We start from the raw sequence: 72,089 nt of genomic DNA on the forward strand, positions 1-72,089 counted from the left end.
ATGCTGGGGGCTGAGGATACAAAACTTGGAATTAGGAGAGAAGGAAAAATGGTAGTACTGCTTCAGAGTGTAACAAAGGAAGGACAATGGGACAAGAAATTAAATGACTGAAGAGCAGTGAAGATGTGAAATGGTTAATTACTGGGTCAACACTAAAAAAGGAGGAGAGTGTAGCCAGAGAAGGGGTAATGGACTAGAAGGAGAAAAAAAAATAGAGGAATGCTGATTCATTCTTCTTGGCGCTTGAGTCAGAGGACAAGAGAGAATGAGCTATCAGAATCTCAGAGAGCCAGATGTCAGTATAGTATAAAGAGTCCTGACCTAGAGTCAAGAAGACCTGGGCTCAACTCCCACCTAAAGTACTTATTGGTTGTATGCAAGACAATTAAGCTCTTTAGACTTTTGTTTCCTCATTTCTAAAACACAGAGTTGGATTTAATGACCTCTAAGGTATGTTCCAGCACTAAATTTATGAATCTATGATTCTTCCAGAGAAATCAAGGTTTCCATGAGCACAAGAAGCCTAAAAGTATGTTAGTGGAATGGTTCTTTCTATTAAGAAAAGTTGACTAATGATCCTGCAGGTACAATAAAGATGAGGGCAGAAGATAGAGAATTGTGAAGAAAAAAGCAAATTGGGGGAGGGATGAGATTTGGGAAGAAATAAGAAGAGAAAGACTGTTTCACCTTGACACAAGACAACTCTGAATGAAATGGATTTGAGAGGTTCTGTAGCCATGGGGGCATCAGAGTAACAGTGTATAGGAAAAAAACTTCAAGGGATAGGTGAGTCAATGATAATGGTTGCCAAGAAGGTTGAATGGTGAATGAAGAGCACTACTCCCAGAATATAAATGCCCAAGGAGGCCACATTATGCTTCTAATCTCTCTTTAACAATTTTTGAGATGTCCAAATGGGTTACATTTTTTTTTTATCCCTAGCACTTAGCTCTGTGTCTTACATAGAGTAAGTAATAATTGATTGTGGATTGGTTGATGACTGATTAGCACTGGGCAAGTGGATAATAATGGTGGCAGAATAAAAGAAACTCCTAGTTCCAGGCAGTATGAAACCACTTTATTCTTTCCTATTCTCTCCATCACAATCCCAAAGCATGCCTGATGCTACATCAGTAATGGTGGTCATGTCTTCTCTCCTCTCTAAGTCAACAGCTTCCATCTAACTACTTAACTCATGTAGTTACACTAGACAAAATAACGCAACTTAAGACAGTAAAGGCACTGACTGGTCTTGCAGTGAGGCCTCCAAATCCCAATCCCAAGTAAGGACTGGTTCTGGGAGCCCCACTTCCTGGGACATATGATGACAAAAGGCAGGGTAGATACTTGTCAGTGGCAGCAATGGTGGCAACTTACCTTCTCTTTCCCTCCCCTGAGCAGCAGCATCCCCCACTTACTTGAATCTTTGGTGAGGAGTGAGAAAGGAAAGGGAGGGTAAGTAGGTATTGATTTCAAAGATGATAAAGACAGGTATCCTACCTCCCTTTCATCCTCATCATCTTTTTTCCCTTCCACATTTTACCCAATGTTTATTTTCCAAGTTGTGAAAGGCTTTGATGTGGCTCTGTGGCTCCTAACATATTTGGCTAGGATTTTGCTTCCTGAGCCAGCAATAAGCATGTATGGCCCTGTTCCAAGAATCTTCATCTATGTTCAGGAAAAGGTCATGGGAGAAATGCTATAGAATTTTCCTAATGATACATCTATCAAAAATGCAGCTTCCCCATTGATTCTTCTGTGATTGTCAATCTCCCAAAAGCCTCAGGGATAAAGCTTAGCTTGGGAGGAGAGTGATCCTCCAGAAAGAAAATGATGAAGTGATAGATGGTTCATTGGTGTTCCTTTTGAAAGAAAGATTGGGGGTGGGGGAGAAGGAGGTTACTCTTAGCCTCTGGCAACAGTCATTCCTGAAGTACCTGCCAAAAGGGAATTTGAGCAGATAATGATATGTGTGACTATATAAACTGGCAACAGAGGTCTAAACTAACCTAAGAATTGTCTGAATATCAGCAGCATCTAAATGACACATTCCAGAGAGAGGAGTCCCATACAGAAGCCAGTCATCATTCTAAGCCACAGATATATTACTGACAAATGCTACACAAGAGGCCAAATAGAAATGATTACAAAAGGTAATAGGAATACTGGGAAGGAGCAGGAAGTTATAACCTAGATCATTTTACAATAGACAACACAAGTTACACAACTAGAGCTATTAAAGTAAAATCATTTTAATTTCTAAGAGATTATGTATTAAAATGAAGTAAAGTGATTGGGCAATGTGAAATATCAATAATTTTTAAAACTGCAACAAAATAAGTTCATTTATTTAACTGGAATCTATAGACCAGAGAAAACTTTATCCCACTTAAATCTCATTTCTCTCTCCTTTTTGCTTCCATATATTAGTAGATACAAAGCTATATACATGAATTAAATCTGATATCTGTGAAGTGCTAGGCACATAGTAGGTGCCTAATAAATGCTTGTTCTCTTCTCTTTTATTCCTTTTCTCCATAGGAAGTAATCCTTATGCTCAGGACAAATGCCACAAATTGTACCCCAAAAGAGCCCTCAGTTGAACTTTTAAGATAAATTGAGTTGAGTGGGGCGGAGCTTAGAAAGAGACATAGCTTTAATCTGGATGTGACCACCAAAGCCATCTTAGCCACCCCCTGATTTTGAAGATGAGGAAACTGAGGCTCAGGGAGATCAAATGATTTGCCCAAGTAAACAAGAGAGCTAATATTTGAGCCCCAGGTACTCTGATTCCAAAGTTGATGCTCTTATTTATTTTAGCATGAGTCTTTAGAAATACTTAATGATGGCAAAGTCAAAGTTTAATTGCAACATTTTGGCAAGGCCCTTCATCATTAACAATTGCATGACTAGGGCATGATTAATATTAAGGTCATAAAATGCTAAGGAAACAGCAAATATTTACTGCATATGTGCCATGTAGAAGGCACTGTCTTAAATGCTATCAGAATTATAGGGGAAAAAAGACCACTATCCCTTTTCCCCAGGAATTTACATTCAAGTTAAGTAGATAATACATGTTTATAGTGCTAGACCTATAGCCAGGTAAACCTAAGTACAATTCCTGTCTCAGATACTTATAGACTATATAATTTGATAGATGTATCACTAGTTATCAGGCTTCACTAAGCCTCAGCCTCCTTATCTGTAAAATAAGAATAATAGTAACGCCTACCCTACTCCTAGGGTAATTGACAGGAGCAAATGGTATAATATTTGTAAAGTACTTTGCAAACCTTGAATCACTGTGCAAATATTAGCTACTACTACACCAATATGAAAGAAATGATCAAAATGTTATATAAGTAGTGAAAAAAAATGTTCATAGGAGAAAAAAATCCCTAAAAAAGATAATTAAGGAATCAGTCACTTGACAATTGACTGTCAATTGAAAAATATTTCCCAAGCTACTGCTTTCAGTGCCTAGTTTATAGTAGGCACTAAATAATTGTCCAATGATTGATTAGTGCAATGTGCCAGGCATGGAAACTTCAAAGACAAAAATAAATAATAAAAAAGGAAATATATATATATATATATATATATATATATATATATATATATATATATTAGCATCCTCCTCTGCTAATCCTTTTTTTTTTTAAAGTTATAGTCTATTAACACCTAAGAAAGGATTTCCTTAAAGAGATGAAATTCTACCTGGTCCTTGAAGTTTGGGAAGGATTTTAACAGAGAATTGGTAGGGGGAGGATCTGCCATACACAAGGAAGAACATGAGCAAGAAACCTGGAAGTTTCTGGAATCATCTTGTTCTAATTCCAAATGGTACTAGTAATTTTTGCATTTGATGCTAACATACAAGGGTCAGACAAGACAGGCTTCTGATGGTGAAATGAAAGAGTCAAAGAAAACAAATGCTATTTCTGCCAAGATCACTTCAATAATATAAAAACATATGATTGTACTGTGTCATGCATGTATATATGCACATTCCTACACACAATCTCTGAGAGCAATAGGAAAGAAAAATGATCCCACTAATCCTCCCTCTTTGGCCCTCAATGAGCCACTGCAGCCCTTTCCCCTAGGGACCCTTGTTCCTAGTTCCTGCTAAGTGGGAGGACTAGTGACATAGAACCAAGTCTACCACCTGTCTGCCTTCATCCCCACAGATCCTACCTCTAAAATAGTCAATTCTCCTCTGCACTATAGCATCCTCCTCTGCTATAACACTTGCTTAGCTGTCCTTCCTGCACCAGAGCTTCTGCCCTAACCAAACTCTAATACCATGCATTCTACCCCTCATCCTGGATGCATATTGGTCATAGCTACTGAAGCTCCCAGAAGCCCCTGTAGTCACATTTCTACCTCTAGTGCAAAAGACAATCCAGGGTCTATATATATCAACCTCTGGCACAATATAAATCTTAAGGTTCCTGGAGCTGCGGCTTCCACTCAGTGTCCCTCCTTGGCCTATTCTTGTTAGTGCCATTGCATCCAAGTAGAAACAGAGCAAAAAGATAGGGGAAAGAAAAGGAAAGGGACAAAAAATGGGAATTCACTGAGGTCCAGAAGTCATTATGTTGGAAATTATAATAACATCTTTCACCACTACTGTATCCTTGGGAGGGGGCAGACTCAAAAGAAAAAGTGAAAGATGATGACAAAGGGCAATTAGTACAAAGATTCAAAGGCAGATGGCCAGTAGAAATAATAACACATCAATTAAGCTTTTAGTGCTTTTGAAGAAACCACTTCTACTTATCCTTAATTTGGTCCAGATAAGATAGGAAATTACCAACAGAGGAGTCTCCTAGGGGCTGTTCTCCTCTCATATTTCTGCCATAATCTTTCATTCATGAAAATGAGTATCTTTCTACTCCTAAAACATTGGCAAATGTCTCTAGCAATGAAAACTCTAACTTAGTAAACACAAACACACACACACACACACACACACACACACACATACACACCAGAGAAAAGAATAATTAATGAAAATTCAAAGAAATAGAAGAAATAAATATGAAAACAAGAACAGCAAATAACAGAATATAGTATAAGATATACTAATGGATAATGAAGAAAGATTTAAAGAACAGACTAAAATGAAACTTTAAAAACAATTAATGAATATAAGAGGTAATATAAATGGAAGATAGACTAAGAAGTTCTAACTCTAAGTAATTTTAAAAGGAAAAATGGGTCAAAGAGACAACTGATACTGAAACTATATTTAAACTGATTATTAAAAAGAACTGCCCCAGAGTGGACAAGGGCAGGTGACAATGCTCTAATAGAATATTATGCAACCTTAGCTGGAAGAAATCCTAAAGAGAAGTCTCCAAGGCACAAATTTATTAAAATTCAACAGTATAAAGAAAAATTAGGATCTTTTACAGTCATCATTTTTTTTCATTTTGTGTAATTCTTATCTATTTCTTCTCTTAATCCATCACAGAAGATCTACCCAATGAGCTTGAGATCATCTCCTTATTTTGTTAACATTTCAGGAATGCCAATGAAATACATATTTTCTATTTTCTATCCTTCATTATCATAACAGAAGTACTCTATTTCATCTGCTAATAATATATTTCCTTGATTATATTTTTATAGCATCTATTACATGTAAGTCATCATTAGTAATATGGCAACTTGTCAATGAACACCACTGAAGAAAACAAAATACTTGGCCAAAATGGCTTCACACTATAAATAATATGCATTTTTTTATAATCTTAAAGAGATGAAAGGCTACTCCATAACTTTGACAAGTCAATGGCATTTATATTAAAACCTGACATCACTGCAATATCTTCAGTTAATTCATTATTTCATCAATGTGTGCATTTTCCTTTCAATAGTACAAATCATAACCCATCTATTTCTTCTTACCTCTCTTGATTCTTGTCCACAGACCCAAAGAGGAATGACTTAAGAAAATGGAAAATTTCCTCCTAAGGCAATTAATATTCCTTAGGTACTATTGTAGTAAATGATACAAAAACTCTTCTATGCTCCAGATAGTCCCCTTTTATCATATATTCCTTAGATAATATTGTCATGCCACTTGCCCCCAAGTCATCATTGGTAACCTATATGAGCCTACTTATGCCAATATTTGAACACTATAAATGATAAGGCTTCATAATTCATATATATGGTATTTAAAGTTACATATTACATATTAGTTACATGCTATATTATTCATATGTGTTATAGTCATATATATTAGTTATATATTAGTGTGAAAAAGATTTTGTTATAAGGAGTAGCCTAAAAACACAGAACTGTGTTAGTTAATACAGTTAATATTCAAAAAATCAATACAACATTAAAATGTTACATTGACTAAATAGTACCTGGATATGCAGTAACAGAAGGTTGACAATGACATGTTGTTAAAAAAAAAAAAGCTTCTTCTGGCCTACAATGCATATATTCTTTTTTCTAGAGATGAACATGGAGAAGAACCAAAGAGGAACAGGTGGCGTGGCACTGGAGATATAATGATACATTGAAAAGAAAGGGCACTAACTCTGAAGTCAGAAGGCCAAAGTTTGAATTCTCTCCTCTGATATTTAGAGGGTCACTTCTGGGACCTTTGAAAAGTCACTGAATCTCCCTGTGCCCCCCTGTGCCTCAGTTTCTTTACCTACAGAATGAGACAATTAGACTGAGGGACCCTATGATTTCTTGGAGTTTTCCATCTTTGTGTCCATGATCATCTGAGTATAGCACTGAAGGAAGCCATGTGTCTCAGTAGACATAGCACTGGAGTCAAGAAGACTTGAATTCAAATTCCATCTTAGATACTGACTATGTATATATCTGAGTCTCATTAACTTCATATATAAAATGAAGGGGTTATACTCAACAAGGTCCAAAATCCCTTCCATCTCTAATTCTATGATGCTAAAATCCTTTGATTATTCACAAGGATAAGATCACAGGCATGGATGATATTAGAATAATTCAAAATCATATATTAATAAAAACATTTTAAAGCATGTATCCATATGAGTAGATGGAGAGAAAAAAAAAGCCTTAGTCAAAATTCAATATTCATTAATATTTTTTAGAAATTTTAAAGAAGTAGAATAAGGATTTTTCTTCTATTCTTAGATTAATAAAATAGCTTCTGACATCTAAACTATGAATATTTATAAGAAAAAATTCTCCAAATCTCTAATAATTAGAAAAATAAAAATTCAAGAAAGTCTGAGTTGTAACTCACACCTATCAGACTAAAAAAAAAAGGCACAAAGGGAAAATGACAAATCTTAGAAAGGCTGTAGGCAAAAAAAAAAATTATATATATATATATATATGTTAATGTCAGGTAGGTAGGATCAGCCTTTTTGAAAAGAAATTTGGAAGTATGCCCCAGAAGTCTCTAAACTGTACAATTGTTTTGACAAAGAAAAACCTCCATTAGACATTTATGCCCCCAAAAAATGAAGAAGAAAAGAATTTCATATGTATATACATATGAGACTGATATATATATATATATATATATATCAATATCAGTTTCTTGTAATGGCAAAGCACTGGAAATGAAGTCAATGTCAATCAATTAATGAATGCTTAAATATATTATGATATATGAGTGTAACTAGATTCTTCTGTGCCATAAGAAATGAAGAAATGCATAGTTTGATAAAATTTGGGAAGAATTGCATTAACTGATGCAGAAAGAAGTAAATAGAATCAGTGGAATTATTTTGCAAGAAATTAAATTTAGACTTTATGTTAAATATGAGAATTCTATAGTAATATTGTGGTCACTAATTTAACTTAAGTCAAAAATGACTTTTAGTCGCTTTATTTGCAAAGAGGTAGAAAGAATGAAAATGGAAAAAGGTAGCTAAAGTGACAGGTTTTAATAAGTCTACTAGCCTTCCTTTGGTGAAGTGAGGCTCAGCCTCTCAGGGGCTTCCCCTTGTCTGGTGGTGTCTTCAGCTAAGTTCTACCAATACAGTCTCCTCCAAAGCCAAAGCAGGGATCTCTGGAGCCAATCTCTGTAGAACTCAGCTCCCCAATGCAGAGTCTCCAAAGGCAAGCACCCAGGAGAAGTCTTCTAGTCAGCTATTCAACTACCCAAGGCAAAGTCCTCCAATACCAAAGTACAAAGAAGAAGATCTAGGAGCCGTCCTCCAAGAAGCAGTCCTATAGCCAAGGTCAAAGCACCAACGTCAAAGGTCTAAGTTTAAAGGTTTTTGGACAAGAAGCTCAGCACTTTTTATAGTCCTTTTTCCACATCATTTCTTGTCCCTTCCTCCACTTTATGGGAACCAGTTGCAGTCTTTCAATTTTCCTAGCACTATCCAGGGGCACGGCCATGTCCTCTGGAGTTGTCACCTATAGCAAGTGTTGAACACTCAATTAGTGTTAAGTAGGGGTACTTAAGTTTTTGATTGATTAACTTAAAAATTGCTGATTGATATTCAAAGAAAGTTTGATTCACTCTTCACAATTTCCATAATAACAAGATTGTTTTAAAAAAACAAACTTTGAAGGATTTAGGATTATTGATTAGTTCAATGATCAATACTAAAGCCAAAAGGTCTGATGATGCTAAGTTGCCTGCCTCCTGGAAAAAGTTAATAGATTCAAGGTGAAGAATGAGGCATGCATTTTTGGAAATAGACAATGTGGAGGTTTGTTTTCCTTGACAATGCATATGGTTACAAGATCTCTTTTTTTTTTCTTTTTCTCCTTTAAATTGGGGTAGAAGAGAGGTTTAGAGGGAAAGGAAAAAAGTTTATATTAAAATTTGTGAAAAATAAAATAAAATTTTTAGGCTCCATAACAAAGAGATACAAATTTTAAAAAGTATTACTTCATATCTAGCAAAAATAATTCAAAATGTTACTACTCAATGTTATAGACATTGCAAAGACAGAGATTCACTGATGAATTACTGATGTAATTAAAAAGTGATAGAATGTTCAAATTCAAAAAAAAATTTTAATGGCATACCTTTTGACCAATAATTCTGTTAGTAGAAATGTATTCTGAGGATATTTTACAGCAATCTTAGTGATATTTATGAAAATATTTTTCATCATTTGTTACAGAGAAATTAGAACTAATCTAAATTTTCATCAATCAGGTAATGGATTAAAAAATGTTCTAAATATGTGCAATGATCCAGGACAATCCAGAGGAATTTATGAGAAGGAATGCTATCCATATCTAGAGAAAGAACTGTGGGAGCAGAAATGCATTAGAAAAATATATGATAGATCATGTGGTTTGTTGGGGATATTAGTGGGGATTTTGACTTTAAATGATCATTCTATTGTAAATATTAATAATATGGAAGTGGGTTTTGAACAATGATACATGTATAACCCAGTGGAATTGCTCATCGGCTCAGGGAGAGGGGAGGGAAGAGATGAGCGAAAGAACATGAATCATGTAACAATAGAAAAATATTATAAATTGATTATTTAATTAACAAAATTAAGTCCTGCAAAAAAAATGGGTAATGGGATTTATTGGGCAAATAATAAACGGTGGTGATTATTTCCTTAAGAAATTTAAATGTTTGTAGGAATTGTGATTTCATGTAGCTCTTTCCACCATTACCCAAAGTAATTTTCTCCACTTTTGTAGATGATCTTTGAGATTCGAGTATCTAAAAGTAAATAAATAAATAAGAGTTAAAATTCAATCTAAGTAGCTGCCCAAAAACAAGTCACTTTTCAGTCTCAGATTCTTCATCTGTAAAATGAAGATAATAATGGTTCCGACCTCAAAGCTGTAGTGCAAACCTAATGACAACAGTCTCATTTCATTCATATATTTATGTGACTACATGTGTATCTATACATAGTACTTTGTAAATTTTAATGTGTTATGTAACCCAATTAAAATAAATAAATATAGAGAGATAGTGATTAATAGATAAACTTTGAAAAAAACAAAAAGAGAGTAACCAAAAAGCTTTTATGGGCATCTTATGGGTTGAAATTAATTTATTTGAATGTATATACTTATGAAGTATTTTTAATTAGTTTTCAATAATCCTAAAATAGAACCAGTCCTTTAAAGTAGCAGCTCTGAGCCTCAGTTTCCTCTTCTATAAAGCAAAGGATTGAACTAGATGGCCTCTTTTGTCTTCTCTAGCTCTGCATCTATGGTCTATGAATAGCTCACTAGCACTCCAGCTATGTAGGGCCAGCCAGCTGCATCCGTTTCTGATGAAGCTTTGGAATATGCAACAATACATAGTAAATAAAGAATGGAAAATGTTGCATGCAGAAAATACAGCTGTTTTCAGCTGTGTCTGGCACTGTCTTGATACAAAGGAAAGTCACCTGGTGTCCAGGACAGGCAGTTGGAGTTATTATGACCAAAGTGGAATAATGTAAAGGTCAAGAAGTTTCAAAGAGTGTTGTTGTTTTTTTAATTTCTCACTTCCGAAAAGGTCCCTTATCTCATGATTCAACTATGCTGTGGCCAGACCTGCAGGCTTTTGGGAATTGTAGTCCATGGAATTTTCCAAATGAGTTGTGTTCACTAGGCCCCAAGCAACGGAGGAAAGAAAGCCTTGGGAACTTTTCTCCTTAGCTATGCTTATTACTTTGTCCTTCCAGTGGTGAGAAAAAATTAAGGTATGCAGTGCATGATAAACAAAGAAAAAGCACTTTACAAAATGTACTACATGTCTCCATAAGGCTTACATGTTTGGAATAGTTGACTCTGGCTAAACTCCATGTAATTTAATAGATATGTAGTATGTGTATTTCATATCTGATGTAATTTGCAGATCTGCATTTTTTTGTTTTTTTACTGGCAGGATGATGTAATGAGCAGAGTTAAGGTTAATCATGGAGCCAGATGTTGCCCATTGATGGCATCATTATAATTAATGCTCTATTTCAAGCTCAATATGTAGTGTTATAGATTATATTTGAACCTTTTTTGGCTACAGTATGGAACCCTGATATTTGGTGCTAAGGGTTATATTTTAAAGGGGACCCATGTATTTATCCTATACTATACAACTTTCCTTAATGTAGTATGCAGTATGTATATTCATTTGACACCTGGGTTTGTGAAATTGCATCTTTATTTGTTTTTAATTTTGACAGCTATTTTAATGTAATTCATTTTCTTTGAAATCTGATATATTTTACTTTATACATATATTATTCTGAGGAAGGATCAATAGGCTTCATTGGATTGCCAACAGGGTTTTCATGGCATACAAAAAAGTAAAGAGCCCTTGACCTAGGTCAAATGGAGATAATTGATGGGGTTCTAAAATGTTTATATTCACCAATAAATAGTACAACCTAGAGGAAAAGTCCAAAATTCTCAACTGGACCTTCTTGGATCTGTGCTCAACTTCCTCTGTATCCCACACAGAGATTGTTTTCACCTTTTCATGAAGATCACAAACTTTTCCAATGTTGTCAGTCAATAACCATTTCTGAAGCTCTTACTGTGTTCCAGGAAGTGTGCTAAGTGCCCAATGTCAACATGGAATCTAGAAACCCCAAACTTGTAACCTAGAAAGATCTGATGAACCCCAAATTTTAGGACTAGCTTGTAAATTGGAGACCCCAAAGTTTGTTCCCTGTTCCTGTGAGAATCCACCCTGAGGGGAATCTCAGGCTAGTAGTGTAGATTGAATAATGGACCCTTTAGTATTAGAGACTCTTTCCCAAGAAGACCCACACCTGGGCAGGGACCATCTTTTTAGTATCCATTGTAAGCAGTCCCTTCCCTTAGACCCTAGCCTCTAGTTATGATTCTTTCCCCAAGCTTAATTTTATTCTGTTTGTGAACAGTCCCATTTTCTTTTTAGCTAAAGTGATGTCAATCATCTGTCCCTGCCCCTGGATTTCCCCCAAATAGTATATAGGTTCCCCAAATTGTTTTGTTCTTTGGAGTTGTCAATCTAGCTTGGTTGGCCCTCCCACCGGTCAGTGTCCAGAGCATCCAGAGTTCAATCCTCGGACTCTGTGAGATTGTTAGCATGTAGCTCTGTGTGGAGGCCTACTATTACACTGAACCCCTTTTCCTTGATTAAAGAGTGATTTTCTGACAACTTAATAGTTCTGTGTTTTTTTCCAAGTCAACATGAAGCTAATATGAAAGATATTTCCTGGTCACAAGGAGCTCACAATCTTAATAGAGACAATAAGTAAATGGCTGTATAAACAAGCTATATACTGAATAAATTAGAGATAATTGACAGAAGAAAAGCTCTCTCATTGATCATGAAAGGCTTCGACAGGATTTGAAAAGTGGGATTTTAGCTGGAACTTGAAGGATACAAGGAAAGTCAGTGGATAGAGAGAAGTAGGGAGAACATTCCTCACAAGGGGGACAGTCAGTGAAAATACCAGAATCAAGAGACAGATTGTTTTATTTTGCCTTGAAAGGCAAGAAGTCATTGTTACTGGATCAACAGTCTAAGGCATGTCCATCCACATTGGTATTTTCTGTCTGGTAAAGTATGATGAAGGAACCGTTATGCTGCTGCTCTTCTCTGATTGGCAGTATCCAATGTAGTGGCTTTGAAAATGTAAGTCATTGGATTGTTGTCTATCCCAATTGAAAGAGAGCTCCATACACATAACATCTTCCCATAATTATCAGTGCTAGCCTACTTCAAAGCTAAGAATTCCAATTTGGGATGGTATTATGAATATCACATTAAGTGAACAGAATCAGAATATCATGGTTAGAAATTCACCCCTGTCACACTTATTACCACTGTGCAATTTAGATGGGTCACTTAGCATCTTGAGCTTTCAGTTTCCTCATTTATAAAATATGTAGCTTAGATTAGAACTCAGAGGTCCTTAGCCTGAAATCTGAGAACTTGTATATAACATGTTTGTGGAAATATGAAACGTGGAAATACATATGTGTAACTGTTTCAATATAATTTGTTTTCTTTGTAATCTATTGTATTTTCTTTGATGTATTTAATTTTTTTTTTTCTGAGAAGGTATCTGTAGTCTTCAACAGACTAACATGAGGGTCTATGACACACACAAAAAAGTCAAGAACTCCTGAACTAAATGATTCCTTTGAAGCTCTTCTAGCCCTGGAATTCTTTGATTCTTTGATGGTCTAAAGAATTCCAAAAATGCCAGAAACAAACAAAAACAGTCTTTTCTCAAGTTTCTTTTCATAAAACTAGGTTCACCTAAGCCACAGATTGTCTGCTTTAATTAAAGACTATTCTAAAAGGAAAATTGGAACTGCCTGAGGAAACCACAAGAACCCTAAGACCAAACCCATATCAGAAAAAAAATCTTGCTTTGCCTGTCCAGTCTTCTGGATGCATCATTGTGCTTCTAAATGGAAGGAAGCAAGGGGGAAAGGAACTAAGGATATTACTTTTGCTAAAGGCAGACATGCCTCAGAAATGGAAAGTGTCCACCCATCGGGGTTCTTTGGCCTAAATGACAAAGCCTAGTTTGTATTTTTATTTCTTTCCTAAGGCAAGTTGTTTCAAGAGAAAATGATACAACTACAGTATGTGTCCTACTTTTAGTCAAGCCATTTATAGAAGAGTCTTGACACCAGATTTTTGAGGATTATGAAGTAGGGCCTGGAAATTCCTATTAACAGATTTCTGAAGCTTGTGGAGAGAGAGACAAAACAAAGTATTTGCCTTTTAAGGAAAAGAAGTTCCCACAAGTAGCCCTGTTTTATGATGATCCAACCATTCTTGACTCTACTATTCAGAGAAAGCATGGAATATGTCTTCATGCCTATTTACTGGTAAGAGAACAGACAAACTAAAGGATGCCTAAGCTAAGGAAAAGGAAAAGGAGCATCTGCTGTCCAAAATCAAGACTTTGCTGAGTGGAAAATAGTGAATAAGTAGCAAACTGCTAGAAAACTGCTTAACATTAGACGATCGAGATTATTAGCTTTATTAAAAATTATATGTAGTGATATATAATTTTAGCATTTAGTATTCTTAAATATCATGTGATTATAGAATAACATATTTTATTTGTGGCTATTTTTAATGTTCTTTGTTAGAATATTGGATACAGTGATAATTATAGGTCATAATTAACCACGCAATTAGATAAATAAATGTTAACTTTCAGAAGGCTCCCACCATATCAAAAATATCTTCTGGAGTCTACTATCATCATAATCATTAGCAGATGAAGCATCAATTAAAGATCAAACTTCTATCTCAGGATTTTCAAAGTTTTTCATGAATTTTTTAAAGTTAGAGAGTAACTAGATGGAGTAAAGGATTTAGTGCTGAATTTATAAGCAGCAAAACTTGAGTTCAAATCTTGCCTCAGACATTTATTAAGTGACCTTGAGCAATTCACTTAACTTCTCTCAGCCTCAGTTCCTTAATCTGTCAAATGGGAATAGTACCTACCCCACAGAGTTTTATAAATTGCAAATGAAATTATATATGTTAAGCACTTTACAAAAGTGTCATATAAATATGAGCTATTATTATGATTATGATTAATCTCAGAAGTACAAACCATGAAATAAAGGGAGAGATATGCTAGTAAATGTACAAAACACAGAGACATGATACCTTATTAGGAAGCTCAAAAGCTAAAGAAAGACTTCATCTGAAAATATGAGAATCTGCCTTAATGAGAACAAGCAAAGAATCATAAAATATTTAGAAAGTATATAAACCTTTAGGGTCTAAGCCAATCCCTTCATTTTACATATGGAGAAACTGAGGTCAAATAGCTTGCCAGGGGTAACTCAACTGGTGAATCAACAGACCTGATGTGTAAACATAGGTTTCCCAATTCCTAGTCTAACATGCTTTCCACTAGAATGAAAGAATAATCAAGTTCTATCAGAACAAGATGAGACTTGAAAGATGATATCTTAGTTGAGCCAAAAAGGAATTAAGGGTAACAATGAACCAACAAGAGTGAGCATGGTCATGCCTTAAATGACTGAAACTGGCCTCTGAAAACATGAATATTTCATCTGAGGATTGCCATATATACCATACATGCAACTACCCTTCATTAAAGGGTAATATCCTTTTCCATCTCTTTTCTTCACTAATGAATTTCTGAAAAAGAGTAGTCTTTATTTGCAGTCTCCACTTACTCAATCCTTATTGTCTTAAAATGTGACTGTTACCCCCACTCTTCTATGGAAACTGCTCTCAAAGGTTACATGTGACCTCTCAGTTATTATGTCCAATTACTTTCTTTCAGCCCTCATTCATCTAGACAATATTGATTGTCCTATTTAAATTTTTTCCCATTTTGGCTTTCTATTTTAAATATTCTTCTATTTCTCTTAGGGCTACATCGACATCTTTCCCCTGGTTGTTTTTCCCCTTTAAATCATATGATTTTGTTACTTTTCCCTTCTCTTTCTATATATTCTCTCTCTTGGAAATCTCATACAGTTTCATGGTTTCAATTATCACATCACTGTAGGTGGTTCCTAAATCTAAGCTTCACCTCTTTCTTGAATTCCAGTCCATTGGTCAGTAAATAAGCATTTATTAAGTGCCTATTGTTTGCCAGGCATGGTGCAGTCACAGATTTCCATTTACTTACTAGTCATAGTTACCTGCATTTCTCAACTGTACTTCAAGTTCAACATTTCCTATTTGGACCAAACCCTTACATTTGTCAATGGCACCACTGCCTCAAGTACGTTGGTTCAATATTTTGGAATCATCTTTGATTCTTCCTTTGCCTTCACTGAGCAACTTCTCCAGACCTGAATTCTCCTCCCCCTATAAAATGAGAGAATTAGATTTCACAACCTTTAGAGTCTCTTCCAGCTCCATATCAATGATTTTATGATGCTTAATTCAGTCTCTCAAAATCTCTTATGTAGCCTCTTGTAACAGATTCCTAATAAATCTTCCTATTTCTGTTTCTCTTCCCTCCAATCCATACTACATACCATAGCCAAATTGATACTTAAAATTCATAATTATGAATGTGTTCCTTCCTTGTTCAAAAACATATGATTCCCTATAATTCACAGAATGAAATCCAAATTCCTCAGCTTGACATTCAAGTCCTTCTGCAATATTCATTCAGATATTTTAATGATTATATAGATAAAGATATATTTCTTTACAAATAAATGTTCCCTATAAATTGGATTATTAACTCCCCATTCCAAACACACACACACACACACACACACACACACACACACACACACACACACATACAACAGGGCATTCCTGCCTCTGCTACTTTGCTTAATACTTTAACATTCTATCTCTGACTGTCAAAATGATAACCTCTCTTCTCAAGTCTGAGTCAAAGTCCAGTCCTTCCATGAAGCCACCTCTGATTCTCTAGTTCAACATGATATCCTTCTCAGCTGCCTTGGATGATAATACTGGTCTAAACAATTTTCTTATAGTATTTATCATATTCTCCCATTCTTTTTTTGGTTCCTCACCTCTCACTACCTCAGGAGATTTTTTAAAGCACCATGTTTTTATCATTCTCTCCCCTAAAGTGACTTGCATAAAGTAGACACTGTTGAATTCATCTGAACAAGACCACAAATTTTGCAGCAACAAGATAATTAAGATTATGGAATACCTGATGCATTTCCCTGAAATCAATCCAGACTAATCTCTTGTTCCTAGTCAATTTCAGGCCCAACTCATTGTCTATCTTCACTGGTTGTCCAAAATGCATATATTAATTTATTGGATGACACACAAATTCACTATTTCTGTATACATATATAGCTGTATACCATAACATTTGCAATAGACCTTTTTGCAATACTCTTTTTCCACTATATTAGATCAATCTCTTTCAAATGTCTATGGATTTTCTAAGGTAATTCAGTATCATTGTATGGCTCATAAAAATTAATGTGATTCCATCTGTAAAAAAGAAGTACTTAGAAAACTTAAATATGAAATTCTTCTTTTGTTTGGGCCTTACAGTGGGCCTTTTCCACAGTATCCATAAATATATATATGACAACCATCTTCTTTCCCTCTTCATTGAGACCTTAAACAGATCAAAACTGCATAAGTCTATCTCTGAAATCACTGTGGTTATGTACGGGGATGACATCTAGCTGAATAGTATAATCTCTGAAAATTTTAAATTATTAAGAACTCAAAGGACAAGATAAACATAAATGGATGAGCATAAGCAGGTTCAATATGCAATAACAACTTTCATCTAAGAAGTATAAAAGAAGACTTTGAATACTACAAGAAAGTTTATGTAATGAAAATAAATTATAATAAATAAATAATGAAAGTGCTACATCAGTACCCAAACATACTAAAAGAATAAGAAAAGGATTCCCAATATGTTGGATTTATCTTCAATGGAGGATTCAGAGTAAAATATGGATAGAGATTATATAAAATTAATACTTTGATCTATAACCATGGTGGAAGACCTCACATCATGAAATCTTGATTTAATAAAGCAAAGTACACAATACTATATTGCTCTTTCTCTTTATATATTCATATGTATTTTGTAGACACATAAACCCAAACATGTATATACATGTATCCAACCAATAATGGAACATCTGTGATTCTGAAATCAGGACAGTAGATTTTAACATATGGCTTAAAAATACTGGGTTGCTACAAATTCATAGACAGACACATAATAGTTCAGTTTCTAAAATAATTTGATTTGTTTTCATAAAGATAGATAGGTGGGTAGGTCGATAGATAGATAGATAGATAGATAGATAGATAGATAGATAGATAGATAGATAGATGGATGGATAGATAGATAGATAGATAGATAGATAGATAGATAGATAGATAGATAGATAGATAGATAGACAGAGGCTGGTGAAAAAAGTGGTTACAGAATATATATATATGTATATATATATTTTTAATTGCATTCTTGAATAAAAGTCAATCCCCATTAACAATATACAATATAATGCAATGCAATACAATACAATACTATACAATATTAAAAAAAACATGCAATATAATGATAAACATTGAAAAGAACAAAGAAACATTTTGTTCCTTTGTTGACCTTGGAGAGTTACCACCCCCTTTCTTGAAGTGTTAATAATTGTTGTTCTTTAATGATGCTAATTTGGTGGTTAGAATGTTGCAAAGCTGTTTTCCTTGAGATTGAAGGTAGCCAAGATCTGACTCATGTTTTGATTAGTCATCTAACAAAGTTGGGACTTTAACCATAACACATTTTTTAAATGCATATCTAGATAAAGATACTTAACATCTGGGAACACCTAGGAGCCCTCTTCCCTTGTAATGATTCTTCTCCCACCTAAATCGACATAGTAAGGACTGAGCACTTATTTTGTACAGAGTACTCTTTTACTCTTTTTTTTTTCAATTTTTTGGTTTTGAAGTAAATTTGTACAAATAGAAATTAATCTTTACAACTAGAAGAAGGAGGGAGGGAGTAGAGGTGAGTATTATTTCTTTACTCCAGGGCAGTATGATTCACCAAATAACAAAAATTCTTGTTTCTGCTTCTCCTTATCTGACCTAAAAATCTGTAAAGTCCATGAAGAGATAGAGGCAGAATGCCTGAATATGCATCTAGTGCCACCTCTCCCTACTAGGTACCTCTTCCCCCTTCTCCCTGGCCTCTTTCCCAGAAGGATTGTGAAGAATGTGGAGAGAGGAATCTGCTTCAACTTCTCCAAAACTAGCCTTCAGAGTTGTATTACAAATGAACTTGTTAGGATCCCTACCAAATAAAAGTTTTGGAATTACCCTAAAATGGAACTACCTAGTCCTATAATTTCATTGATGATGCTTTCTAATCAATCAATAAATAATCATTTTATTAAGCACTTACTGTATACCAGGCATGGGACAGCATTGAGAATACAAAAAGAGCCAAAAGACAATCCCTGTCCTCTATTTGGTAGGAGAGTAACTGCAAAGGAAAATATACAAAGCAAGTTCAATAGGAAATAATTAAAAGAAGGACGGCATAGAATTAAGAGAGGTCTCAGCACAAACCCTGATGAGAGCAAAGATGTTATATTCCTTGCCATGATGAAAGAGTTCTGAGGAGTCAGATTGCAACACTGCCGTTTTGAGTAGGACATCATTTTAATATCTATGCTAGGGATTCTTTACCTTTCTTGAGTTGTGGATTCCCTGGCAATTTGATGAAGACCATGGACCCCTTCTCAGAATGTTTTTAAATGCATAAAAAAGTATGGAATTACAAAGAAGGCCAATTATGGAAATATTATATATTTTATATATGTTTGTGTATACAAATACACACAGGTGTGTATATGTGTGTGTACACATATATATGTGTAAATTTTTTAATGAATTTACAAACCCCTCTGAAAATTCTGCTCTAATACTGAGCTTACTGCTTTCATTTCAGCCTCTGACTAGGGATCGCGAGAAAACCTGAGACCACAACTTTGCTGTTCCCTTAAGAGCTGCTTCTCTTCACTCAGTGATGTTCCTTTAAGCCTACCCATTGTCCTAATCACTAGTCCATGTCATTCTCATTATTGGTGATTAGTCTAATGCTCATCTAAGCAAATGGTCTATGAGGTATAAGAGTAATGATACTTGTTGCCCTGAACATTTTTATTAAGGTAAATTCCAGAAACCCTGGTCATGCAGTGACTATTGGGCAGACCTCTAGGATGATGGTTATACTTTGGATAATGTTTTTCACCCTCTGGAAGGCAAAATTTTGGCTCCAGCAGTAGCTAGTCAACTGCCATGCCTACCAAATGCACCATGAGTTCTTAGACTCATCACTTAGTGGATGGCTTGGCCTTCTCATCCTGGAAAGTCTTCCCCTTCACCTCTGCCTCCTAAAATGCCCAGGGATATTCTTTATTCTTTATTCTATTTGAGGGGATTAAATGAAGTCCCTCCTCCCTCCGCCTACATAGACCTTTCCTGGGTTCCCAGATTTATTAATGCTCCTTCCCTCATTCCTGAAAATGCTTCATATAGACTTTATATATATTTTTCATTTGCATTGCTGAAAATCATGGAAAAATATAGTCTTAAGAATTTACAAGTATCATTCAAAGGGCAGATGAAGAAGTGCATGGTGGGTAGGAATGAGTTACAGTACATTATGAGATATTTGTAAAACACTTAGTAGAGTAACTGGAAAATAGTAGGTTCAATAAGAAAGCTTATTTTCTACACACTCTCCACCCGGGAGTGGGAATTTTGTATAGATTATATCATAGGTACATTTTAGTAATGAATATATTTTACCTACCTAATAGTACCTACTTCTTGTTCACTGTGAAGAGAGAATTGAACTCTGTTTATTTTTAATGCAATCAATCAGCAATCTTTAATTTAATCAATCAAGAATCTGAAGTGCCCCTAGTAAACACTTTGTACGTCACTAGGTAAGAGAGTTCACAAGTCACTTACTAGAAAGTCCACAAGCACTGCCCTGCCCCCTTGGGCAGTGCTAGGAAAATTGGGAAGCTGTGATTGGTTCCTGTGAAGTGGGAAAGACAGGAAGCGATGTGGAAAAAGGACTGTAAAAGACAAGACAGAGAAGAAGATTGGGTCATTCCTTCCTTGGCGCTCTCTCTCTCTCTCTCTCTCTCTCTATCTCTCTCTCTCTCTGTGTGTGTGTGTGTCTCTCTCTCTCTCTGCACTTCAGTGGGACACTCTGTAGTGTGAGCTCTCGTGAGAGTCACTTTCAGATTCACATTCAAGGTCTGTAGACATTAGGATTAGAATTTGGGGTATTTGTAGCTAGGTGATTTTTTTCTGTCTCTTTCCTATATTTCCCAAATGACTGTAAGCAGCTTTTATTTACAACAAGGTTAATATCTCTGCCTTGTTGTAAATAGAAACTGCTTACAGTCATTTTTGATTATAATTACTGTTATAAACTGTGACTACAATCTCATTTCTAAAATCATATTTGTCAAACCCATTTTTACCCTTACATCTATTAACAAAACCAATTCTAAATCTTACATCACCACCCTGCTCCCAAGCAAAATGTAAGCTCCCTGGGAGTAAAAAGTGTTTCATTCCAATCTTTGTATCTTCCAGTTCCAGACACATAGTAGGCAATCAAAAAATGTTTATTGAATTTAATTAATTACCATTAATAATATTAAAATAAGTAAAGGCAAAACTCATTAAACAATGACTAGAAATTTATTTAGGAAGTGAATAATTGCACAGTGAATAGGGTACCAGTCCATCCATCCAGTATCTTTGCCAAGAAAACTCCAAATAGGCTTTTGAAGGACTGAAATGATGCAACAAAGAGATTTCTCCAGGAAGTTACTTCACTTACTTTCCTAGAGAATTCAAACTCCCATCTATCAGAAATGATATAGAATCAGTGAGACAGAATTTTGACTTCATGAGATCACTATAACTTCTTGAGACTAAAATATTCCTTTAACTTTTTTTAATTAATAGGAATCTATTTTTGTTCCTTTCTACCCCATTAAAAAAAGAGAGAAAAGCAAAAGAAATAGATAAATCCCTAATTATAAATATGTATATAGTCAGGCAAAACAAAACCCCTCATTGACTATGATAAAACTATATCTGTGTTTGTGTGTGTGAGTAAGTGAGTGAGTGAGAGAGAGAGAGAGAGAGAGAGAGAGAGAGAGAGAGAGAGAGAGAGATTCTCCATCCAAAATACAGATCCTTTTTGTCAGGAAGTGGATAGAATATTCCATTATCCCAATCCTTTGGAATTATGCATGGTCATTTTATTGATGAGAATTCTTACTGCTTTTGGAATTATATTTAATAGCATTGTTGTTACTGTATAAATTGTCCTAGGCTGCTTGTTTCATTCTTCATCAATTTTTAAAAGTCTTAGAAATTGTTCATTTTTATAATATTTATATTCTTCTGGTTATTCTAATATTTTATTCTACATCAGTTATTATAAGTCTGTGTCTCCTCGAAGTCAGCTTTTTCCTCATTTCTCATAATGCAATCGAATTTCATCACATTCATATACCACAACTAATTTAACCATTTGACTATTTATGGAAGTCCCCTTAATTACTAGTATTTTTACCACCACAAAAAAAGCTACTATAAACATATATATATATATATATATATATATATATATATGTACATACACATATAGATCTCTTTCTTCTTTCTTCGCCCTCTTTTAGCATCTGGAATATTACATGTTAAACTATACTACTGGAGCATGCAAATATTTTTTCTACTTCTGATCTACCCTTCTGCCATTGGATGGTTTCTTCAAAACAATCCCATGGAATTTCAGAACCATGCCTTTTCATGCCAAAGAACTAGAAAAGAAAAATTGGGTTGAAATAGGAGAAATGGTCAAAGGCATATCCAAATTATATTTCTAAAAGTTAAAGGCCTTATAAAAATATAAGGCTATGTTACATTTTTTAAATATTTCAACCCAAAACTAGGACAGCCTTTCATAGTATAAGAGAGAAGATTTAAATTAAACATTAGAAAATATTTCCAAGCTTTAGACAGGAGTTGTTGGACATCAGAAAAATTCAATAGATTTTGAGGTGGAATTATAACTGAAAAAAAAAAAGCTAAAAAAAATGCAGCCAGAAATCTTTATGTTATGGTTTCTGCAATCCTTTTCAAGAAGCATAAAGTTATGAATGAACCCTCTGAATCTACAGTTCAATAAAAAGTCTTAAACAATTCATAATATCAGAGGATCATCTATTTAGAACTATATATGACATTAGGGATCACCTAGTCCAAGAGTTCTTTACCTTTTCTGTCATGAATCCTCCCTTGCCATGAAACTGATGATATACATTCATAATTGAAGATAATTTTACATTTCAATTAGAGATTAGTAAAAATAAATATGGCAATTGTTTCCCTGTTCAAGTTCTCAGACCTAGTTTGTGGTTCTGAGATTAAAAATCTCTGAACCAGTACAAATCCTTAATTTATTTTATTTTTATTGATATATTTTATTTTAAAATTACCTTTATTTCCAGGTATAACTTTCTCCTTCTGTTCCCCACATAGCCATCTTTTTTTTTTTTGAGTTATAGGGTTTTTAAAAAATTTTTAATTTAGAATATTTTTCTGTGGTTACATGATTCATGATTTTTCCCTTCCCTCTTCCTTCCCCCCTCCCAGAGCTGACAAGCAATTCCACTGGGTTAAACATGTACCATTGTTCAAAACCTATTTCCATGTTATTCATATTTGCAGTAGAGCGATCTTTAACATCAAAACCCTAATCATATCCCCATCAAACTATATGATCGATGATGTGCTTTGTTTTGTTTTTCTGCATTTCTGCTCACAAAGTTCTTTCTCTGGATGTAGATAGGGTTCTTTCTCATAAATTCCTCTGGATTGTCCTAGGTCATTGCAATGCTTTTAGTAGAAAACTCTATTACATTTGATTGTGCCATAATGTATCAATCTCTGTGTACAATGTTCTCCTGGTTCTGCTCCTTTTGCTCTGCATCAATTCCTGGAAGTCCTTCCAGTTCACCTAGAAATCCTCCAGTTTATTATTCCATTCAGCACAATAGTATTCCATCACTATCAGATACCACAATTTGTTTGGCCATTCCCCAATCGAAGGACCCCCTCATTTTCCAATTTTTTGCCACCATAAAGAACATGGCTATGAATATTTTTGTACTAGTCTTTTTCCTTATTATCTCTTTGGTCTACAAACCCAGAAGCAGTATGGTTGGATAGAAGGGTAGGCAGTCTTTTAAAGCCCTTTGTGCATAATTCCAAATTGCTCTCCAGAATAGTTAGTATTCACAACTCCACCAGCAATTGATTAGTGTCCCAATTTTGCCACATCCCCAGCAACATTTATCATTTTCCTTTGCTGCCATATTGGACAGTCTGCTAGGTGTAAGGTGATACCTCAGAGTTGTTTTTATATGCATTTCTCTATTCAGGAGGGATTTAGAACACCTTTTCATGTGCTTTTTGATAGTTTTGATTTCTTCATGTCCCTTGACTATTTGTTGATTGTGGAATGGTATGGCCATCCTTTTTAAGAAAGAAGAAAAAAAATAAAGCAGTTCAGCAAAATTCACCAATACATTATTAACTGAGTCATCCAGTTGGTTCAATAATCTGTATCCACAATCTCCTCACTTTTGCAAAAAAGGAAAAGAGATACATTTTTTCCATCATTTCTTCAAAACCAAACTTGTTAGTTACAATCATAGAGTATTTTGATTTTTTTATTTATTCTTTCCATTTACATTGTTGGGATGGATCATGTATTATTTTCCTACTTTTGTCTTCAATTACTTCTGTCCATGAAGTTCCATTACATTCATGTACCACAACTTATTTAGACAATCTTCAAACAATGAACTTTCCTCATTTTAAAGATAAAAAAAAACTGAGACCCAAAAAAGATCAATAGTTTGTTCAATTTCATACAAATAGTAAATGATCTTAAATCCAGGTCCTTGATGATAAATCTTTTTCTATTGTATCCCAGTAGATATTATTTTTAAATATTATAATAATTTAATAACAATCACCTAAACATTTATTCCAAAGTCAAATTTTCTACTCTTCTAGCTGCACAATCCACACACATACACACACAGATACATCAATAAACCAATTTGCAAGGACTTTCGAGTACCAAAATGTGCCTAGAACTGAACTGACTTCTGCAACCTATTACCATCATAGTCTTTTACATTTTTTGCTCTACAAGAACCTTTTAAATGTGATTGAAAAATATCTTCAAGCACTGAGTTTAAAGTACAAAATTCAAAAATAACATTGTTACTATTTTACCCAAAGGCATATTTACTATTTTTAACATTGATTTAAAAAAAAGATCACAGTATAAAATATCAGCATCATGTTGTAAATTCAGAGATAGCAAATATAATTTAAAAGGTCATTTCCTTTACTAGGATGTTCTGATCTGAAGGTTAACTTCCAATTACAGTTAAAGAGACACAAATTTCATTCCATTACAGCTGAAGCCCATTTTGATCTATGTTAATTTATTTCACAATAAACTCCTATTGTGTTCAATATTATAAGAGAGCTCCGAGAACTTGTTTACTTGTTTCAGTCATAAGATGTGTAGTACCAATAGGAGTTATTAATACCACTTATCATCACAAGTTACCATCTTGCAAAATATTTGAATCAAGTTACCACATGGTTACCAAGGAGGGATTATGAAATACCACAGACTAACTCTCCAAACTCACATTACTTATGTAAGTCACATACTCGGCATACCCTGTAAATAAAAGTACAGCTGTATTAAATGAAAAGCACCACGTAGATTACACAAGACAGAAACTAACCAAATTGAACAGTCCAAACGTAAGTCTTTCCATAGTCTGGGCCCAGTGGTTTCTAAAACAATTCAGATGTCAACTGTGAACAGATAAATGGATATGTTGTTATGTATTTTGACTGGGTGCCCAAGAGTCCAACATAGCCTCACAGAATTGTCACCCAGGAAACAAAAGGTACAGATTTTAAGAAATTTCTGAAGGATGGCTGCCAACTGCCTTTAGCTGGTTGTAGATAGATATTCATCTCAAAAGGTGGGGAGTTCATTCTACCCTGGACCATGTGAGGGTTGGGGAATGTTGAGAAGGCAGCTGGACTCAGTTCAAATAAGGAGATAGATGTATGAAGGAGAGCTCTTAAAGTTGGCACCATATCCAACTCTTACTTGACATTCTTATTATGACTCAAGAAAGTAAATGGCCCATTTAGGAATGAAATTTCTTGGTGTCTTTTGAGAGGCACTGTGATGTAAGAAATAGAAAATTAGAGTTTGATTCAGAAGGACTGAATTCAAATACCCCTTGAGATATTAAATATATGATGAATCACAGCTTTTCAATGCCATCTTCAAAATAAGGACAAAATATTTAAAGGCATGTAGGTGGCATGGTAGATAAAATGCTTGCCTTAATATCCAGAATACCTTAATTCAAACCTGGCCTCAGATATTTACTAACTATATAACCCTGAACAATTCAAACAACCTCTCCGTGACTCAGTTCTCTAATCTCTTACATAGAAATAATAATTTCTAGGGTTATGGGAGGATCAAATGAGAAATGTATACAAGGCGTCTTCAAAACCTTAAAGTTCTATAAATTCTTACTTTATTTTTATTGTTATTAATTAATATGGCTTGCACTACTACTTTAAAAGGTTATTGTAAGAAAAGTATTTTGCAAACTTTAAAGCATTATAAAAATGTGAGTAATTATTTTAAATGGGGAAAGGTTCTATCCACCTGCCCCTGTAAGAAAATAATGTTAATGAAGCAAAGGGAATGAATAAGTAGATTGAGATAAGGAAATAGGTGAACTGAATCAGTGTCATATTAAGAGGTAGGACACAAAAACATTGCATGGTGGTCTATAAGGTAACCAGTACCTTTTTTTTTTCTTTTTGGATAAAGATAATATGAACAATGTTGAACTCCTGAATGGCGTTTACTTCTGTTTCCCTATCAGTCTTACATTATCACAAAGAAGATAAGCCATTCCTGGAATCCTTGCCCTAGAAGTCCCACACCCTAAGAGGGCCCCTCCCTTAACAGCCAAGTGACTTCCAAGGAGTGATCAAGAATGCTTTACATTCAGAACTCTTCCAGCTGTCACTTTCAATCCAACTGATTATTCTTGGTATGCTTACGTGGGCATCTAATTGAAGTAACTGATACTTCCGGGTGTCTGCTGATTGGACTGTGACTACTCAGACTGACCAAAAGTTATGGTCAGAATGGGCAGGGAAGAGTTCTGCTACCAAGTTAATAGACACTACCTTAGGCATTCGGCGAAACTGAGGCAATTCTATATTAAATGAATGAATTCCGTGATAATGGTAGACACTGAACATGAAATACCAAGGCTACCAACAGTAGTAAAAATAGGTACTCGTCTCTGAATCAGAAGTAATCTTGGGATTTAAACATGATATGTTTACTAGATATTTCATGATTCATTGAAAAGACATAAACAACATGAAGAATTTTCTCTTACTGAAATGATCTCTGAAATTAAATTATACTTCAGAAATCTCTTTAGAAGTTAGAAGGCATAAAATAAAGAGTACAATGAATTACCTAGCTCCTCTGTAGCCCAACTCCACTATTAAATCTTAGAGCAATTAAATCTCTACTTTACACATATATACACAAACATATGTACATTTGTTTCTAAATAAATCATGAGTGGCTAATTTTGATTATTCCATTAGCTAACATAGGTGGACATTATTTAATATTTCTACTCTATTAAATAAATTGTTTTCAGTAATCATTTGTGAAATGATTACAAGTTAAATATCTAAATGAAAATTTGCTTAAAATATTTTATAAGCCAGGACATTAATTAGCTATAATGCTTAGAAAGAGAAACTATTTTTGGTCACCTATCATGTGGCCAACATTGTGCCTAATTCTACAATCTGTTGTAATTGTTGTTGTTTTTTGTGTGTATGTTCCCCCGACCCACAAGAAAAATATATCCCTCAAAGGAAAAGAGAACCTCACTAGAATTGGTGCAGATATGCCAATATCACATAGAGGTCATACTTGACCTGGATCCAAATTCCACCTCTGACACAAGTTATGTTACCAAAGGATGTCACTTCATCTCACTGCCTCAGTTTCCTCAACGGTAAATGGGAATTGCAGTGCCTATCTGCCCTCAAAGTGTTTTTGTGAAGCTAATTTAAGACAATGTATATAAAGGGATTTACAGATTTTAACAAATTATATAAATATCAGTTTCTGGAATAGGTAAATAACTAGATCTACTTACATGTAAGAATTGACTGTCAGGTTGATTGCAGATTTATCAGGGATTGTTTGAATAATGTCAGACAACCAAAGAGAGAAGAAAAAGGAAATAGAGAAGGAAAAGGAAGGGAATAAGGATTTATATTAATGCTTATTTATATAGTGTCTATTATGTGCCAAGTGTTACGTTAAGCACTTTTTACAAATATTAATCACCTTTTATCCTCAAACAGCTATGGGAGGTAGTTGCTATCTAATATTATCCTCATTTTATAATCGAGGGAACTGAGGTAAATAGAATTTAAGTGACTTGCCCAGAGTCACACAGTGTCTGAGGCCATATATGAACTCAAATCTTCTTGACTCTAAGCTCACTACCCTGTCCACTGCACTATCTAGCATCCTTTTCATCTATAAGTCTTTCTCAGGTCAGTTACTAGAGTCAAGGCTAGGATCCTGGACTATGATTTCACTGACATAAGGAGTTCTCATATGACAAGGTAGCGATGTAGCTTTGCCATGTTCTCTTGTAGACTTACAGAATTGCCTAGATAACTGAGAGTTCAAATGACTTGTCACAGGACCCTTATAGGTGAAGGTGGAACTCTATCTATTATGCGATATTGCCTCTCTCACTGGAGTCAAATAACCCAAAAATGATATTTTCATTATCCTGTAAACCCTGCTTTCTTTGTTTTTTCTACCATTTTAGCCAACATTAGAAAAAAATAAATTCCATAATTATAATAATAATAGCTGTCACTTATATATATATATAGTACTTTATACTATATATATACATAGTACTTTAAGATATAGAAAGATAGAGACATATATATATATATATATATTCATATTCTTGAAGTGTTTCACATATGTTTATTTCATTTGACCTTGGAAATTAATCCTTGATTCATCCTGGAATTCTGTGGCAACATTTCCCCTTAGTCTATAATTTCATGCTACTTATAACTATGCCACACACATAGAAGCTTGTTGGCTTTCCATTATCACATGACCTGACACTTTCCTAGAAAGGTTGGGAAGGGGAGGGCATAAGAAAGGTTGAGATCACAGTCTCCCATATGGTTTGTCTCTTTCAAGTATATAAGTTGGAAAAATCTCAAGGAATTATTATTATTATTAAGAAAGTTAGACTCTGAGGGGTAGCTGGGTAGCTCAATGGATTGAGAACTAGGTCCCAAACCAGGAGGTCCTAGGTTCAAATCTGGCCTCAGACACTTCCCAGATGAGTGACCCTGGGCAAGTCATTTGACCCCCATTGCCTAGCTCTTACCACTGGTCTGCCTTGGAGCCAATACACAGTATTAACTCCACTACAGAAGGTAAGGGTTTTTAATTAAAAATAAATTTAAAAGAAGAAAGAATATGGTTAGAGAGATGAGATTTACATGAAATAACTAGAAAACAAAAGGAAGTATGTAATGATGGAGTCCAAAGTATGCCCCCTCAAAAGTTAAAGGAAAATTGAGGGGGAATAAAAGAAAAACTCATATTTATATAGTATGTTAAGGCTTACAAAGTATTTTAAATACAGTATCTCATTTGTTCTCTATCCAGATAAGTTTCTATTGAATCTTCCTGGGTAAATGTGAAGTTAATAAGATGTCTCACCAGCCTTGTTAACTTTATACAATTTTTTGTGTTTACACAAAGACATGATGTCTGACTGATTCATTCAAATGACAAGTTAATTCAAGGAAAAGAATCTTTCTAAACTGATAATTCACTTCACTCCAAACAGATGGTCTAGTTAGGACTATGTAGACAGTTGAAGTACTTAGTAATGAGATGGGTCCAGTTAGGACAAAGAAAAACATTTTTATATTAAGTCCTTCTGCTTCACATGTGGTAGGTCCCTTATGACAGCGAGTTGGGTATGGCCACAATGCCCTGGTACACATTACAATACAGAACAGTACAATGTAATAGAATTATACTATAATTTAATGCAATAATCCTTCTGGATCACTGCCTTGTTCTGGCCAAGAGGCTCTCATAGCTCAGTGAAACTATGAGCTCTACCCTTCTGGGTTACCCCAAATGGACAAGTCATGAAGAAGAGAGTTCTGACAAAAAATGATCCATCAGAGGAGAAAACAGCAAACCATTCCAATATCTTTGCCAAGAAAACCCCATGGACAATAATGACATCTACCTCCCTGGGTTGTTGTGAGAATAAAAGGAGATAATATTTGTAAAAAAGTGTTCAGCACAATATGTGGCACATAGTAGGGCCCTGTGTGCTATGGTTCATGGGGGTTCTAAAGAATCAGACTCAACACTACAACTAACTGAACAACAACAAAAAATAATACAATACCATTTTTTAAGCACCAAGTGCTAGAGGAGATAAAAAAAGCCTCCCCATTACTTGATAACTTCATTAAAACCTAGAACCTAGCTCAATGCCTTATACATAGTGGATATTTAATAAATGCTTGTTGAATGGAATTAACCTAGCTTAACAGATTTTCATCCAGATTTTCTCTGATTTTGACCCTTTCTTTCTTCCTTAAGGTTTTTCCTCTTTGACTCAGTTTATCATTTCATACAATTCAGCTTGCATTTGGTCTCCACTGCTGCCAGCTCCTTGGATTTGACTTTTCTAGTTCCCTGATGGACTTGATCTTTTAGCAGTATGAACTAACTTCCCACACTAACTCCCATTCAGCTGCTAACAATTAACCCTTAATTTCTTACCACACTTCAGTGGGTTTCTAACAATACTTTTTAAAAGCTAAAAAACAAACAGAAAAATGCAGTGGCTAAAACTACCCATATTTTTAGGATGACCTGAACACTTGATTCTTGTAAAATTCATCCCAAACTACTCTGAGCACACAGATTGTTCCAGGTCAGACTATTCCCTTTTTGGAATTTTTCTGAATCATGTAAATGCAAAATCCTCTGGGTTATAATGTGCATGTCAAGGGGAAGAAAAAATAAAACACCCTACCCAACAGAGCACCCAAAAAAACTTCCTCTGAGACTCTCTGGAAGGGCATTATTTAGAGAGGTCACTAGAACTAACTTTTTATATAAATCTGTTAGAGCTTTAGTTTGGATATTGGACATATGGTTTAGTGGAAAGATTGGCTGCATTTGCATAAGATATACAAGTTTTGGAAGGATGACCATTTTAATAAGGCTGACTAACAGAGACAAGAAGAGGGAGGTGTGACCATCTGTTTAGCTTCTTCTCCTTAATTTTATTTAGCACCTGCAAAATAAATTTAAATTTGAGCCATTTCTGAATTGTGGAAATCTAAAGGACCTGTCTAGGAATCCCTCCTTTGTCCTTCTTCAAGCAAAGGCAAGGTCAGGTCCATCACCGCATCTGTGAAATCAAAGGTCAATGAATTTCCTAGTCAATTTGGTACTTTCCAAACCTGTTTTTACTGTTCCAAGACAGACAATCAATATGCCAACTGATGTTTTGCTGTTTTCTGTAAAGGTAAAGGGAGTAAAATCATTTCAGGTAAGAATGGTATAGCCCTCTGACTTCGGAGACTGGAATAGCCAATTCTAAAGTTAATGAAAGGGCAGAGGGATTTCCAAGCTTTTCTCATAAATTCCTATGGTGTTGGACATATGGCTGTAAACACCTCTCCTTAAATGCACATAAACACTTGAACTGCTGTAGTTTCTTTGTGTTATTTTAATCATGATTATAATATTGACAAAAAGCCTAGACACATGGTAAATAGCCATGGCAAATGAAAGCAAAAAACCCCAGCAATATATGAGTGGCCAAGTGACTGATTTTTAAATAAGTCAGGGACTTCTGAGTGTCTTGCTCACTGTCCCTAGTGATTGTTGGAGGAGAATGAACAGATATCCCAGCTGAGGGTGCTAAATGAAACCAACTTGCCCACTCAAGCAAGTTATTAGTTATTAGTCACACATAAGCAACTTAGATGTGCCTTCCAGAGATGAAAGTAGAGAATGTTAGCTTACAAGCAGAATTCTAGGAAACCTGGGCTGACTAGAAGCTGGGTACAGGCAGTAAGGCTTCGATGTGGACAAAGCCCTGGGCCTGAAGTCAAGAAGACCTGAGCTCAATTAGAGACACAAATACTTCCTGGCTGTATGATGCTAGACAAATAACTAAACCTCTATCTGCCTCGATTTCTTCAACAGCAAAAGGAGTAAAATAGTATTTGTCTCCCAGAGTTGTTATAAGGATCAAGTGAAATCATATTTTTAAAGCACTTAGCACACTGCCTGGAACATAGTCAGTACTTAATTCATGTTTGCTTCCTTCCTTCCTTTCTTCTTCCATTCTCTCCTTTCTTCCTTCCTGGTGAAAAGATGTGTCAAATAATCCATAGAAGTTATGGGGGAAATATTCATGGGAAATCACTTTGGACTATAGCCATAGGTATATATAAAGCACGGTTTGATTATATATCACACTCTACATGCTTATAAATATAGTTGTATTTGAGATGTAGAGGGTATGAAAACTGTGGAAAACTTTCCAATGAACCCCAGAGTTTGTGCTATGTATATCTTCCAACTGGAAATATTAACATTAAGTATGCAAATGCAAGTTGGTCTTCTTGTCTAGTAGAAGTTAAAAGACTTTGGTGAATGATTCTTTTTAATCCAATTTTTTATTTGTTTGTTTTAAACCCTTACCTTCCCTCTTGGAGACAATACTGTGTATTGGCTCCAAGGCAGAAGAGCAGTAAGGGCTAGGCAATGGGGGTCAAGTGACTTGCCCAGGGTCACACAGCTGGGAAGTGTCTGAGGCCAGATTTGAACCTAGGACCTCCCATCTCTAGGCCTGACTCTCAATCCACTGAGCCACCCAGCTGTCCCTTTTTAATCCAATTTGAAATGAGAATGAATAAGATGATAATAACAATACCAAAAAAAAGGTCAGGAAGAAAAATGATAGAAAATTAAAAGCAAGATCAAGATATAAGAAAAATAGAAGAAACTTTGAATTACTAAACTTATGTATAAGATAAGCAGAAAAATCAATAAGGAAGGAAACAAGTATTTATTAGATAACTATGAACCAGGCACTATGCAAATGTTATCATATTTGATCTTTGCAACAACCTTGGGAGGTAGATATTATTATTCACATTTTACAGCTAAGAAAACTGAGGTATACAGAAAGTCAAGTTACTTGGTTTTCACATCTATTAACTATTTGAGGATAGATCTGAACTATGGTCTTCCTGACTCTAAGCCCTAAGCCCAGTGACCTCTCCATAAGGCCACCAGATGCCTCAATCACAGATCTAGATCATTTGAGGAATACACAATGTCTCACAATTCACAGAATAATAATGACAATTGATAGGCATCAAAAAGTGAAAAAGAACTTATTATGATAATCCAAGGTAAAGAGGAATATTGTGATACAATGATTTCCCACTAAGGTCATCTAATTGCATATAGACATGACGTAGCCATCAAGGGGATATGGTACTTAACACATAAATGACAACTAGAAATAACAAAGAGTAAGACTGGAAAAAAAAAAGAAATCTGCTGACCACTAACCACTTCCAGTTATTCACACAAATTATATAGCTTGAAGAGACTAGAAATTGCCTTTAAGTACTTCAAAATGAATAGATAACTGAAAAAATTAAGGACACAAGTGGTCTTTTTCATTTCTTCTTTGAGCTAAAGGTAAGAATGTTAAAAGAAGGGAGACATACCCTACATAAATAGTGTTTGAGAATGGAATTTGTTTTTTGGACCATTGTTTCAATTACTAGAATGATGAGCACTCAGCTCATCTATGGATAGAGAGCAACTGAGGAAAACTAGAAATAATATATTTTTCCAGAGGAATGTCCATTCATCAAGAGGAATTTCAGTTTAATTCACCAAAAATTAATTAAACACCTTCTTTGTGAAGAGCATTGTACTCCGTCCTGGGAGGAAAAAAAAAAGGTTATGTATAGCATTGTCCCTCTGAATCAACTTTGGGAATCCATGTCTGGAAATACATTATCAAAATGCCTAACGATCTGCAACCAAGCATATCCCATCCAGAATTCTCTTTTAAACTCACAATCTTATTCACTCAGCCCAACATTCATGTTCTCTATTCTTTCAAGTAGTCAGTTATTAATCCTCTATTTCCACCCTGTGATTCAATGTGAATTCTCTATCTTTACATTCTGATTCCATATTACATTTTTTCTTTCTTTTTTTAAAAAATAAAACCCTTACTCTCTGTCTTAAAATCAATAGTGAGTAACAGTTCCAAGGCAGAAGAGTGATAAGAAATAGGAAATTGAGATTAAATTACTTGCTCAGGATGACCCAGTTATGAAGTGTCGGAGGCCAGATTTCCCACACTGCATTTCTCATAAACACATAGACATATCTATTCTCCTGATTAACCACTGTTTCTTTAAAAACCTGGGAAAAGGAGGAAGCTTCGGTGGCTAAGTAGATTGAGAGCCAGGCCTAGAGAAGGGAGGTCCTAGATTCAAATCTGACCTCAGCTACTTCCTAACTGTGTGACCCTGGGCAAGTCACTTGACCTCCATTGCCTAGCCCTTACCACTCTTCTGCCTTGAAATCAATATTGATTCCAAGACAGAAGGTAAGGGTTTATTAAAAAAAAAAAACTGGTAAAAGATAATAATTCATACAACTTAAAATTGATTATTCAGCACCTACTTCATCAAAATCTATCACCTTTCCTAACTTAGCTTATACTGTCCCTTACATGTCCTCTAATTTCCAGTCAAAATGGCTCAACCATATACCTACCTCCTATTCTTATCCTATTCTATTTCCCTTAATTTGCCTTTTTCAATTCTATTCTCTATGCCTAGAAAACACTCTTCATCAAATAAACCCATCTATCTCTGTTGAAACACTAACCTTTGATTCAGGGACCAATTCAGGAGGCCCTTTATTCATTAATCCCTCCTAGTGCTCCAAATTGAAAAAAGGAGTTCTCTTTTGCCCAACTTCTCAAACCCTTTATCTAAGCTACTCCTTTGCACTTCCTCTAACCTACTTTGTCTTATATTCTTATGCTTTCTTTTCTTTCCCTTTAGATTAAAAGCTCATTTAGAGCTTAGAGCAACACCTACCACTGTGCTTTATACAATGACCTGGAATGGAAGATGGGAAAAATGAGGCTTAATTAATAGTAATTCATAGTATTTCAGTATAAGAGTGAATGCTGAAGTACAATAGTACTTCAGGAGATTGATAGCTAGTGGGATGGCCATAACTAGAGTGTTGATTACAGGATTGATGTCAACCCAGATGACATCTCTAGTGAGACTGCTGTCTTTGGTCCTCTCTATTCAATATTTTTATCAGTGACTTTGAAGAAGGCATAGTTGGCATACTTATCAATTTTGTCAATGACACACAGCTGGTAGGCACTTTAGAAGATAGAACAAGAATCCCAAAATATCTGAACATGCTGGAATGATGGGCCAAATATATCAGATGAAAATGAATAGAGATAAATATAAGGTCCTACACTTAAGTTCAAAAAAATCAACTGTTCAAGTAATAGCTAGGGTAAAAAGAGACTTAATAATAGTTCATGTGAAAAAAAAAGTTGGGATTTTTGTTGATGAAAAGCTTTGCATGAATTAACAATGTGCTGTGGAGGTCCCTCTGCCCCCTCCCCACACCAAAAAGAAGTTGATGGCATCCTTGGTTACATTAGTAGAAATATAGCATTCTGAACTAGGGTGGTCTCATATTCCTTTGAACTGGTTAAACAAACTCTGGATTATTGTTTATAAATCTGTGTACCACATTTTAAGAGGGACAATGTCAAACTGGAGCTTATTCAGAAGAAAGCAGCCTTGAAACTGGAGGGGACTAGGAACTAATTCTAAAAAAACAACTTTGAAAGATTTAAGAATGTTTGTTTGATCAGGGGGCAGCTGGGTAGCTCAGTGGATTGAGAGCTAGACCTAGAGATGGGAGGTCCTAGGTTCAAATCTGGCCTCAGACACTCCCCAGCTGTGTGACCCTGGGCAAGTCACTTGACCCCCATTGCCTAGCCCTTACCACTCTTCTGCCTTGGAGCCAATACACAGTAAGGGTTTTAATAAAAAAAAAAAAGGGGAATGTTTGATCATTGCAGTGATCAACTACAATTCCAGGAGATTCATGATGAAGCATGCTACCAGCTTCCTGACAGAAAGGAGATGGATTCAATAAACAGAATTAGATCTACATTTTTCTAGATAACCAATGTAGGAGTTTGTTTTGCTTTACTGTGCATATTTGTTAAAAAGGGAAGTATAATAAGCAAATTAAAAGACTAAGGAACATATTACCTATCAGACTAATGAATAAGAGAGGAATTTATGAATAAACAAAAAATAGAAAGCATTGAGAGATATAAAATGGATGATTTTGATTACATTAACTTTAAAAGGTTTTTGTACAAATAAAATTAATGTAGCCAAGATTAGAAGGAAAGCAGAAATTGAAGGGAGGGAGATTTTATAGACAATTTCTCAGGTAGGGGTTTCATATCTAAAATATAGAGAGAACTTTTACAGATTTATAAAAATGTCATCCCCTCAATTGATAAATGGTAAAAAAAATAGGAGTGAAAAGTTTTTGGATGATGAAATCAAAACCATATACATAGATATGAAAAAAATGCTCTAAATCACTGCTGATCAGAAAAATGAAAATCAAAACAATTCTGATATTATCTCATATCTATCAGATTGGCGAAAAATATAAAGGGGAAAAATGACAAACATTGGTGGGGATACAAAGAAATGTGGACACTAATACACTATTGGTGTAACTGTAAACTTGTCTAACCATTTTGGAGAGCAATTTGAAATCATGCCCAGAGTTATAAAACTGTATTTACCCTTAGATCTAGCAATACCACTGTTGGGTCTGTTTCCCAAGGAGACTAGGGAAAAGGGGAAATAAAACTATATGTTCCAAAATATAACAGATCTCTTAGTGGAGGCAAAGAATGGAAATTGAGGGGATCTCTATCAACTGAGGAATGGCTGAACAAGTTATAGTATATAATTGTGATGGGATACTATAGTACCACTATATATATGTTTGTCAATTGATGTCTTCTAGCATGCAGAAAGGTAAGAGAAAGCAGAAGACACCTGAGAATTAATTTTTACAGGATATATGAAGAAATTATATTTATACATATATATGAAAACAATAAAAAACCTTGAAATTTTTAGTAAGAAAAGGAGATTCCTAAGTGGGGATTTGATAGCTATTTTTCAAATATTTAGAGGATTGCCACTTAGAAGAGGAATTCAATATTCTTTATAGTTTCAGAGTACAGATTTAGGATCAATAGGTGGACATTGCATGGAGGTAGATTTCCACTCAATATAAAAAAAGGAGTAAAAATTAGAACTGGAAAGGGCCATACGTTCTCTATTACTAAGATTTTTAAATAGAAAGAATCCTTACATGATATCAGAGGGTTTTGTTAGTTTAAGAGCCAGATGATCTGGCTAGAATCCTGATTCTATTGCTTAAAAACTGTGTGACAATGTATGTGTGTGGTAAGTGACTTAAACTTCCTTGCCTCAGTTTCCTATTTAGTTAAATCGAGGGGAGGGAAAGTTGGACTATGATTCAGCTCAGATTTATAGAGCACTTCAATTTTTTCCAAGGGCTTTCTTCACAACTTCCCCATACTGATTTTTTCCTTTCATAAGGAAATTATGGCTATGAAAATTTTATTCAAGAAATTAAATACAATAAACCTTCATTAAATGCCTACTGTCTATAAGGAACTGTGGCCATTTCCATGTGATATTATAAAATATATTGATTAAATATAATGAATAATAATAACCATATAATAATATTTATATTGCTAGTTTCCATTAAGAAAATCCATAATGAAAAAAGATTCCTATGAACTTAATGAAATGTTTAAATAATTTTATACTTTATTAATGAAAGGAAAATCTATCTATGTATTTAATAGGCATATATATTACAAATATATCTATGCACTTGAAAAAGGAAATATATTTATGTAGATATAAAATCCCTACAGAAGGCATATTTGCTTGTCTTTAGCATGCTTGTGAATTTACTAGCCTCTTGCAAATAATGTGTAGCTTCCTTAGGGGTCCAAGTACCAAAGTGGGAGAACTACTGTACTTGGCCATATGTGGTATGATTTTAGAGGCATCTGTAAGAAAGGAATTTGTAAAAGAGAGAAGTCAGATCCAGTGGAGCAAGGAGCAGCTCCTGTGAGGGAGGGGAAAGAAAAAGAAAACCAGGATCCCAATGAGAGAACAGAAGCTGAGAGAACTCAAAAAACTGCCAGCTCACCTGACTCCTCCAGCTGAGAACCTGAGAAGAGGATCTTCTAAGCTGGAGTCCCTCTGGATATCAACTATTTCCCAGTGAAACTCTGAAATCTCTCACTCAGCTTAAAATATAGTAGACTGAGACTTTGAAGGAAGCCATCTACTGAGAAATCTCCCAAAAGATCTATTCTCCACCTCTTTCCCTAACTTGTCCGGGACTCCATTCCTCAAGCTAAATTAGCTCAGGAGGAGGGAACAAACCAGCAGCTGACCAGGAGAGGGGTCCAGGTTGAGAGCCTAGGCCCCCAAGATTTGGGGGTGGGTCAGTCTGTCAGTCAATAGGAATTATTGCTACCCACTTTCCTCTCCTAATACCTTCATCTCTCCCTTCTCTGAGAGAACTCAAATAAAGTTTTTTTTACCATTTAGATCACGTTTGCCTAGTTCCTGATATTAAGGAAGGGGGCTGAAGATTTTGGAAGAACCATACCTCTCCCCAAAAAGGAGGTTTAGCTCAGGATCCTAGGTATCCAAATAATTAGATCCAAGGGACAACATCTTTCCTTGGTGGGGGTATAAACCCAGGGGTTTGAAGAGAAGTGGCAATTTGTGTACTTGAAGAACCCAGAGACAGAAAGGTCCACCGTGACTCTCAATAATTGCTGAGACCAAGAAGGGAAGCTGTGTGCCATTTCACCCAAGCTCTTTCCTCTAGTTCTTAACCTTCACCTCCCAGAACCACTCTCTGAGGAGACATACTTTGTCCCTCAGGGAGACAAAGCCAGGTTACCTTCCCCAAGGAGAACAGGGGGGAAGATCAACCTCTTCCTCCACTTCATTCTCTCAACTCTGTCTCTCTCTGTCTCTCTCTGTCTCTCTCTGTCTCTCTCTGTCTCTCTCTCTCTCTCTCTCACCCCCCATGTCCTCTGAAGGTGTGAGTGTTCCTTTTCTGACCATACATTACACATCCTTTGGAAGACAAAGAAAGGATGAAGACTTAATAGCTTAAAGCTATAATAAGGCTTTTGGAACAAACTCTTTATATTCATAACCACTTAGAGTCTTCATGACACTAGATCCAATGTTCTATCCACTGTGCTCTTAGTGACCTACAAATAAATAAGAACTCATGTTGTCATGAGAGCATACTAGAGTCTTTATAGTGTACCCTCCAGGTGAATGTAAGGTCATTGAGAGAAGGAATAACTTTGTTTATACCTTTAATCCCCAGCATATAACACAGTTGCATGCATATATGTGGCTCTTAATAAATGTTAGTTGAATTGAATTGAATGAGTCCCCATTATTTACAAAAATTTGCTCATAATTCTCCCAATACTTAGGGGGACAAATGGTGTCGTCATCCCTGTATTATTATTCAGGATTAAAATCAATGTATAGGCAAAAGTAACTTGCCTCAAGTCACATAGCTAACTATAGAAAATGAGGAAGGACTAAAATAGAAGTATCTTGACTACTAAGTTTAATGATTTTCCAGGAGACCATCCTGAAAGAAAAAGGCTGATTGTTTGATTTATGTTTTATGTTCTAATTTGTGTTCTTTATGCACTAAAAAGGGTGTGGCTTATCCGCCATTTGGTGCAATGGCTATGTGTGCATGATGCAAAACAACCACAGACCCACTATTTGTCTAAACACATCTAGAAAATAAGTTCATCAGGGTCTGTGTTTTTTTTTTCTCTCATTGAATTAATCAATAGCCACAACCTTCACATGTATTTATAACCACGGGCTGATATTTATCTTTAAGTTAATTCTCTGCCTTCTCTCAAAGCTCTTATTGGAATCTTACTGAAGCGTAAGTACCTGAAGATAACAAAATGAATTATGGGCAAATCTGAAGGACTACTAGCCAAACAATCGGAGCTGGATTTTCCAAATTCCTCCCTGGGAATGCATTAGATTCCTAGTGGTGTTCTTTCATGCCACCAGTGACCTATTTAAATAAATTTGGCACTAATGCCTAAGCATTCTGAACTTCTTCCCTTTGCTCTTAAGTTTTAAGGCAACAGAGATCATTTTAGCTGATCTTTCTCTCAACTTTAAGCCAGTCTAAGAAAAAGCCAGTCTAAAAAAATGGTCAAGAAATCAGGAATATATTTCTTTAACACATTGCATTTTTAAGTAATCACACACACACACACACACACACACACACACACACACACACACACACATGATTCTGGGATCTTAGATTTCTATTTGTAACTTTGAAAAAAAAGCTTTGATGACTAGTGGGGTTCATACATAATATGAAGGATCTCCTTCATGTTCTGAGTAAAAATGGCAACAGAAATATTGTTTGAAGAATGACTTGTATATATCTACTGATAAATAGAAATAAGATATTGTTGTATACTTACTGTGATATGGAAATCACATTAAAAGACTGATATATATTAATTTAAAGTCGCCAAGGAATTCAACTATGTAATTCCTAAATGAAAACTCAAGTTAGCAGTCAACCTTTTATGGAGATTTTTTTTTTAATTACTAACAGGAGGAAGAAAGGTATGAGAGAGAGAGAGAGAGAGAGAGAGAGAGAGAGAGAGAGAGAGAGAGAGAGAGAGAGAGAGAGAGAAAGGGGAAAGAAGGTTGGGCCAAAGGCCCAAGGCCTTGGATAGCAGAGGCAAAGAAAAGAGATCAGTCCCTATCACTCACGTGACCAAAATGGAGAAACAGTCTGAGGGTCTCCACTCCAAGCAACAGGCTCCAACTACCACCCTCTCCTTCCACACAGGAAGTCCCCAGATTCCTCAGCTGTCCTCTACCTCACTTCCTGTGTCTCCCCTGTGCCAATGGTGGCTCTAGCTTAACCCAGGACCGCCCAGAGGTCTGTCCCCTTTGCACATGTCTGTTGAAGGTCATATTCTCAAATAATTAAATCTTGAGCTTTGCTGCAGCCCTTTCTAAATCATGTTACCTTGAGTAGAGTGGAGATTGTAGTTTCCAAGACCTGATTCTGTTATTCCAAGTATCTCCATTGTTATTGATCAGGAAATAGCCAAATCCCATCCTCTAAAGAATGGTTTGAACAGGGTTGAGTAATTTTGAAATTCACACTACACATATATTTTTGTCATATGATGCTTTCTCTAATAGGGAGGGAAGGGAGGCAGTTAACCGAGTGTTTTAATGTAACAAAAAAAAATGCAAATTAATAAATACCTTTTAAAAAACCTCTGTTCCCAACTTACTACTCTTTCAAGTAAATGATAATTTATTCACTTTACATGTTCAGGTTTTAGAACAGGTGACTCTATAGAAGTCAGTGTTCAGTAGCAAGGGGGAGGTTCCTAGGGCTAAAGAGTCAATAAATCACATGTATTTTATGTATTATATTTGCTTATCTGTTCCTTTTCCCCTCTCCCATTAACAAATCCATCAAAATGCATTTACTCATTTTTTTATATAGCAGGCACTGAGGAAAGTCACTAACTTAGCCAGCTTATAGAATCTCAAGGGCACTTAATTGCTAGTTGAATTGAATTGCTGGATCTTTATAACATGAATGTAACATGATATTAATCATAAGGTCCAAAAATTGACTGAAAACTTAATATTTGGTTGTCTACAGTATGTCTAAATATCCCAACCAAATGTCATCAAAAATATTAAGTCAATATATCCCAATATACAAAGAAGAAAAGTCCAGTTTGATCTCAATAAGCTAATTAATTCTGAAACAATTATGTGCCATTGAGGCTTTCTACAATAATGGCCTAAATTCTTCATATTGTTTTTTTTATTTAGGTCTAGACCTGGGGTTTAATGTAGATATAGGAAATTCCCAGTGAGGAAACTCTTTCAACCAATGTAGATCAGTAGCTACATGCAATTTAAAGTCTTCATGCTATCTAGAGAACTGAGAGCTTAAACAATTTCCCTCATTTAAAAATCCACTAAGTCATCTTCCCAGGTTACTCATTTATGAAACCTATAAGATTTGGTATTGTTACAATTCATTGTATAAGTCTTGTTAATAATGCAAACCTATACTTAGTGCTAAACTGAGGTTATTTTAAAAATACATAAAGTCATTTTGACCTATAGAACACTATGAAGGCAGAGGTACAGGATGAAATATTTTCATGGACTATACTAAAGATTTTAAGGACAATTCTGAATTCAGTTGAATTGACTTCAGAAATTAATAGGAAGTCAGCAGGTTATGGAGGACAAAAATGGTAGCATGGCTTGGTGTCTCTTCTGGAAGCAAGAAATTTGATTGTAGCATTTTTCAGAATTATCACAATGCTTTTCAAAGAATAGGATTGAATATAATTATTTCAAAATATACAAATGCAGAACAAACCTTCTATATTCATTGAGTAAGGAGATATGGTCCTCAGTATAGATAACATTTCAAAGGTAAGACAAAAGAAATCTTAAAAGAAACTTTGTACAGATTGTGTTATCTCTTATTACTCACAGAACTTTGACAGCTTATTTCCTGAACTTTACAGATCAGAAGAGTACTATAATGCCATCAACAAAAAAAGTTACGATATTTGCTGAGCAAGAAGATAAAGATGTTCATTGGAGAGGTTATTTTAAAAGCAAAGTAAAGGTAAAGTGTTTGTAGTCTTTTTATCTCCTTTTTTCCCCAAGACAATAAATACAGAAAGAAATAGTTTAAGGCCCCCTTCCCCAGAAATAAGGAGGAAGAGATGTAACAACTCCTTTTGCAAAATATAACTTTGCATCATGGTAACATCATCAGCATAAATATAACCTTATAGCTTTCCTTGTGAAAATAACGAATGTTGGAGGGGATGTGGCAAAATTGAGACACTAATATATTGCTGGTAGAGTTGTGAATAGATCCAACCATTTTGGAAGGCAATTTGGAATTACGCCCAAAGGACTTTAAAATAGTACATGGCCTTTGATCTAGCAATACCACTACTATGTTTGTACCCCAAAGAGGCAAAAAATGGAGATGGATGAGTTTCTACAAAAATATTTATAGCTGTGCTCTTTGTGGTGGCAAAAAAATTGCAAAATTGTTTTCTATAAGAACTAGAAAGACCTTCATGAACTGATTAGGAGTGAAATAAGCAGAACCCAGAAAACATTGTACATAGCAACTGAAACATTGTGGGATGATCAAATGCGATAGACTTTACTACTAATAGCAGTATAATGATCCAAGAGAATCCCAAGGGACTCATGAGGAAGAATGCTATCCACATCTAGAGAAAGAACTGATGGAAAAGAAATGCAGAAGAAAACATATGATTTATCACTTGTTTATATGGATATAAGTTTTGGGGGTTTGGTTTTAGAAGATTAGAAGATTACTCCATTACAAAAATGAATAATATGGAAATAGGTTTTGAGTGAAAATATGTGTATAACCCAGTGAAATTGCATGTCAGCTCTAAGAGTGGGGAGGCAAGAGGGAATGGAAAGAATATGAAATATGTAAGCATGGAAAAATATTTTTTAAAAAATAAAAAATTATATTTTTTCAAATAAATGAAATTTTTAAAAAGATTTCCTTGCCCAGAACCACATGTCAGATGTGGAGATATACTTGTTGGGAAAGGAATAAAGCAACTTGAAGCATCTATAACAATGTGAAATGAAATAATGTGCCTCAGTTGAATGTAATCATAACTTCAAAAATAAAATCCTTCTGAATAATAAGACCAATATCCCTCATTCCAACATTTACTTCATAAGCACTTGACTATGGAAAAGGCTCTATACAAGGCCTTGGGAATAAAAAGATAAAATAAGATATGGTCCTTTTTCTCAAGGAATTTATACTCTAGTGGAAAGAACATGGGATCATAGATTTTGCAGTGAAATGGATTTCAGAAGTCATTTAATTCAATCTTCTCATTTTACAGACAAGAAAAAGAGACCCAGAGAGGTTAACTGAATGTCACAAAGTCATACATGTAGTAATTTATTTTATATATATGTATATAAATGCACATATATAAATACACACATACATGTAACTCAGTAGAAATTAGAATATGTTGAGTATAGAGGAGAGATTAAAGCATAGTAGCATAAGAAACTGAAGGAGAAGGGACTCAGTTCTAGCTGGAAAACATCATGGAAGGCTTTATAGTGCTACAGCACCTTAATTGCCCTTAATAGGATAGGAAGGATGTTAAAAGGCAGAGACAGAAGAAGGAAAAGAAAATTGATGTTTCAAATGAAAATGGGTGGCTTCTCTGCCTAATAGTACTATAAAGTACAAAAAAATTTAATTACATTAAAAAAACAAAGGAAATGTCCCTCCATCATCATCCCTATCAGCTAAACTCTCAGGGAACAACATACTTGTCATCTATCTCAAACTTGTTTTCTGGGAAAATTTAACTTTAGAAAATGAATTTTTCTACTTAAATGTCTATTTAAAAGCTACAGGTGAAGATAGATATTCAAATACATGTGTGTACAGGTCTACTCAACTACCTCTATCCATATAAATATAAAAAATATTTTTATAGATATATACACAACCACTTCCTATATAAAACATTGCAAGTGGTTTAGGTGGGAAGAAAAAATAACTGCTTAGGAAATATGCTACAATTTCATTTTCTACCAAATGAAGAATTAATCCTCATTCTTCAGATCTAGATTTTTAAAATGGTCTGAACCACCAACCTCTGCAATTTATGATGTGGATTATAAAATTATAACATGAGTGACATGGAGCTTAAAAATATTTCAATTCACTTTTAATACATATTAATCTATAAAGCATATGCTTCTTTATAGGTGTCAGGACTACTATAGGGAAGAACATACATATTTCTGATCACATCAGACTAGAATTATATTCATAGAACTCGGGTGAAGAGGGGAGGTAAGGATAAAAATAAAATAAGATTGATATGAATGATATATCAAGTTACAACAGCAGAGAAGTCATCTTCAATATGTTATACCTCTATTTATAAGACATTTGCTCTAGAAAACATAAGGTATACCATTCCTTCACCATCTAAGCCATCTATGTCCTGGATATGTCCTCTCCTCCAGCCTGGTACCCTCTCTTTTTTTGTCATATCTCGAGGCCTGGAGTTATGAAGACATGAGTTCAAATCTGCCCCCAAGACATTTAGTAGCTATGGGAACTTTAGCAAGTTATTTACCCATTCTCAGTTTTAGTTTTCTCAGCTATAAAACTGGTGATAATAGTAGCCCCTGCCTCCCAGGATTGCTAGGAGAATTAGATGAGATAAGATATGCAAAAAAGTTTAAGTGTTATATAAATACTAGCTACCATTGTTCTCTGAAAGCCTATACAATTGGAATTTATTTTTCTTAGTTTTGATATGAGAAACCAAGCAAACGTGCTAAGTGGGAATCCATCCTGTCCTACAAAACACCTGAGTGATCATGATCCTTGAACATCCTAAAAGGGTTACCCCAGAGCTTCAAACATGAAGGTTTCTCCAGGAGTCCAAGGCCATCCTGGAACCTTTATACTTCCCATGGCTTAAAGAGTCAAATATGAGGCTGGCTGGGGACATCTCTTGTTGTATCTTTCTCATTCCCTTTTTCCTGTCCCACTTTAGAGGTATTGGTCCTAGTGACAATGTGATGGGCTTTCCTAAGTGCCCTTAACTCATTCTCTCTGCCTCTCCACCATATTCCCTGGTCTCTCCAGTTAAGTCACATGAACTTCCCCTAAATGAATCACATAAAAATGCTAATTTCTTTCATCATTAACTGGCCCATTTGATTTCCCCATGTAGACCCTTTAGTCCCTCCAATGACCCTAAGATTATACCTTTTGTCAAATGATTTTGGAAATAGTGTATGATTGGGCTCATTACATTTCTTCAAGTTACAACAAGGAAATTCACTGAGACCACTCTTTTTTTTTTGCTTCTCCATAGTTCCTCAGGCTGTTTTTCAAAACACCACTCAATGACTCTTGCAATGTGAGGTTTTCTTTCAAGATAGAGAATATGCTAGATATATTACCCTTCATATCCATATTTTTGTTTTTATTTTTGTAACAAATACATTCATTGTAACTATCAGGCAAACCAATCCAATCAGTGTAATATATTTACTTAACCTTACAAATAAAATGACTTAATTGCACAGCTATGTAAATAGAGCTAATTAGTCTAACTGAAATTGAATGGTGGAATAGTTCTCACAACTAATTATATTGCTATTACAATAGATTTGTTGACCTAGGGCAGTGATGGCAAAACTTTTAGAAATCTAGTGCCCCAACTACACCCTCACACTGCCTACCCCAGATGGGGAGGGAGGAAGCACTCCCATTACACTGCCTGGCAGAGGGTTGGGTGATGTATAAAAATGTCCTCGGGCATGGTGAAGAGGGGGAAAGGAGCAGCCCCCTCAACACATGCCATAGGTTCATCAACACTGACTAAGGATGACGGTAGCACTCTTTATTTCCCAAATGATGTTTTTCTGAAGCAAACACTTGTTTGCTTATTCATTTTTTGCCATTGATAAAATATAGATTCCATTGAATATCAACAGCACAAATCTATAAAAGCTTTCTAGACATATAAATGGCATGATCCACCAAACCACTATAATCAAAAGAGCCAGACAAGAATTTCTGGAAACACCTGAGGAAGCAAGTATGCAGAGTTGGGGCAACCCAAAAGCAGTTTTGAAAAGTACCTGGCTGAAGCGTGTTTCTCATTAGGAGAAACATTAACCAGTCTTAGGGACTTCTGCAATGCTGTTAAATTATGGCAGTCCCCAGGAAAGGTTTTTCTGAATTGGAACTCAATGTGAGTTACTCTACTTGAGCAAGCTTATGTTCTTTAAAGAGCCCCTTCTATATATTGTATGCAATTATTTCCTTAATTGGCTTTGTGTGACTTTATTTACCTTTCTCTGGGTCAAAGTCTTTGACATTGGCACAGGGATGTATGTATGCCAATTTGCAGATGGCATAAAAGTAGTGTGTTTTAAGAAATTCTATATAGGATGAATATAGGAAATCATGGAGACCTATACCAAGTGAGACAAAGTGAAGTAAGTAAAGACTAGAAAACAATATATACAATGACTTACAACAATAGAAAGAAAAGCAACCACAAAACAATCAAATGTGAATATTGCGGTACAGGCATAACCCTAAGGAAGAGAGATGAGGAGACACCCCACCCCCATGCCTTTCAAAAAATAAGAAGTTGAGAGACACCACCCCCTTCCTCCTTGGCTCCTTCTGCTTACTCTTCCTGCAACCCTTACTCCTCTCTTCCAATCTGTGGCCCTGAATGGTTTCTCCTCCTAGCTGCTCCATTTTATCTCCTCTGTGCTCCCAAAACAGCATTGGCAGCTTTGCTATTTGCTCCTTTTGAGTCGGTTTTTCATCCCTTCTACCTCTTGGGCAGCCCTGCCTCTTTTTCTTCCTTCCACTTTTCCTCCTCTGACCTCCACCATAAATGAAGATTACTATGTGATCTTGCTGGGCACCAGCCTAATGAAATGTATCCTTTCTGGGATCGTGTCAGTAAATGGAAAGAAGGTCCTTCACATGGATAGAAATTCTAATTATGGAGGTGAAAGTGAATTCAATGCACTATTAGAAGATTTATACAAGAGGTTTAATAGTCAAGGATCACAGCCAGCCTCAATGGGAAGGGGAAGAGATTGGAATGTGGACCTGATTACTAAATTCCTTATGGCAAATGGTCAGTTGGTTAAGATGCTACTTTATACATGTCACTATATATCTGGACTTCAAAGTGACTGAAGGAAGCTTTGTCTACAAAGGAGGGAAAATCTACAAAGTTCCTTCCACTGAGGCAGAAAACTAGGCATCTAGCCTGATGGGGCTATTTGAGAAACATTACTTAAGGAAATTCTTAGTATATGTTGCCAACTTTGATGAAAAAGACTCCAGAACTTTTGAGGGTGTTGATCCTAGGAAGACTACAAGATGTGTACAAGAAGTTTGATTTGGGCCTAGATGTCATAGATTTCACTGGTCACACCCTTGCCCTTTACAGAACTGATGACTATTTAGATCAACCATGTTATGAAACTTTCAACAGGATTAAACTTTATAGTGAGTCTTTGGCAAGATATGGCAAGAGCTCAAATCTTTATCTACTCTATGGCCTTGGAGAACTGCCTCAAGGATTTGCAAGGCTAATTGCCATTTATGGAGGTACCTATATGTTGAACAAGCCAAGTGAAGAAATCATGGTAAAAGATGGATAAGTGATTGGTATAAATCTGAAGGAGAGATTGCTCTTTGCAAGCAGCTCATCTGTGACCATAGTTATGTAAAAGATAGAGTAAAAAAAGTAGGCCAGGAGAACAGAATTATCTGCATCCTGAGCCACTCAATTAAGAACACCAATGATGCCAATTCGTGCCAGATCATTCCACAGAACAAGCTCAATCAGAAATCAGATATCTACATTTGCATGATTTCTTATACATACAATGTGACTGCACAAAGAAAGTATATTGCTATCATTAGTACTACTGTGAAAACCAAAGAAACTGAGAAAGAAATCAGACCAGCATTAGAGCTTTTGGAGCTAATTGAACAGCAATTTGTTAGCATCAATGATCTGTATATTCCAACTGATTTGGGAACAGAAAGCCAGATCTTTATTCCCTGCACGTATGATGCTACAACTCACTTTGAGACAACTTGTGACAATATTAAAGACATCTACAAGAGGATGATGGGGTCCAAGTTTGACTTTAAAGAAATGAAACACAAGAAAAATGACATTTATGGGGAAGACTAATAGCAGTAATATGCTAATATCCAATTAGGAGAAATGTAAATTTCAGTTAATACAGAGTTATATCAAGAACCTAATGAACATTATATGAAATTTTAAAAAGTAAGATGTCTACAAGTGTGGAATCTGAAATATATATGTATGTAATATGCATATATGCATATACATACGATTACTGTAATAGATACCACTATTAGGAGATTTATGGTAGTAGGGCAGTAACACCAGGAAGAAAGCTAGGAGAAAGATTGGCTCTTGCACTCCTCCTCCCACACCGCTTCCTGTTCCCCTCTCATCTAATTTTACTGCTCTTCTCAGAAATGGCAAGGTTGAAGATTTCTTTTAATAATTAATTCTCACTCTCAAATATTTAACTAAGAGATTTTTTATTCTTTAAAATAGAGGAGGTAAGGAGAGGGAGGGGAAGATAGGAAAATAGGTTTCCCTAACTTCCTATATATTCCTGTTAATTGGAGATTTCACAATGTGTTCAATTCATAAAATAAGGTTATTTTTCTCTAAGGGGAGATGTTGACAACAAATGGCTGACATAGTTTCTTCTGAACTAAGCTCCAAAGTCTTCTCAGTCATATAAATAATCATTGACCAAGAGAGAGTCTAGCTTCCATCTTTCTCCCAACAGTCAGAGAAGTCAGTTTTAAAACAGCTCAAGCTGCCCAACTGCTTCCTTTAAGATTCCATGGAACTGTGACTCCATCTCAGTTGATCTGGCAGTTCCCAAAGTTCCAGGCCTCTTGCTTTTCTGCAGATCCATTTTGTCACTTCTCAAAATCCTCATTAACATCACACACATATTTAAGATTATATATACATATATACTACATAAATATATATATACATATGTACTACATATATATATATATATATATATATATTAGTAGTCTCTCGGTAACTGAGAATGACTATCGTCTTTGTGCGTTTTCATCTATGCTAGATGAGTGTGCACAAAGATACTTGTGCATGAAAGAGATTTAAGTAGAAGAGTCGATGCACAGAGACAGTCCCACTCTCTCAGCGTTGGAAGCCTGGGTCCAGTGGCACGAAAAGTTGTTACATCTGGAGACTTCCTCAGCTGCATTGGATGGCCGTGTTGTCTTTTGTGCTCCAACATGCCCTAAGCACTCCCCAGTGCTTTGATGCATCGCCCTCTCAGCTGTTGAACCTTCTTGTTGGTTTCTTGAGCCTGTTCAGCAGAAGCAGTCTTCACATGCTGGGTGAGCAAAGCCTTGGTTCACCAGGGGTCAATGACCCGATGGCTACCCTCACAAGGTTTAGCTGGCCTGTCGAAGCCGTTGCCCGGGGTGTGGCTGCTGCCACATGCTAGCAGCTACTGGGAGCCACAAGTGAGAGCTGGGTGTCAGGTGGGGGTCAGTGGCTGGAGAGCTGCCCTAGGAGGGCACAACAAGCCCTCCATACCAGAGATACTACCCCTCTCTGAACACCCCATACACCCCATATATATATATATATATATATATATATATATATATATATATATATATATATATATACACACACACACACACATAAATCTATGTGTGAGATCTCTAAAGCTGACCACATTTCTATTATAAAGAGAAAACACTTAAGAGAATTATATTGTCTCAATGCATTACACTATGTGTGTGTGTGTTATTTGCATTTATTAGACTGCAACTAGCTTATTTAAATAGAGCAAATAATAGCAGTCATGCTTCAGGAGGACCCCATGCTAGCTATCAAGGAGGTAGATGCTGGAGAAGGAAGTGGATATGTCATCTGGGAGGAAAAAGAGAACAACCTAGATCTAGGCAATATCTATAGATATATGCAAGAGGTCCCAGGCATGGCATACTGTATAGAGCACTGGGAGTTTTAATCCTCCCCAGGCACTTTCTTGTTTTATGACCCTTAAAAAAAAGTTTTCTCATTTGTAAAATGGGAAAAATAAGAGCACATAAGTCAAAACTACAAATATTTTTTGTACATTTACTATGTGCCAGGCATTGAGCTGAGTGCTAAGGATACAAAGAAAGACAAAACAAACCAAAATGGCGCCTACTCTCAAAGAACTCACAGTCTAATGGAATTAGACAGTATGCAAACTAGGCACAAATAAGTAGGAGAAATTAGACTTAATCTTACATGGAAAGCCTTAGCATTAATGGAGACGAGGAAAGTCTTTCTGAAGAAGTTAGGATTTGACCAGGGACCAGAAAGAAGCCAGAGGAATCAAGAGATAAGGAGGAAGAGAATTTCAGGTCAGAAGAGGAAAACAAAGAAAATGCCCAAAATCTGAAGACTGATTACTTGTCAGAGCAAGGTGTCCTATGTCACTGACTGCAGAGCACATAGATGGGAGTAAAATGTAAAAAGCCCAGAAAAGTAGGAAAAAGTCAGGTTCTGAAGAGTTTTAAAAGCCAAAACAATTTTTATACTCAATCCTAGAGATAATAAGGAGCCATCGGTCAGAAGTGCACTTTAGGGATATCAGTATAAGAGTTGAATTATAACAGAGAATGGATTGGAGTGAAGAGGGGGTTGAGGTAAGATGACTTGCAATAGTTCATACAAGAGGGGATAAGGTCCTGGAGCAGGATGGTAGTAGCAGTGTCAGAAAAAGGAAGGGGAATAATATTAAACAACTGACAAGACCTGACAATGTATAGGTTTGTGAGGATCAATAAACACTTCATTTAAAGTGCTTAGCATTCTTTAAAGAACTAAATAGATGTGATGTGATATTATATAAATATATATGCATTTACATTTATATCCACTACTTATACACATAAATACCAGGTAATTTGTAAAATATATAACAGTACTTCCCTTTATGGAGTCATATAATCATTCCATAACTTCAACAAAACAAATACATTTATTTTAACCAGATTTTATCTGGAATGAAAGAAATATACATTAGGTTTGAATAATGAGATTAGAACCACATAATCTATCTCAAGTAATTCTCTTTAAAAGGATCATGCCACTACTATGATGGTTTTATCTTTCATAGATAGATAGATAGATAAATAGATGATAGACAGACATATATCTATATTTATACATACCTATATATGAGAGCAATTGCAATATACTTTATGTATTTAATTTTATTCATTTAAAAACATTCAGAGGAGGGGTGCAAAGGCTTCCTCATACTGCCAAAGGAGTCTTAAAAAAAAATAACTTAACCAGAAATATTTATCTTCTATGTGTTACTGGGATTTTGTAACATACCAGGCATACTAGCATCTTGAAAGTATGATTGGTGTATTGATATTGTAACTTATGTGTTCATATAACAGACTCATGGTCATATTACTTATTGATTGTTGTATTTCCAAATCTTCAGTCCAAAGGACAAAAGAATTCCTGACCAAGATATTATTTGCCACAGGGTCCTAGCTCCCTCCTTGTTAGACTATATTCCTTACCACGTCACATGTTTGATTAACCTCCTCCTCTTTGATTATGTGATTGTCAATTGAGCCAATGTTAAAGCCTATGCCATGTCATATGTTCATTAGCTACCTACCACACCACGTCACATGTTTGATTAACCTCCTCCTCTTTGATTATGTGATTGTCAATTGAGCCAATGTTAAAGCCTATGCCATGTCATATGTTCATTAGCTACCTACCACTCCGCATTCCTAAACTCTCCAATAAAAGTTTGAGGGAACATGTAGAGCCCTCTTTCAATTCCATCAGAGGGGCACGAACAATGTAGTCTATATTTTTTAACTCCTTGTCTCTGAGTCTTTATCTCTCTCTCTCTCTCTCTCTCTCTCTCTCTCTCTCTCTCTCTCTCTCTCTTTTTCTCTCCTCTTTCCATTTTCCCTCACTTTCCAATCTCCTTCTCAGGTGTCCATCCATGAAAATATTAATATGTAACTGTAGGAGGTTACAGATTTTATATTGTATCATTTTAAAGTTAACTAATACTGATACATTTTCTATTTTCCAACAGGTAGTTACTTTTTTGATCAGTGAATTTCATACCAATAGATAAAAGAGCTGGACTTAGGAGTGAATTTAACTTGTACAATTATAAAATGCATCATAAACTTTAAGGTACTATATAAATGTTAGCAATTATTAAATCAAATCTATAGAAAAATGTGACTAGTAAATCACTTAATTTAGAATATGTAGGTGTGTATATATATACATATAAATATTAATAGACTTCTAAACATTTAAAAATGTGAATTTACAAATGTTTAAGCATACTTCTCTATATAAACATGAACATTCCAATATCTATAATTCAGAATCAAATTGACATCTACATGAGTTAGATCTGGACAGATGTGGCATAGCTTTTGTTCTATCTTTACCTGTTCCTGGAATTTGCAGGAGAACCTCGCTTGACGCAATGTACTGCCAGTATTTTCTACATCTGCACTGTCACCTTTCTCATATGTAAACCTCAAATTTCCTTAGACTTATAAATGTTGGAAATTTCACCATTGGGATATTTCATACTTGGAAAATTTCTTACTGATAGTCTATTGGAATGGGAACCCCATTGGCATGGGAGGTTCCTTCTCTTCCCTTCTTAAGATTACTTTAGGACAGAAACCCTTTGCTGAACAATGGAAAGGACTTTGACCTATGCTTAAGCATAGAACAGGAATTTCTTTGAGTCTTGATTGATTTTAGAATTGATACAATGGAGATACTCCACCCTATTCAGTCCTAATAGGATTGAGTAAGGGCTGCAGCCTAGATCAAAATTTAATTATTCCAATCTCTACCATACTCAAGTTAACAGGATTTAGAAAGGGCTGGAACAAAGGAGTAAAGATTTAATCATTTGAAAAATATGACCTTCAACAGACATGTGCAAAAGCCAGAAACCTCTGGGCGGTCCTGGGTTAAGCGAGAGCCTCCATTGACAGGGAAATTGATGAAGAGTGATTGGTAGATGTGAGGACTGAGGGGAGGCAACTTGGATGGTGTCCTTAAAGATAGAGGGTCTGGAGACTGGAGGAGGATTGAGTTTTTGGTCGGTGTGGTTCCTGGGCTCTGAGGAAGCTTGCTCTGAAGGAAGCGGAAGGTGGGGGCCTCTGAGACTGTTTCTCCATTTTGGACACGTGAGTGAAAGGGACTGATCTCTTTTCTTTGCCCCCAGCTATCTAAGGGCTTGGGCCTTTTGGCCCAGCCTAAACAGAAGGGGTATTTAAGCCCTATTCCCTTCTCTCCCCTTTTCTCTCTCTATATATATCTCTAATTCCTTTCTTGCTCCTATTGTAATTAAACTCCAAAAAAGGCTGACGGCTGACTTGAGTTTTTCATTTAGGAATTACATAGCTGATTCCTTGGCGACCTTAAATTAATATATATCAGTCTTTTAAAGTGATTCCCTTGTAACACATACCAGCCCTCATCTTGTATCCACATCAACCATCACCCCTGAGTCATCACAGATTTAAAAGGAAAATGAGAGAGATAATATAAAGTAATTGATATGAAGCTATAAGAAAAGGATGAGGGGGCAGCTGGGTAGCTCAGTGGATTGAGAGCCAGGTCTAGAGATGGGAGATCCTAGGTTCAAATGTGGCCTCAGACATTTCCCAGCTGTGTGACCCTGGGCAAGTCACTTGACCCCCATTATCACTTATCACTTTAGCCCTTATTAGTCCCTTATTACCCCCATTATCCCTTATCACTCTTCTACATAGTATTGACTCCAAGGCAGAAGGTAAGGGTTTAAAAAAAAAGAAAAAAAAAGGATGAACTATAGCTACCCTGTACTTATATGTATTATAAATGGAATAGAACATAAATATCTTCTATTCCACCTTAGAACATAAGAATTTAGAGACAGAGATTATGTATATGTATGTTGCTTTAAGCAGATTTTACCCTATGGAAACCTAGACTTACACAAAAGATGAATTAATGGTTGATTATTCACATCACAAAAGACTAGAATTGAGTCCTTTTCCATAGAATTCTCACAACATGAATTTTAGGTATAAATTAAAAACTCTAATATACTAGGAACTTTTTTAGAAAGTTCTGCTCTAGTTAAGTTGTTTTCCTCACAGCCTTGTAAACCAGCTACAGGCATCCATATCACCATATCCTTATTCGTGTTCTTGTTGTAAATAGAAATAATGTCCCTCCTCTCTTCTATCAAAATTCTAGTTCTCTTTCCAGGCCCAGGTCTAATCCTACCTCATCAGTGAAACTTTTCATTAGTTTTCCTATTCTCTGACCTCCTTTAACATGTATGGTAACTTGTATTGCTCATAGTTTCACATATGTTAGTCTTATTTCCTCAATTTTATTGTTAACCTATTAAGCACTTTCCTCCAGAGTGTGCAGGATCACAGCTATATAATTGCAGATGAGGAAAGATGACTGTGTTACCACTGTTCAAGGACGCTGTCCAAGGCTAATTCCTTGGATAAGATTTCTGCCTACTCCTCTGCATCTGGGAATTCCTGGTTTTAACTTTAGACAAGAATTTGACCGATCTCCTCAGATCTTAGCTGGAATATTACTATACTCTTGCTAAAGGTGTGATCTCTCCCTTCAGACCTATTAATTTTTACTGACATACCAACCCCTACTCTCTTTACTCTCTCCCACTATTGTGGAAAGAGAACCAACATAGAGTATATCACAGTACTAAGCACATAAATATTAAATAAGTAAATGATTAAATATGTTTATTACATAAACTGTGCTGCATCTTCACTTAAATTGTTTCTTTCCTTGTTCATATTCTTGTATTTGTCAATTCAGTGTCTAAAAGATAGTAAAAGGGGGCAGCAGCACCAGACCCAAGATGGCAGCCAGCAGAAGACTGATGAAGGAGCTGAAAGAAATCCTCAAATGTGGGATGAAAAACTTCTGTAAGATCCAGGCTGATGAAGCCAATATTGACTTGGCAAGTGCTCATCATTCTTGACAAGGGAGCCTTCAGACTAGAAATCAACTTCCCAGCAGAGTATCTATTCAAACTACATAAGATCACATTTAAAACAAAGATTTACAACCCGAATATTGATGAAAAGGGGCAGATCTATTCTGCCAGTGATTAGTGCTAAAAACTGTAAGCCAGCAACCAAAACTGACCAAGTCATCCAGTCCCTCATAGCACTGGTGAACAACACCCAACCTGAGCATCCCCTTCAGGCTGACCTAGCTGAAGAATACTCTCAGGACCATAAAAAAATTCTGTAAGAATACTGAAGAGTTTACAAAGAAATTTGGGGAAAAGCGACTGGTAAACTAAAATTTCCATGATTGATTCCAACCAAGGTGAATGGAGACCCAGAGAAGTGCATTTACAACACCCCCAACCAGGACTCTTGGGAAATTGACAGGTGCCACCTTTTGGCATTAACTTGTGGCAGTTACTAACTTTCTACAGTTTTCTTCATCAAAAGCGGTCTAGGTAAACCTGTAAAGAAAGGATTAAAAATTTAAGATGTTCTAAAAAATAAAAAAAAATTAAAATAATAATTTTTTAACACACAGTAAAATACAAATGGCATTAGGAAAATTCTAGCACTCTTACAGAACATATAGTTTCTTTCCCTTTTTCCTTGATTACTTTAGAAAATAAACTTAATAGTGATATTTCTAGATCAGAAGGTATACACAGTGTTATAACTCTTTGAATATAATTCCAGATAACTCTACAAAGTGATTGGATCAGTTCACAGTTCCACCAACAATGTATTAGTATCTCTATTTTTCCACATGCCCTCCAACATTTGTCATTTTATCCTTTTATTGTTTTAGTCACTCTGATAGGTATGAGATCATATTTCAGAGTTTTGATTGTCATTTCTCTAATGAAGAATGACAGAACATTTTTATATAGTCATAAATAGCTATGATTTCTTTATCGAAGAACTATTTGTTTATCTCTATTGGACAATTTATCAATTAGAGAGTAGCTCACATCCTTATATATTTGGCAAGGCTGTCTTTATATTTTGTATACCTTTATCTCTAAAATTGTCTATAATTTCTTTTTACCAACTTATAACTTTCCTTCCAATCCTGTCTATATTAGTGTTATTTGTACAAAAACTTTTTCAATCAATGTAATAAAAATCATCCATTTTACATTTTACAAAGTTTTATATATTTTGTTTACTTATAAAATCTTCTCCTATCCATAAATCTTATAGTTAATGTGTTTCCTGTTCTTTTTATTTATTTATATCACTCTTTATACCTAACTCATGTATCCATTTTGATGTCATCTTGGGAAATGGTATAAGATATTGCTCTGTGCCTAGTTTCTGTGAAACTGCTTTCTGGTTTTCCAAATGATTTTGACCAAATAATGAGTTATTATTCCAAAAATTTGAAATTTTACATTTGTCAAGCACAGTTATTCTAATATTTTATGATTCTTTGGTGTATGTTTATTCTGTTCCACTCATCTACTTTTCTATTTCTTAGCTAGTACCAAATAGTTTTGATAATTACTGCTTTATAATATAGTTTGAAATCTGATACAACTAGGCCTTCTACCTATTTTCCTTTAACATTTTTACCATTTGTTTTTCCAGATAGATTTGGTTATTATTTTTTTCTAGTTTAATAAAATAACATTTTGTAATTTCATTGGGATGGCATTGAAAAAGTAGACTAGTTTAGAGAAGATTATCATATTAGGTGTATTGGCTTTACCCTTTGTAAAAATAAAAGGCCGACCATAAAAATAATGGACAATGAATTGATTATTGATTATAAACTGTTTTATATACTCTGCTTGCTATGCTAACAAAGTATCTTCCATTTATATCAGTGAAGTGAAGCTCATAAATGAACTCTTCAGAGCAAGGAGCAAGGACGCTAAAGAGACTCTGGTTATAAAAAATAAAATAAAATATTCATTGAAATATATAAGGATAAAAGGATTTCTAACTCTAAGGGAGTCTAACTTCACCCAAATAAAATTCCCTAGTTCTGCAAGGAACCACTTCTCCTGTTTTCACAGGCTACACTAGTCCTTCCTGATCTGACTAACCAGATTTTTACTATTCTAAATAAACTAACAATATTATCCTTATAATTTTTTATTTGCCTCCAAGTTATAAAAATAACAAAGGCTAGCTGGTTGAGTCTCAACAAGAATCAAGTCAAAGGCCAGGTCATCCTTTAGTCTTCTCAGAGTTAAACAATCTTTAAAACAGTAATATAGAGTAGTGTTTCCCAAGTTGGAAAAAGAAAACACTAAGCTCTTTCAGGCCTTTTCCTCCTTTCCTTCTACCTCGGACAGTAAGAATGAGAAAGAGAGAGTCTGACTCTGCCAACTGCCAGAGATCAACTGTCCCACAGAAAAACTGTTAGACTTGAAACCAACACTATCTCAGCTCTTTTTGAAATTCCAATTCTTTCTCAAGCCAGCTTCTCTACTTCTTATCTCTAAACTAATATAACAAGACCTAATTTCTAATGTCATCCTTATACCATCAATAAACAATTAATATTTCTCCAATTATTTAAATCTGACTTTATTTGTATAAAAAATATTTTACAATTATGTTGATATAGCTCCTTATTTTTTTTTTTAACCCTTACCTTCCATCTTGGAATCAATACTGTGTATTGGTTCCAAGGCAGAAGAGTGGTAAGGGCTAGACAATGGGGATTAAGTGACTTGCCCAGAGTCACACAGCTGGGAAGTGTGTGAGGCCACATATGAACCTAGGACCTCCCACCTGGCTCCTGAGCTACCCAGCTGCCCCCTCCTTAATTTGTTTTAGAAGACATACTCCTAGGTATTTTATTGTGTCCATAATTAATTTAAATGAGTTATCTCTTATTATCCTCTTACTAGATATGTTAGTGATCAATAGAAGTTCTGATGATTTATGTGGAATTATTTTATATCTTACCACTTTCCTAAAATTATTGGTGGTTTCAACTAATTTTTTAGTTGAATATCTAGGACATCATCTGTGCAAAGAAATAATTTTATTACCTCTTTGCCCATTCTGAAGCCTTCAATTTTTTTCTCCTCTTATTGCTATTGCTAGCATTTATAACATTAGTGATAATAGGCAAACTTGTTTTAATCCTAATCTTATAGGGAAGACTTCTAATTTATCCCCATTACAGATAATATTTGCTAATAGTTTTAAATATATGATTTTTATTAATCTAAGGAAAAATCATTTATATCTGTGCTTTTAAATATTTTTAATAAGAATGAGTGTTGTGTTTTTCAAGCTATTTTTCTGCATCTATTGATATAATCATAAGATGTTTGTTACTTCTTTGTTGACATATGAATTATGAAAAGTTTTCCTTATATTAAATCATCCCCACACACCAAATATAAATTCTGTTTGGTCATAATTTATAATTTTTATGATATATTGTTGTAATCTGGTTAATATTTTATTTAGAATTTCTGTATCTATATTTATTAATGAAATTGATATGTAATTTTCTTTCTCTGTTTCTGATATTCCTGGCTTAGATATTAGCATCATATGTGTTTCATTAAAGGAGTTTGGAAGGACTTACCAATTGTTTTAAATATTAAACATTGGAATTAGATAATCTTTAAATGCTTGATAAATTTTATTTGTAAATATATTTGATCCTGATGCTTTTTTCTAATGAAGTTCTTTTATAGTTGTTCAATTTCTTTTTCTAAAATAGGTTTATCCAATACTGTATTTTCTCTTCTGTTAGGTTTTATATTTTTGGAAGTATTCATCTATTTTACTTAAATTATTAAATTTGTTAGTATATAATTGGATAAAATACTCCAATAAATGTTTTTATTTCATCTTCATTTATGGTAAATTCACCCTTTTCATTTTTGATGCTAGTGATTTGGTTTTCTTCTCAATTTTTTTAAATCATATCAATTTTAACCAATGACTTCTCTAATTTGTTGGGGTTTTTTATAAGACCAACTTTTATTTTTATTTATTAATTCAATGGTCCTATATTCAACTTTATTAATCTCACCTTTAATTTTTAGGATTTTCAATTTAGCATTTATTTAGGAATTTTTGTTTTTGCAATTATCATTTAAAAAATAAAATCATTTATTATTTTTATGACCCATTCTTTAATCCACTTATTCTTTAAGATTAAAATATTTAGTCTCCTATTAATTGTTATTCTATGATTACATGGCCCCCCTATTAAATATAACTTTATTATATTACAATCTGAAAAGCATTCATTTTATATTTCAATTTTTCTGTACTTAATAGTAAAATGTTGTGTTTTAATATATGGTCAATTTTTGTAAAAATACCATCTACCACTGAGTCCTGGGGAGTGACTACCTTCATTTGTGTCTTCATAAACAGTATCTGGTATCTGTATATAGTAAAAAAAGTATCTGGTGCTGTATATAGTAACCCAAGTATATAGTAACCCTAGTCATACATGATTCTTGATAAATGTTGGTCAAGTTAAATTAATTTATGTTTACATGTATGTATTCATGTGTAGGTATTATTCTACACTTCTTAAATGTCATGCTATTTCCTCAAATATGAGATTCTCCAAAGTCTTAATGAAACTTTAAGCTACAATAAGACTTTTGGAATATTCCACACTATGGTGCCAAAGTGCCAATATGTTACTTTCTTACTATTATCCAGGTAAATAGATTGCTGTAGAAATGGCAGCATAACTTTTCCAATTTGTGTCTTTTTGTTATTCTGGTTTTATCCTTGCTTAGCATAGTGCCTGGTATATAGTCGACACTTAATAAATGCTTATTAAATTTTTATTAATTAATTAATTCTCTTCAGATAATTTTGTATCTAAATCATTTTTTTTATTTTATGAGGTGATATTTTTGGTAATTTTAATCCTCTATGCTAATGAACTTTTGATCTAAAATAGTATTACTCTTGCCTACTATATCTCTCTTCTTTGGAGTACAAGAACAAAAAATAAATGGTCTTTCATCTCAATAGTCATGAATTCTACTGGAAAATACCATGTGTATAGATAAAGATATTAAAAAAAATGTCCTCTTCTCTTCTCTAAAATCTTTTCACTTCCACTATCTCCTTAGAATGAGTGCCTATCTCCTGACTGCCAGGCAATCCAAGAAGAGGAGATAAACTCTATTTCATTAGAGTGTCAAGTTTCTGGCCAGGTTCAAAGAAAATACTACCATCTTTGTGTATGAAAACACTGATATTCAGAGATGTGTAGTACTCTTCCAGACATAGAAGTCAGAAGGTAGTATAACAGATAGATCCTAGGGATTGGAATCAGGAAGATGTGAGTTCAAATTTCTCCAGAGACACTGACTACCCATATGACCCTGAGCAAGACACGTAGCCTCTGTTTGCCACATTTCTTCATCTATAAAATGAGGATGATAATAATAACACTTACTTCCCAGGGTTGTTGTGAGAGGCAAATGAGATAATAATTGCAAAGTGATTAGCACAATTCCTGGCATATAGTAAACACTATATAAATATTAGCTATTATTATTATTATGTATAACTGTATGAAATTGTATTTATAAGCTGCATACTGTTTTTGTAGATACACACATACAAATCTACTTATAAGAAAAAGCTTAACAAATGGAAGGATTCATAGCTTTATAGGAGAGAAAGCATAAATAGATTTGTAAATGGAAAAATGTACAGGGGAAGATTAATAGATTGATTAGGAAAGTAATAAAATGTTAAGAATATCAGCCAATTGCTCAACAATTATTTATTTACTATCTATTATACTTTCAGCTTTGTGCTAAAGAATTTACCATGCTGGTAAATGTTTATGTTAGCATTGGGTTTAGATAATAGTTAAAAAAAAGGTTAAAAATGTTTTTTAAAATGCCCACAACATATTTTTAAGTATTATCTGCATTATTAGCATTTTCTCCATCACTTTTTGTACATCCAGACCAGCAACAAATCAAAAATTCAAGGCCGGATTTGTAGCACTTGCCAATTTCTGAAGTGTAAATGCTTACCCTGAAAATTTAACAATTGGCTCCCTTGAGCCACTATGAGCTGGTGCCAACGTAATACTGGAAATTTGCTTGACCTATCAACAATTCTTACACTCAAAGAATTTACATTGTGATTAGTACCTACCACAAGAAATGATGAAAATGTTTCAGTAAAACCTGAAAAGACCTATTGTGCACCTATTCTGTGTTAAGCACTATATTAAGGACCTTACAAATATTATCTCATTTGGCAGACTCTGAAAGACTTAGTACTTTGATCAATGCAATGACCAATGCTAATTCTGGAGGAGCAGTCATGAACCATGCTACTGACTTTTTGACAGAAAAGTGATGAATTCAAGATGTAGAATGATACATAAATTTTTGAATATGTCCAATGAGGAAATGTATTTTGTTTAGCTATTCTTATTTCTTTTAAGGATTTTGCTTTTGTGTTCTTTTGGAATTTGGAAAGAGAGAAAACAAATGCTTGTTAATTGAAAAAAGGAAAATAAAATTTTAATAGTTACTTTAAAAGGAGGCATGAGTAAAAAAAGATGTGGGGATTAGGGAGAAAGGATGTTCTCGGTGACAGAGAATATTAGAGTTAGTAGTGACCGTAGTAGTCCAATGTCTCCTCCCAAGCAAAATCCCTTTGATTGGATGGTTCCAATCTGGTTTTTTGATTTTTGTTTTTCCAGTTCCTCCAGAAATACTTTTAATAATAAAGGACTCACTATTTCAATTCCATTTTTTTGATAGCTCTAGTTGTTAGGAAGATCCTCCTTATAATGAATTCATATCTCCTATCTTGTACATAGAGTATTAGTAGCAGAAGAGACATTAAAAAACTAATTCAGTACTCATTTTTTTACATTAACACTGAGTTCACCTATCATGTACTTGCACAATTATTAAAAAAAAAAAACTAAGTATTTATTAAGTTCCATATTATTAAGTTTGACATATCATTCCTTTTGGAATGAGACTTTAAGTTTATCATATTAACTCTCTCTCCTAGCTTTGTCTCATTTGCAAATCTGGCAGGAATACCATCTATTCCTTCTTCTTTGTCATAAAAAATGTGAAACAATGAACAGACAGAGAAAAATCCCAGAGGTACTCAACTAGAAATCTTTCTCCAGTTTGATATCAATCTATTAATAACAATTCTTTGATTCTGACCATCTAAAGAAGTTATTGTTGATATTTACTTCATTTTCTTGTTATTATGTTGCAGCCCATATTTCCCCATCTTGCCTATAAGGATCTCATGAATAAAAAACTTTGTTCACATACTTTCTACGTATAAAACACTGTACTAATCACTAATCATGGAAAAGTAAGAAATTGTCAGTACCTGCTCTCAAGAAGCTCACAATCTAATAAGAGATAATATGAGAAACTTTGTCACATGCCACACTGGGATATACTAGAGAGCCTTCCACTTGTCAATATCCCTATTGAGATGTGAACCCAGAACTGAATGCAACCCTCTAGATATGATTTAACCAACACAATATAAAATAATATAACACTTCATCTTGGCTTAGTGGATCCAATCGGATGAATACCTTTGTTTTTAATATTTTATTTCAAAAATTTAAATCTAAGATGTCATTGGTTTCCAGTTTACATTGTTGATTTGTATTGAGCTAACATGAGACTAAGACCATTAGATCCTTTTCCCTTAAACTATTGTGCCTCTCTTAATCAGCATGTGCATATAGTTTAACTTAAAAACAGAACTTTGTACTTATCTCTTTTTTAGTTTTATCTTGCTAGATCTGGCCCATCATTCTAGCCTACTGATATCTTTTGTGATTCTCATTTAGTTATTCAGTTTTTCAGTATATTATCCCTATAAACTATTTTTGTTCAAAAACTTAAGCAAAAACTTTCTTCATCCAAGACATAGGTAAAAAACACAGAAGATAGGAGTGAGGATAAACCCCTTCGGTGTTCTACTGTAGATTGCCCACAAGGTTCACACTGATTCATTAATCATACTTATTTAGCACAGTCTTTCTGTCAGTTATGAATCTTCCTAGCTACACTTTCTTTCAGAATACATTTCTTTACCAAAGCCACAAAGATAGTATTAGTTCCTTTATTTATTGAGCAAGTATTTATTAATTACTTAATATGTGCAAGGGGCTATACTAGGCACTAGTGATACAAAAATCAAACCAAGGCGGTTCCTCCAGGGAGTTTACATTCTGCAAGAGGGATGCAGTGAGTTTGCAAATAAGTAAATATAAACAAATTCATTTCAAGGCAAGAAAGAATACGAACAATTTGGTTGATCAGAAAAGACCTTGTGATTCCTTTAGTCAAATTTTCTAAAATCCAGGTAACCTATCTTTATAAGGTTGCTTTGAAATACGAATCTAGTAATCCTATCAAAAAAGGAAATGTTGTTTGTTGAGCATGACTTCTTTCTAATGAACCCATGCTGAATATTTGTAAGTAACTTGACTATCTCCTTAATAACACATTATAACGCTTTTTATTGATATTTCCCCCCTCTGTATATTTATATTCATCACATTTATGTAACTTACTCTTTTTCTCTTTTTTGGAAATTGGTATATCTTCCTTTTTTAAGATTTTTAATACTTCTCTTATTCTTCCAGATTCTTCAAAGATCCCTAGCAGTGGTTTGGTTATATATCCCTGTATTTCCTAAACTGTACATTATCGAGCACTGACTTGGAAAGAGTTAGAGTGCAGAATTTGGCAAGAAGTCCACAAATCCCTAAATAAACATGTCTTCTGGAGACTATATAAATGTCTAATAAATATGTTATTACTATATTTCAAATACATTGTATATGCTATTGTGATTAATAAAATATAAGTACATCACTGAATTCATTGTAGCTTTTTATCAAAAATTTTTTTCAGCCAGTTTTTACTAATCATCGAACTACTCATCATTTGGTAGAGCACTGGTCTCTGAAATCTTTTATATTAAAAAGTGTCCTTATACCTGAAAGAGATTGAGAACCATTGACTCAGCCAATTCTTTATATTAATATGAAGTATAATTCATCAAGACTACTAGAGCTGAATACTTTTAACCAGCAAGATATTATTTCTAACCTTTTGCATGTCTTGACCTTCATTTTACTTTTAACTATTTGGGGTCATTTTTTTACTAGTCTGAATATCATTTTTCTTGATGGTGAAGCCAAATATGAACTGAATAATTCTACATTTTCAATGATGTTTATACCATAATAACTCATGTTCCCTAAGTTACAAGTTGCAGGCCCATTCCTTCCTTTTTCTTACTCTTAACAGATCTAATAAAGTTGTCATTGTTGTGTTCACTGTTATTGCCCTCAATATTTCCCACAAGCCCTTGCTCATTTTGATCCTCGCAAACCTAGGTTTCTTTTTTGTATTTTTTTAGTTATCTGTTAATATTCCCACCTCCTGTTATCTTTTCTTTTCTTTTTGTTTTGCTTTGGTCTGAGATCTTTTAAAAGTTTGAAGGTAAGAGATTCTGTTGCCATGTGTTTCCAATATCATCAGAGTCATTCTGAAATTCTAGCAACAGAATTTCATATTTGAGAACTTCACATATTTCTTAATCAATCTTTCCTTTTAAATGCTTTCTCCTGGAAGCAATAGGAAATGATTGGAATTTATTGAGTAGGTGGGGTGACATGACCGAAACTACATTTTTGGAAAATTACTTCAATGACTGTATGGAGAATGGATTGTAAAGAGAGAGACTTGAGACAGGGAGACCCACTTTTCCCCCATTTTACAGATGAGAAAACTCAAGGAGACTAAAATGACTTGGCTAAGTTGTACAACTAGTATCTAAGGCAGAATTTGAACTTGGTTCTTCTTGATTCTAATATTAGTCTATTATACCTTGGGTATCCATCCATAAGGTGGTAAATTGATTTTCTCTGTTCTCACCATTTCTATTTTACTAACTTATACTTTACTAAAAGTCATTGTTTTGGCCAATTTGACTGAATCAGAGGATGAATATGGGGAAATAGTGGAGAAAAACTTTGTACATATAGGTGGAATCAGCTTAATGAAAAATTTGAAGATAAACAAAGGAGTTTAGAAAAACACAACATACATTGGTAAGATTCTCAATACTCTATGATAGAAGTGTCATAATGAAAGTGATATTTGAGGAAGTATCATGGGGCTGCTATACTTGTAGATATACTCATAATCACCAAAGTAAATAAGTAAGAGAATTTATAGTTGGGTGGAAGCAAAGTGTGAATGACTGCATAGATGGGAAAAAAAAGATAAGAGCCAAAAAAGTGACTGTAGGAAGCCAATAATAGCAGCCAATCTTTGTCAGTTATTTCTTGTTTTTGAAATATAGGATGGATGAGAAAAGAAAATGGTAGAATCAGGAAGAATTACCAGGAAGTTCTAATAATCTTAGTAGATGACAATAAGAGATACCATGGATTAAACTATAGTTGTAACAACTGTAAAATCCACATTCCTAAGAGTCAAGAACCCATGTTCTAGTCTTAGTTTATCTATATCTTTGGTTCTATGTTTGTTCTATAATTGAAGAAGTCAGGGATATAGCTACTGGAGCTACTTCTCCAAGTTTCTACATCTCCAGCTGGCAACTTTCATAGTCACTAAGTCTCTGACAGCTAATTCAGAAGGGAGGAGTATGATACTGTGAAGAGAGATCATGACCCAGCTTTCATTTGGGGAGTGGAGGATCAGAGGTGAGAAAGTATAGGAACATCTGGTACTATTTTTTAAATCTTATTTACTTAGGTATTTACAAAACCCTTAATCTTACTCCTGCACCATTAAACATCCTCATAAGGATGTAATAATAATAATAATAATAATAACAATAATAATAATTAGAAGGAAGCTCAAGAACGTTCCCCTCCCTTTCTAATCCCTTCGCAGACATTCCTGTTCTGAAAAGGTACAATTCCTACAGCTATCCCCACTATTACTTTCCTGGGATCTACTTTTATTTTTATTGTGTTGTTTCCAAATAGAAAATATGACACTGATGCGTAAAAGAAGGAACATTGTAGCATATCCCTTGGAGGAAGGCAAGAATCTTTACCTGGAAGAATAATTAGTATAAAATTGGATTTTAAGAATAGAAAGAAGGGAGAAAAGAACCTCTGAATACAATAGAAATCTCCAACACTGCTTGGGGCTTCAAATTTGGGGAATTTTTTAAAATTTGCCTGTTTGTTCAAGAAATATACTAATTTGTAAAAAAAAAATAGAAGTTAACAATAAGAGATAGAGCAATCTTTTAACTAGAGATCTCCACTGCCTGCAACAATTCCAGAAAAGAGTGACATAATATATATTCTTTTCCGAGGCATTGTTTTGGTGGACTGTCACTGTTCCCAAATGCAAGCATAAGTCACACTATTAGCACAATGTTCTACATTTATACCCTAGTAAATATTTTCACAAGATACTATTTAGCGATAAAGATATTTTGCTCACTCAACTTCTCCCTGTCAACAACTGGCGACTGACCTCTAGCTTACTAAATGCTGAACAAACAATGTTGGTGGCTATTTGTGTTTCTCAGTTCTGAAGCACCTTCCTCTGTTCTGGACATATGAAAAATTGTTTCCTCTGCAACAACAACAACAAAAAAAATGTATCACATAGAAACCAAAAAGGATTTTTTTTTCTTTTGTTTTTGTTTTAATTTAGAGAATGTGCCCCTTACTCTGTAGCCAAATTCTTAAAGTGCCACTCCATTCTTTCCTAGAGTGACTGGAAGGGTTGTGTTGAGTCATGCAAACTATTTAACCTCTCCTCAGCTCTAGGACAAACAAAGCATTTCTTTCCAATGCTATAAGCAGCTTGTCAGATTTTCTAAAGTGACCTTGGAGAGCATCTAGTCCAAACTACTTATTTTATTATTAAAGATGTTACCCAGAAAGCAATCTTTCCCACAAAAGGGCTCCAGAACTCATCTCTATAGACTGATGCCCAGTCCGAGGAGATCAAAGGGTTATAGAGTTAGAGCTAGAAAGGATACTAAAAGCCATTTAAGCCAGCTCCCTTATTCTACAGATGAGGAAACTGAGGCCCAGAAAGGTTAACAATGACCTGTTAAAGAGGGAATTGGACTTCTTATTTCATTATATAATGAAATAGTGTTCATTATAGCCTCATCCTAAAATCCTAGAAAAATTATTTTAAAAGTTTAGATATGGTTCATGTGTAGAATCTACATCTAAAGGGATCGAATTACTTATTGTATAAAGCAATAAATATCAAGTAAAGGATAGCTATTTTCCCTACTGACAAAGGATGTGCTTAGAATACAATGGACTCATAATCAGATTTAACATAGGCTAAGAGTCAATTAGGTGGTGGTATAGACAGTGATGGATTTAGAATCTGGAAGATTCTTTCAGCCTCAGTTTCCCCAGATGTAAAATGTAAAATGAGAAAAATAATAATTCACATCAGAGGATTGTAGTGAGCAATAAACAAGATAACATGCATGAGCATGAATTATTTTGCATAATAATACATAATTATTATTATAACATAAACTATAACATCTTTGTATATATAATACTCTTTCAGGATATAGGAAAAACTCTCAGGATATTATGGAGATCTGATTAATAGATTTCACTTTCACTTCCATCTATACTATTGAGCAGAAATTCAAGGTCCAGGTCCTCTTACCAGTAAGGACATGGCTCCTCCTATTGATGGTAGTAATCTTTTATTTTGCGACAGATGTACTTGTAGGAAGCATATCCTTCAGGGAAATCAGATACCAGTTTCAGTGACTCTAGACCTCTCAAAATCACTACTGGGCCTACCAACATCCATCTTTCAAGATAGCTGATCAGTGTCCTATGCTCAGGAAAATAAACACAATGCAACAGACCCATCCAGTGAAATACCAGAGCTACTTAAAGAGGGAGAGGCATCAAAAAATTCCAAGTCCCTTTTGTTAGAAGTTCAAGGGAAAGCTCAAATTGTGTTCTAACAAAAAAAAATAATAATGTCACTTCACAAGAGCCTCATAACTGTCTCTTCAGTCCTTCTAACTCATAGAGTGAATAATCTCCCCTGGCTCAGGCACCAATATTCTCTAAAAGACCCCAAAGGCTAAATACATATATATAACAAAGGCTAAAAACATAAGTCTTTCAGCATTGAGTGAGATAATACGGCCATCCCATGGACTCAGATAACACATACCCAGCACCACTGATATGGTCCACATGACACTGACAAGAAAATTGAGACCCAAAGACATGAAATGAGTTTCCCAAGATTCTAAAAGTAAAAAGTAAGAGATTCAGGTCCTAAAGATGGAGTTCAATCCTTAATGGCAGTGTTGCATAATACTAGTTTTAGAATCTGTTTCTTCCCACATTTCTTAGATTCATGGAAACATATATATCTATATGTATATGAAAGGGTCACCTAAGTCAACTCTCATTTTATGAATAAGAAAATGGAAGTTCAAAGAAGCTACATTGAACTGAGCTGTCCAAGTCTTTCCACTCTACCACATTGCTTCTTTAGCACTATTTCACTCTCAGAACTCCAATGAGCTATGTTTGTAAAGCACTTAGCACAGGGTCTGGTATATAGTAGACACAATTAATGCTTATTCTCTTCTCTCCTTAGAATGTAAGCATATAATAGTTTTATATAATACCAAATCTTGGCTACCATCCTCTTAATGAGTGAATTATAAAGCATCAAATCAGTAGTGAATTTTTAAAAAAAGGTTTTTCCTCTGTAAACCTGGAACATGTAATTTCAACCCCTAATCCTCTGAGTCTCTAATAAGCATATACTATGTGTGATGTGTGAGGCACTTTACTACCATAGAAATAAAAAAGAAAAAAATGGTCCTTCCTTCAAGAAGTCAACATTCTACTAGAATAATATAACATGAAATCATAAATATAAAAAAATAACTTGAGATGGTAGAAAGAAGTAATAACACTTAGGGATTGCAAGTCGATGGAGAGGGATAGAAGGAGTATAGAAATACAATAGAACCTTGTTTTGATGGGAACTCAACAAACTCAAATTCAGGAATATGTTACTGGCAATCAAACGATAATGAAGGCTTGAAATAGGTAACATAAAAAGGTTTATTTACATGCTGATTCTATGCCATTTTCCTGAGTAAAGTGTCATAGCTGTTTGCCCAATCATGCTTACTCTCCCTCTGAGAAGTATTAATTGAATCATCACCTTTGTTTTTTACCAAACATTAGCTCCTGCATCAGTCTTTTTCTAGAGTTCTAGCTTATAACAAGTCATATCTATGCCAGAGAAGTGCTTCACTTTGCTTCATTAACACTATTTAGATATTAGTAATGGTCCCAAAGTGAGCTGGTGGCAACTCTGACAAGCCTAAGAAAAGTTGTAAAGCTCCCAGGTATATTTGTATAAGAAACACTTATTAAATAATGGGATTTGCCATGATTTCCATCTTGGGCAAAGGGTTTTGGACCATATTGTTCACATAAAAATTAGTCCTGCTATACACCTACAAGTCTCTTATCCGGAAAACTCCACATAGGAAGTGACAATAAGGTCAGCTGTCAAACAAGTAAAAAATCTAAGAGGCAGAAGTGAGTCGCCATTCCAGACCTGAGTTTGAAAACGTGTTCACAGCTCAGAGTTGCCAAAGAGATGTAAGCTGAGTTTGGGAAATAGTGGGGAGTCTTGTAAAGACTGGATCATGGAGCACACACGCTACAGGAAATAATGTGCAATTAGCCTGAAAAGATAGGCTGGGGCCAGATTATGAAGGACTTTAAATGTCAAGATGAGGAGTTTGTTATACATTAGAAGCAATATTTATGTTAAAATCAGTGGAGGTTCTTGAACAAAGGAGTAATGTGGTAAAATTGTCACTTAAGGAAAAATTTGGAAATTCTACCCCCCCCAAAAAAAGTCACTCCACACACACACACTCACACACACACACACACACACACACACACACACACACACACACACACACACTCAGAATAACTATTTTCCAAAGAAAATCCTGGGATAGAAAGATGTTGAAATTCACTTCTGTCTTTTCTTCATCCCTTAAAAAGAAGCAAGCTTTGTGTTAGATATGCTAAATATAAGAAAGCATGTGAGAAGTGTCTCTGTTGGTGATGTCTGTGTGTGCACACTGTGGTAGTAGTATAATGTGGTATGTGCCCGGCTGTCGACATGTGTTTACCTAAGCACTGTTGTGTACCTGGGGGAGAGAATGAGTATATTCATAGTTCCAACTAGACTGAGGCGTTGTATCAGGAGGCACTTTTGTGGTTCACTTCATTCTATTCCGGGAGATGTTGAATATGAAGATGAGATGTTAATTCCAATCCATATGCTACAGGGAAATAAAATGACTTTGGCAAAAACCAGCTAGATCACTATCTTTAAATTCTCATCTAATGATTTGCATTCCTTGGCTTCCTCTTGGGACTTGGGAAGGTCTAAAAATAGGTGTTCCTGAGCTTTTGGACAGCGGTCAATGGGAATGCATTTTTAGACAGTTGAGAGCTGTACGGAATAAGATTTTAAACATCATGAAATAGAGAACAAAATTAAATACAGCTACCCAAGATTTGATTTTAAAAAGATGGATTTGACAGTGGATTTCCTATTAATTAGATTTGTAAAGATATTTCGAGGAGGGAAATAAAATGACAAGAGGCCAGATACAATCCTTTGGGCTTTGGACTGAATATAAAATTCTATTACATCACCTCTTTAGCAGTGGGTTTTGCAACATCAGAGAAACAATTAAAGAAAATGGCCCACTTAGGCCTGACAGCTGCCTTAGGAGTTCAGCTCAGCAGAGTACCTAAATGGGGTCAGGTCTGAGGTCATGGGTAGGGAGGAGGGAGAAAAAGCTTAATGAGCTTCCTTCTAATTTGAGTTGCACCTCTCATTTTTAGCCCTTTGAGTATTCACAAATCCTGGCTACCTGTTTAAAAAAGAGAGAGAGACACACACACACATTTGTCCTTCTCAAAAGTCTTTCTACCTTCTTCCAGATTTGAGATTATTTTCACTGGTCCTAAGAGTCTCTAGATAGTTCTGTGATCTAGCAAATTTTAAGCCTTTTTAAAAAACAAAACAAAGGATTTAAATTTCTTGTGTGTGTGCCCAGGCTTCAATTTTTAATGAATGAATGAACTCTACTCAGATGATACCTTCTACAAGAAGCTTTTCCTAGCCTTCCTCAACATAAAACCTGTCCTCTGAGATTATCTCCAATTTATCCTAAATATATCTTATTTGCATAGAGTTGTTTGCA

The 72,089-nt window shown here is 34.8% G+C and overlaps 2 pseudogenes; both read left to right on the forward strand.

Moving 5' to 3' along the window:
- Positions 1–46,484: 46,484 nt before the first annotated feature.
- On the forward strand, positions 46,485–48,922 carry LOC100022162 (rab GDP dissociation inhibitor beta-like; annotated as a pseudogene).
- Positions 48,923–55,626: 6,704 nt separating this feature from the next.
- On the forward strand, positions 55,627–56,301 carry LOC100017836 (ubiquitin-conjugating enzyme E2 L3-like; annotated as a pseudogene).
- Positions 56,302–72,089: the final 15,788 nt, after the last annotated feature.

Source organism: Monodelphis domestica, chromosome 5, assembly GCF_027887165.1.
Source record: "Monodelphis domestica isolate mMonDom1 chromosome 5, mMonDom1.pri, whole genome shotgun sequence".
NCBI lineage: Eukaryota > Metazoa > Chordata > Mammalia > Didelphimorphia > Didelphidae > Monodelphis > Monodelphis domestica.